The sequence below is a fragment of the Bos mutus genome, chromosome 2 (genome assembly GCF_027580195.1).
Source record: "Bos mutus isolate GX-2022 chromosome 2, NWIPB_WYAK_1.1, whole genome shotgun sequence".
Classification (NCBI taxonomy): domain Eukaryota; kingdom Metazoa; phylum Chordata; class Mammalia; order Artiodactyla; family Bovidae; genus Bos; species Bos mutus.
In genome coordinates, this window is record NC_091618.1 from 20,324,586 (window position 1) to 20,385,533 (window position 60,948).

Sequence of the window (60,948 nt, forward strand, 5' to 3'; positions counted from 1 at the left end):
ATTAGAGTGGTTTCTCTTTTCCTGATTCAATTCCAGCTGAAATAAACCATGAGTGCAGAGTTCTGAGGTGGGAACACATGTATTGGAGAAAGAGAGCCCGACAGGGCAGGAGGAAGGGAAAATGGTGTGGTAGCGGGGAGACTGAAGAGTTGATTCTCACACACCCCAAAAATGGCCTTGTGAAACACTATAAGTCTGGATTTTATTCTGAAAGCTCTGAGAAGGCACTGGGGAGTTAAGATGAGGGAGAGAATTAAATAGGAAAAGGGAAAAATGGGCAAGACTGAATTGAAGAAACAGAGCTAAGAAAGTATAAATAAGTAAGTACCTAGAGGGGTGGGATGGAGGGGGGTTGAGAGGAGGCCTGAGAGGAAGGGGATATATGTATACATATAGCTGATTCATATGGGTGGTCATACAGCAGAAATTAACACAACATTGTAAAGCAAGTATATTCCAATTAATGAATTAAAATTTAAATTAAAAAGAGAGAGACTTGATTATGATCCAAGCCTCTAGGCATGGCCAAAGGTTCTGGAGAAAAATAATTTGGGCACTTATTAGGTCACAGCTGCTGGAGCAAGGGTGGTTTTCCAAGGGTATTACAAAGTAAACAGCTTATTAAATTTTTAAAAAGTAAGTAAATAAATAAGTTAAATAATGAGGGTATGAATAACATGTTCTAGAAAAGAAAAGAAAATGGCTAAGTCGTGTTCGACTCTTGTGACCCCATGGACTGTAGCCTGCCAGGCTTCTGTATCCATGGGATTCTCCATGAAGTGGGTTGCCATTTCCTTCTCCAGGGTATCTTCCTGACCCAGGAATCAAACCCAGGTCTCCTGCACTGCAGGCAGATTCTTTACCAACTGAGCTATGAGGGAAGTCCAATATAGTAACTATTTGTCAACATCTGAAGGGCTCTTTTTAATTTCTTGCATTTGCCAGATGTTTTCCATCTCAAACTACGGAAGTGTTTAGGTTAGTGACATGGGGAAAAAAAAAATCCCTGATTGCAGAAAGAGTTTGAACACCCTCTTTTCTTGGGAATCTATATAAACAAGATAGACAACTAGTGGTTTTTAGTGGGATGAAACCTAATTTGAAGACAATACTGCATGTCCCTAGCAGTTGGATCTGCACAATTATGGATAATTTAGTCTCATGTTTAAATTCACTCCTGGAAATTTTGGCCTTAATTCTAATACTGTATGTTTGTTTACCTTCTGTGTGCTCAGAAAAGCTGGTTTCTCCGTCTTCCATAAAAGAAAGATAGTCTTCGTGTAGAGAAACAAAGTCTAGAAATTACCTTATAATACTGTCATATAGTATATCACTACATTAACAGTGATAAGAAATCATGAGTCATTGCGTCTTGAACATGTGATAGAGCTGTGGCAGGAACCCAGGTAACGGGGCAAGGGGACCCATAGGCAGGCAGAGATCAAGGAAACAGGGCAGCCACAGTCTGTAATGACCAGCCAGCTCACCCACTGACGTAGGCACTCCACTGAAGTTGCTGAGGTCAAGGTTTCAGCTAATCACGATGATGTCACAGGAACAGAATATGAAATATGACATCCAGCACTCACACAGCCTTCACCTGTCAGCTCTGGGCCCAGAGGGAGACTGGTCCATTCGAATCAGGTCCCACTTGGACTAGTGGTCTCTCACCTGGAGTTGGGAGGGGTGGGGCATGGAGCATGTTTTTGCCCTGAGGATGGAAACCTGGAAAGCAGACCTAAAACTACATCCTGAATCCTGAGGCCAAATGGAGCGGGAGGCCCAGGTCTGGGAGAGAGGATTAGATACAGGAAGGGGAACAAGTCATGGGGGAAGTGGGCTGGAGCGATGCTGCTGGTGCTGCTGCTCCCCCCTGGCGTCATGCTCGGAAGGGACAGGGCCTCAGCCTGACTTCACTGAGACCTGGCCTAGAAACCTGGCTCTAGGTCACTGCTTGGGGTATGCTGGGCAAAGTACTTGACCTTCTTGAGTCTCTGTATCCTCTTTTTGTAAATGGGAATACTGTAGGTTTTCATTATCCAGGAATAATTGGTATGGGGAAAAAAGCTTGAATCTATCTAAATAGGAACTGAAGTTTCACAGCAAATAATTTAGTAACAAGTTTGACTGCAACCCGATCTTTAAAAATGAAGCTACAAGTAATGCCTAATAATTATTTTGTTTTATAGTTAGTAAAATGCATGTTATAATTACTGCTGTGTGCTCATTTCTAGAACAACAAATAAGTCAGATTTGATTGCAGGGTTATGGCATGTTTTTCCTGATGACATACTGGAGGGCTCCATCATCTTCTCTAAGCATCTCTGCTAATATTTTGATAGGCAAAGACTTTCCTCTCATAATGTGGCATCCTATTGTCAATATATTCCTTTCAAGAACAGATAGGGAAAGAATAAATTAATTGTTGTCTTAAACTGTAACTTTTTACAGCTGCTTTGGAAATTCTATTGATCATTTTCATTTCTGGCAATATGGTAGGCTAGCTATCCCCCCAAACCTTCCCTCTGCAAAACATTTAGATTCTGCACAAATGAAAAAAAAGCTCCCCTTTAAGTGTAGAGTTGACTCATGAGAATAAAGGCAGCTCTCAGGGCAAGAAATGGAAGAAGGCTCTACAAATTTGACATGCAGCAGAATGGTTGGGCAAAGGGGAACTGAAGCAGAGACCACTGTTGGAAATGCGGACCCTCAAAGGGTCACCCTCAGTGAAAGGAGGGCTTGGAAAAAAACCCACCCAGGACAAAGCGAGCTATATAGTGTCTGCTGCAGTTTGGGTAGTGGGGATATGGGAGATTTGCACAAGTATGTTTTGTTGTATATCTCCTAAGATCTTCTCCGACATATGCGCACATGCATGTCTGCATGAGTTCCCAGCAAACTGTTCTGTAATTTGCTTTTTTCCTCTTCCTCTTAGAGCTCTTCCATTGTGTCCATATGCATTTATCTGATTTTCTAATAGCTGCAGATAGCACATAGTATGGATATGATTTAATGTGAAATTATAAAACCATACCACATTTCTAATTTTCCTTTACTTTTCCACTGAATTTAGCACTTTCTAATGTACTCAATACTTATCCACTATATTTATTTTCTGTTTCCTCCCATACTCATGGAAATGTCAAGGGTGCAAGGATTTGTGTTGTGTTCATTCATTGATGGACCCCATGTGCTTTTAGAACAGGGCCTTTCACATAGTAGATTCTCAAGCAAACACTTGCTGAATGAATTGAATTAATCAATGAGTTACACTTCAACCAATTCCCTAATGACTTACATAATTTCATGACTCTAAAGACTACTACAAACATCATCACATGTGGTTCTACTATACAAAACCACAGTCATATCCTCTACATCTAATCTGCACTAGATTAGAAGCCGTATGGAAAACTACCTTGGTGGATGAGAGAACTTGCTATGATTTCACTCGTGATTATTTATAGTAGATATGTAATAAACAACTCTATTAGAAATATCAACAACCTCAGATATGCAGATGATACCAGTCTAATGACAGAAAGTGAAGAGGAACTAAAGAGCCTCTTGATGAGGGTCAAAGAAGAGAGTGAAAAACCCCATTTAAAACTCAACATTCAAAAAATTATGGCGTCCAATCCTATCACTTGATGGTATAGAGAAGGGGAAAAAGTGGAAGCAGTGACAGACTTTATATTCTTGGGCTCCAAAATCAGTTCTGATGGTGACTACAGCCATAAAATTAAAATACACTTACTCCTTGGAAGGAAAACTATGACCAAACTAGACAGCATATTAAAAAGCAGAGACATTACTGTGCCAACAAAGGTCCATATAGTCAAAGCTATGGTTTTTCCAGTGGTCATATATGGATGTGAGAGTTGGACCATAAAGAAGGCTGAGCACTGAAAGAACTGATGCTTTCAAATTGTGGGGCTGGAGAAGATTCTTGAAAGTCCCTAGGACTCTCAAATGATGATCAAACAGTCAGTCCTAAAGGACTGATTTCAATGATACCAGTCCTAAAGGAAATCAACCCTGAATATCATTGGAAGGACTGATGAAGCTAAAGCTGAAGCTACATGACTTTGGTCACCTGATTCGAAGAGCTGACTCATTGCAAAAGACCCTGATGCTGGGAAAGATGGAAGGCAAAAGAAGAAGAGGGTGGCAGAGGATGCGATGGTTGGCATCACCAACTGAATGGACATGAATTTGAGCCAACTCCGGGAAATAGCCAAGGACAAGAGAACGTGGAGTGCTGCAGTCCATGGGTCGCAAAGAGTCGGACACAACTTAACAACTGCACAACAACAACAACACAATGTGTAAAATAGGTAACTAATGAAGACCTACTGTACAGCACAGAAAAGTCTACTCAATACTTTGTAATGACCTCTATGCGAAAAGGATCTAAAAGACGGTGGATATGTGTATACTGATTCACCTTGCTATACAGCAGAAAAAACAACACTGTAAATCAACTACAATCCAATAAAAAAAATTTTTTTTTTAAAGCTATGTTTATTTTCTGCGAGAAATGTTCTCAGACAATGAAATGTGGAATGTGATAGAGGATCAGGGAATGACCACTACATCATAGCAACATAAGATGTGAAGAAGAAATTTGGTGAGTAAAACACAGGAAGCAAGGAACCAGCAGAAGCCCACCGTATAGAGGGGCCACCTTGCCTCCTGCCTCCCAGTGCATTTTCCTACTATATCAGGACTTTTTCCCAATTTCACACTCCATAGCATTCCCCTGAAGGATATTCTATCCATCAGCATCCCTTGAACAAGCAAGAAATGACCAGATATTATATTTTAAATAATACATTCTTTTTTTTCTTAATATTTTTCTGCCTCAGGTGCTTCAGAGAAGAACAGTAACAAAACCCCACTGCTCTAAAAGGGATGCAACTCCATATGAAAGCAGGATTTGCATTGGACTTCTCCAAACCCTACCTCCCGTCCTTCAACTGAAGGGGCACAGCATCTTCTGGTTCCTCTCCCAGGAGGCATGGTTCTGAGCATCCTAACCGACTGGCCTGCAGAAGAACAGTTCACCTCTTCACTGTTAGGGCTTCCTCCTCCCACACCTCAACTTTCGGGGCTGCCAGTCCCCACTGGGTCAGCCAGACAATAAAGAGGGACTTTCAGGACTTCCCTGCTGGTCCAGTGGTTATGAATCTGTCTGCCAGTGCAGGGACACTGCTTTGATCCCTGGTCCTGGAAGATTCCACATGCTGAGGGGTAACTAAGCCTGTGTGCCACAGCTACTGAAGCCCGTGAAGCCTAGAGCCTGTGCTCTGCAACAACAGAAGCCACCGCGATGAGAAGTCCATGTACCACAATGAGAGAGTGGGCCCCGCTTTCCAAAAATGGAGAAAATCTGCAGGCAGCGATGAGGACCTAGCACAGTCAAAAAAAAGAATAAATTACTAAGTTAAATTTTAAAGAACAGTATTAAAAGAAAAAAAGAGTGGCTTTTCCCAGGCCTCTTTGACTGTGGCCCCTGCCACCCCTGCTCCTCTCTGCTCCTTCCATTCTAGACACACATACCCTGATTGTCCTGAGCCTGCCCTAATCTCTGTGTACCTCTTTTGTACTTGGCTTGGATGCTCTCTGCTTTTGTCTGCAGGTAGCAAAGCCCTAACATTTGCAGGGCTGGGATTTGAGAACATATGGAACTTCAGACTGTATAGTTGCAATACTGTAAAGCAATAAATTATGCTAAGAAACTGCTATAATGTGCTTCATTCTTTTGCCTGGTCAAATGTACCATCATAAAAACCATATAAAAATTTGTATACATGTGTTACTTTTGGCAAAATATCAAAGACAATTGAATTTAATCACTAATGCTTTGTGTTTGGGTATTCTATTGATGGGTCAGGATGTAGAGATACATATATTTTAGCTTTACTTAAATAATTTTAATTTACAATGGTCATTAATTATAATTTGATTTTCTGTTAATTTTGTAGGTAATTTTGAAGTGTTTTTTTTTTTTTAATTTTGAAGTTTTTTTTTTTTTCCAAAAAAGTTAAGTTTTAAGCATGTGAAAAAAATACTTTGACCTTTGGCCATACCATGCAGCACGTGGGATCTTAGTTCCCCAACCAGGGATCGAACCTGTGACCCTACAGTGGAAGTGTGGAGTTCCAGCCATGGGACTGCCAGGGAAGTCTTCCTGGGACTTGACTTTATAAACCAGGACTCAGCTCGTGTCACTGAACTGGCTTGTTTGTGCACAAGTGCCCACTCTAGTGCAGTTTCCTTGAGGGTCTGTGGCTTAAAGCCAAAATTTATTTGTATTTTGTTGTGTTTCAAAGGTAACACATATTTAATTTGTCAAATGAAAAATTATATTGACTCTGTTTTCCAACTACTCCTGCCATCTGTTTATATGCCTGCATGCTAAGTCACATCAGTCGTGTCCGATTCTTTGCAGCCCCATGGACTTGTAGTCCACCAGGCTCCTCTGCCCATGGAATTTTCCAGGCAAGAATACTGGAATGGTGTGCCATGCCCTTCTCCAGGGGATCTTCTCAACCCAGGGATTGAACCCGTGTCTTTTGTGCCTCCTGCGTTGACAGGCAGGTTCTTTACCAGTAGTTCCACCTGGGAAGCTCCATCCTGTTTGTGTCCCCGGGTAGAAAGCCACCATTCTCTGGGGAAGAAGATGCTTCCTGTTCCTGGGCTGATAGGCTCAGCCATGGGTCCATCTGTGGATCTCATTCTTGCTGTGGGATCACACGTGGTTTCTGTGCACCAGCTGCTCTGAATCCTGACCCTGTGACCCAAAGTCCTGCGCTTCTGAAAGAGTCTTCTTTTTGCCTGCTTTGGAGTGAATCCCTTCTTTGTAGAATCTGAACACTAACCAGGGACAGTAGAAAGCCTGGAAAAGAATGGGGAAGACCCACAGATTATTCTTCTCCTTTTATGTGAGACACAGGAAGTTTTGGAAATGTTAAGTTTGAGGCCTCTTATTGGTAGAGACATCAGCCTCAGAAAGTATTTCTTTGCTTCATCTCTTAAAGGATCAATGAAGACACTGAACAAAAGATGGGAAAGATTAAATATCACAATTTTATTCATTTTACAATTCAGTTAAGACTTCTGAGTCAGACTTGCATGGATTGAACAGAAAATAAAGACGACAGTAATGTATTTCAGACCCTCATAATCCTATTCTAAATATGCTCCTAAAACAAATAAATTCAGAACTGAAATAAGCTATTTCGTGAGGCCATAAGTCCTTAAGGAAGTAAACCAGAGGCACTGTAAACTTCTCCCAGGGAAATTGAGATAAACAACAGAGAACTAGTCATGTGCTTGGGTCAAGGCCAAGCCAAACAGAGTAACAAGGGCTTCCTCCAGCGGAAGGAAGCTTCAGACCTCCCTCCCCTCCTGAGTCTCCCTCCTCACCTCTCCTGAGTCCTTTCTACTGACACCATGGTCTGCTGTGGTTGTGGAGGTTGTGGTGATGGCTGTGGTGGTGGCTGTGGTAGGGGCTGTGATGTTGGCTGCAGTGGTGGCTGTGGTGGTGGCTGTGGTGGGGGCTGTGGTGGTGACTATGTTAGGGGCTGTGGTGGGGGCTGTAGTGGGAGCTGTGGTGGGAGCTGTGGTAGGGGTTGTGGTGGGGGCTGTGGTGGGGTTGTAGTGGTGTCTGAAGTGGTGGCTGTGGTGGTGGCTTGTGGTGGGGGCTGTGGTGGTGGCTGTGATAGTGGCTGTGTTGGTAACTGTGGTGGGAGCTGTGCTGGTGGCTGTGGTGGGGGCTGTGGTGGTGACTATGTTAGGGGCTGTGGTGGGGACTGTAGTGGTGAGTATGGTGGTGGCTGTGGCCATGGCTGGGTGGGAGCTGTGGTCATGGCTGTGGTGGTGGCTGTGATGAGGACTGTGATAGTGGCTGTGTTGGTAACTGTGGTGGGAGCTCTGGTGGTGGCTGTGGTGGGGGCTGTAGTGGGGAGTGTGGTGGTGGCTGTGGCCGTGGCTGGGTGGGGGCTGTGGTCATGGCTGTGGTGGTGGCTGTGGTGAGGACTGTGATAGTGGCTGTGTTGGTAACTGTGGTGGTGGCTGTGGTGGGGGTTGTGGTGGGAGCTGTGGTGGTGGCTGTGATAGTGGCTGTGTTGGTAACTGTGGTGGGGGCTGTAGTGGTGGGTGTGGTGGGGGCTGTGGTGGGGGCCTTGGCCGTGGCTGGGTGGGGGCTGTGGTGAGGTCTGTGGTGGGGGCTGTGATAGTGGTTGTGTTGGTAACTGTGGTGGGGGCTGTAGTGGTGGGTGTGGTGGGGGCTGTGGTGGGGGCCTTGGCCGTGGCTGGGTGGGGGCTGTGGTGAGGTCTGTGGTGGGGGCTGTGATAGTGGTTGTGTTGGTAACTGTGGTGGGGGCTGTAGTGGTGGGTGTGGTGGGGGCTGTGGTGGGGGCCTTGGCCGTGGCTGGGTGGGGGCTGTGGTGAGGTCTGTGGTGGGGGCTGTGATAGTGGCTGTGTTAGTAACTGTGGTGGGGGCTGCAGTGGTGGCTGTGGTGGTGGCTGTGATAGTAGCTGTGTTGGTAACTGCGGCAGTGGCTGTGGTGGTGGCTGTGTTGGTAACTGTGGTGGGAGCTGTGGCCGTGGCTGTGGTGGTGGCTGCAGTGGGGGCTGTGGTGGTGGCTGCAGTGGGGGCTGTGGCAGCTGCACCACCTGCAGATGCCACCAGGTCAGCTGCTGCACCAGTGTTGCCCCCGCCGCTGAGGCTGCTGTGAGGGCTGCGGCTGCGTCCCTGTGGTCTGCTGCCACCGCTGCACCTGCAGCTGCAGCTCGTGTGGCTGTGGTGTGGGAAGGGCTGTTGTCAGTAGCGAGGCTGCCACTAGGCAGTGTCCTCTTGGCGGGTGCTTTGATTCTCAGACGTCCTAAACTTTCATCTCATCCGGTTCATCTAAACATCAAGCTTATACTTTAATAGAAAGACAACTGATTGGAGGTCAGAAATCCCAAATTCACGTCCGTGCTCTGCCAGGGCAACCTAACCATGAGTGAGTCACCTCAGCTTCCCTGAATCTTACTGTCTTACTCACTCATCTATACAGCAAAAAGATTGAGCTAAGAATCTCCATGAACCTTTACACTTTAGCAGTACATATATCTACTGAGCTCTCAAAACTAAATTCACAGTTTCTCCACCCCATAGACTCATGTATATTCTTTGTTTATAGCGGGCATTAAATTTGTTTATGTATATATGAACAACTCTCAATCCGATATGATCCATTAATCAAAATTCTCTAGGCAAGCTTGGTACTGAGGGTGCAAAAGTTCCTATTAATGAGCTCAGTGGAATGACATAATACTCTTAAAGATATTTCATTCTTTTGAAACATTTACTTATCTGTTTCTGGGATTTCTCCACTTGTATTCCTACTTTTGGAGAAGGCGATGGCACCCCACTCCAGTACTTTTGCCTGGAAAATCCCATGGATGGAGGAGCCTGGTAGACTGCAGTGCATGGGGTCACGAAGAGTCAGACATGACTGAGCGACTTTCCTTTCACTTTTCACTTTCATGCATTGGAGAAGGAAATGGCAAGCCACTCCAGTGTTCTTGCCTGGAGAATCCCAGAGATGGGGGGGCCTGGTGGGCTGCCATCTATGGGGTCACACAGAGTCGGACACGACTGAAGTGACTTAGCAGCAGCAGCATTCCTACTTTATGGGCTTCCCCAATGGCTCAGCAGTAAAAAATCCACCTGCAATGCAGGAGACACAGGAGATGTAGGTTCAATTCCTGGTTTAGAAAGATCCCCAGGTGGCAGAAATGGCAACCCATTCCAATATTCTCACCTGGGAAATCCCATGGGACAGAGGCGCCTGGAGGGTTACAGCCTATGTGGGTCACAAAAGAGTCAGACATGACTAAGCACAGCTTCCTTATATTTGTTATATACTGTACATTTCTTACAGTTTCTAATGTTCCCTAATCTTCCTGAATATAATTTATGAATAAAACTCTAGGAAAATATGGTATTTCACTGTCTTGTTTTGATGTCACTTTTTCGGAGAGGCGGGAGTGACATAGTTGATGTTTGGCAACATGTTGCAAAGGTTAGGAAGGTTATAAGGCCAAAGACAAGGGGTACACTGGATTTCCTGGGGGTAATGCTAGCTACTCTAACACTGACACATTATAAGATGACAACGCAATAAACATTTATTGCTTGTTGATGTCAACTTTCTTGAACAGTTCTAGATGGACAGAAAGGGAAGGGCATGGGGCCTCTAACTCATAGAGATTTAGGTTAATGAAAGCTGGTATTTTCAGCACATGACTTCCAAGGCAGCTTACTTGTCTGCAACTATGGATGGAAAAGAAGAAAATAGATAACATCCATCACTTTGTAAGTGTCTTAGATTGAAAGTGACTTCTCATTGGTTAAAATAAGTCACATGGCCCAACCCAGATGCATGGGAAACTGGGAACTATAGTTCCCAGACACTTCTCAACCACTGTCTTATGAAAGGTAAAAGCACGAATGTTGATGGACAGTTAGCCATATCTGTGTATAAAGCCCAAGTTCTAATAAAACCCTCAGCTGGTTTGACTGCAGTGTGTTCAGAAGAGGATGCCTGACAGAACATGGGTGGGTGTTTAATACCCATTCAATATTGTGTGAATTCCTCCTGGCGTAGCTACCCAGAGTACTGTGAGGCGCACTCAGAGCATGGTTGGAGCTGCTTAAGATCACATAACCTTTCATGTGGGTGGGCTGCTGCTGCTGCTAAGTCACTTCAGTCGTGTCCGACTCTGTGCGACCCTGTAGACGGCAGCCCACCAGGCTCCCCCGTCCCTGGGATTCTCCAGGCAAGAACACTGGAGCGGATATGCGGGTGGGCAGAAGATGGTAAAAGCTAGAGAATTTTAGGAAATGTGGTCTCTGGTGTTTGACTATGATCCTTACTGCCCCTAGGTCCACAGTGTGCATGGGACTAGGAGGGGAAGCTTCGGGTTGGGGGAAAGAGCAGAACAAAGTGCTTTTGCATTACCTCTTATTTTCACCAATGGCACAAACATGACTTGACCATGACTCCATGCTCTCTCATACGTTAACTCTCTTCTGTCTTGAAGAAACACATTTTCCTAATATTCTTAAGGGTGTTCTCATTTGGAATGTTACATGTCAGCCTAGACGTGTAAGCATATCTATAGACACCCTAGACATCCAAGCCATGGAAGAAACAGAAACATGATCGAAATCACTTAAATGATACATAGTAATGGTAATACTCCATACTCTAGAAAAAGTTTCCTTCCATAGCATTTAAATGAAATCACTGTGGTGAATTATCTTGCTCAATGTCCATGTCAACGTCATTCTAGTATACATTTCTGTACAGTAGAGATTGTGAGGATTAAACACTACATTTTCCAGAATACTCTACCTCTAAGGTCTGGATGTTGCAGTGATTAGATCAATCCTTGTGCTCTACTGAAACAGAGGAAGATCCTATTGTCCTTGCCTCCTCTTCTGTGTCGTTACCCTGCTTTTTGTCTGCAGAAAAACTTTGACCAAAGAATAAGTTTAATCAGAGAAGGAGAAAATGCAGAAACAAAGGAAAACAATCAAAGGAGACCAAACGATAGCTTGGTCATTAAGGAAAGACAAGGACCTTTAGTTCCTCTTCAAGAGCTATAGATAATATTCTGAGGCATGTCCTGTGAGCTGTCTTATAGATACTGAAACCCCAGGTGGAGAAGTTAACTATATGAAGACCAGACTGTAGCCATGATGTAAACTGCCACAATTCTGACAAGTGGTCTCAAGGAAATGAGAACAAACCAACCCTGGAACTGAAGATTAACTGTATTTAAAACGATCAAGATGACGCTGGTCAGATCACCAATTTCAAGATGACAGAGCTGACTGTGCTGTTTTTGCATGTAGCCCCCTCCCTCAGCCTATAAAAGTTCTTGCACCATGATTGTCAGTGGTCGGGGACAGCGGGGGAGTCAGCCTTTGGACTGGAGTCTGTCCTCTCTTCGGTTGCTGGCATCTGAAATAAAGCAAACTTTCCTTTCCCCTGATTTGCTTCTTTATTAGCTTTTGAGCAGCAAGCAGCCAGAGCTCACTTTTGATAACAATATGGAAGATGGCAGGGTTTCCCAGATGGTGCTAGTGGTTAAGAACTCATCTGCCAGTGCAGGAGATGTAAGAGATGCCGGTTCGATCCTTGAGTTCGAAAGATCCCCTGGAGAAGGATCCCACTCCAGTGTTCTAGACTGGAGAATCCCATGGACAGAGGAGCCTGGCGGGCTACGGTCAATAGGGTCACACAGGGTCAGACACAACAGAAGTGACTTAGCATGCACTGGAAGACAGCAAGGAGGCGGAGGCCCTCTTTCAGCTACTTCCGTCTGTGGCTCTGAAGGAAGATGGGTGCGGGAGGAGGTTTTGAGCTTTCTGTACTGTCACAGTGTTAAGAAGCAGTTGCAGCGACAGCAGAAGTCAAGTTCAGTGTTTCGGGGTCTTGTTACCATTCCTGTGTGTGTGGAGGGGCAGGGGCAGCAGCAGTGGCTGTGGCTCCCTGGACTGTGACTGTTGTGGTGCATGCTTGAGTCTGACGCTCGCAGAGGTGGTTTCTCAATTTCCCTGCCTTTCTGAGGGCTGCAGAGGCGGAAGCTCTCCCTTGGCAGTCACGTCCTGGGAGGCATTCCTGGAGGCCACGCTGGAGCCTGCCCTCCAGACCTCCCAGCAGTTCTGTACACACGGATCCCCAGTTACACTAAGCGAAAGTGAAGTTGCTCAGTCATGTCCGACTCTTTGCGACCCCATGGACTGGAGCCCGCCAGGCTCCTCTATCCATGGAATTTTCTAGGCAAGGGTACTGGAGTGGATTGCCATTTCCTTCTCCAGGGGATCTTCCCAACCCAGGGATCGAACCCAGGTCTCCCGAATTTCAGGCAAACACTTTACCGTCTGAGCCACTAGGGAATCCCTCAATTACACTTCCTCCAGCTTAATATAGCTAGAAGAATTTGGGTTTTCTGCAACTGACTCTGATACACAAAATATTATTCTGACCATCTTTTTGTGTCAAATTCTAGCCATCTTCCAAAGCCTAGAGGAATCCTAATTCTTTGCCCATCTTGATAGAATCCTTCCTTTTTTTCTGAACTTCTTTTGCTGTTTTAGTATGGCATGTGACAAGTTACCTGTATACTTTTCTTGGTGTTAGTAACTTCCAGCTTTTGTTTGAAAAAAAGGAAAAAAAAATGAACCCCAGTTAAAGTATTAACAAAGAGAAAATTTATTATAAGAATAGATAGCCAATGGGAATTAGATGACAGCCAATGGGAATTGAGTTTCTCAGGAAACTCGAACAGGGGCTCTGCATCAACCTAGAGAGGTGGGATAGGGAGGAAGATGGGAGGGAGGTTCAAAAGGGAGGGGATATATGTATACCTGTGGTTGCTTCATGTTGAAGTTTGACAGAAAACAATAAAATTCTGTACAGCAACTATCCTTCAATTAAAAAATAAATTAAAAAAAAAGAATATAGCAGCATCTCAGGAAACAAACACAGGACCCGCAGTCAGTCTTCACAGGGTAGAGATTAAGAAGTAGAAAGCCTGTTTTGTGTGTATGAGCATACAGCCTGAAACTGAACCCTAACATTTCGACTAATTAAGAATGTTTGCAGCGGAGAAAATTTTTTTTCTCCCAATCTTATATATATTCATTTTTTTGTTGTTGAACAACTTCAAAATAAGGAACTTTCATAGTTGATCAGATCAGATCAGTCGCTCAGTCGTGTCTGACTCTTTGCGACCCCATGAATCGCAGCACGCCAGGCCTCCCTGTCCATCACCAACTCCCGGAGTTCACTCAGACTCACATCCATAGAGTCAGTGATCCCATCCAGCCATCTCATCCTCTGTCGTCCCCTTCTCCTCCTGCCCCCAATCCCTCCCAGCATCAGAGTCTTTTCCAAAGAGTTAGCCCTTCGCATGAGGTGGCCAAAGTACTGGAGTTTCAGCTTTAGCATCATTCCTTCCAAAGAAATCCCAGGGCTGATCTCCTTCAGAATAGACTAGTTGGATCTCCTTGCAGTCCAAGGTACTCTCAAGAGTCTTCTCCAACACCACAGTTCAAAAGCATCAATTCTTCGGTGCTCAGCCTTCTTCACAGTCCAACTCTCACATCCATACATGACCACAGGAAAAACCATAGCCTTGACTAGATGGACCTTTGTTGGCAAAGTAATGTCTCTGCTTTTCAATATGCTATCTAGGTTGGTCATAACTTTCCTTCCAAGGAGTAAGCGTCTTTTAATTTCATGGCTGCAGTCACCATCTGCAGTGATTTGGAGCCCCCAAAAATAAAGTCTGACACTGTTTCCACTGTTTCCCCATCTATTTCTCATAAGGTGATGGGACCGGTTGCCATGATCTTAGTTTTCTGAATGTTGAGCTTTAAGCCAACTTTTTCACTCTCCTCTTTCACTTTCATCAAGAGGCTTTTGAGTTCCTCTTCACTTTCTGCCATAAGGGTGGTGTCATCTGCATATCTGAGGTTATTGATATTTCTCCCAGCAATCTTGATTCCAGCTTGTGCTTCTTCCAGTCCAGCGTTTCTCATGATGTACTCTGCATAGAAGTTAAATAAGCAGGGTGACGATATACAGCCTTGACGAACTCCTTTTCCTATTTGGAACCAGTCTGTTGTTCCATGTCCAGTTCTAACTGTTGCTTCCTGACCTGCATACAAATTTCTCAAGAGGCAGATCAGGTGGTCTGGTATTCCCATCTCTTTCAGAATTTTCCACAGTTTATTGTGATCCACACAGTCAAAGGCTTTGGCATAGTCAATAAAGCAGAAATAGATGTTTTTCTGGAACTCTCTTGCTTTTTCCATGATCCAGCGGATGTTGGCAATTTGATCTCTGGTTCCTCTGCCTTTTCTAAAACCAGCTTGAACATCAGCAAGTTCATGGTTCACATATTGCTGGAGCCTGGCTTGGAGAATTTTGAGCATTACTTTACTAGCGTGTGAGATGAGTGCGGTAGTTTGAGCATTCTTTGGCATTCTTTGACCTTTTCCAGTCCTGTGGCCACTGCTGAGTTTTCCAAATTTGCTGGCATATTGAGTGCAGCACTTTCACAGCATCATCTTTCAGGATTTGGAATAGCTCAACTGGAATTCCATCACCTCCACTAGCTTTGTTCGTAGTGATGCTTTCTAAGGCCCACTTGACTTCACATTCCAGGATGTCTGGCTCTAGGTCAGTGATCACACCATCGTGATTATCTGGGTCGTGAAGATCTTTTTTGTACAGTTCTTCTGTGTATTCTTGCCATCTCTTCTTAATATCTTCTGCTTCTGTTAGGTCCATACCATTTCTGTCCTTTATCAAGCTCATCTTTGCATGAAATGTTCCTTTGGTATCTCTGATTTTCTTGAAGAGATCCCTAGTCTTTCCCATTCTGTTGTTTTCCTCTATTTCTTTGCATCGATCGCTGAAGAAGGCTTTCTTATCTCTTCTTGCTATTCTTTGGAACTCTGCATTCAGATGTTTATATCTTTCCTTTTCTCCTTTGTTTTTCACTTCTCTTCTTTTCACAGCTATTTGTAAGGCCTCCCCAGATAGCCATAAGTTAAATAAGCAGGGTAAGCTTATCAACTTATTAATATCAACTATGATATCAATGTCAATACAAGAAAAAATAGGTTATATTAATTGGATACTCCCAATTTTACTTTTTTTTCCCCTCCTTTTCCTAAGGAGGAAAAAAAAATAAGAAATAGGAAAAGGAGTACTTCAAGGCTGTATATTGTCGCCCTGCTTATTTAACTTATATGCAGAGTACATTATGAGAAATGCTGGACTGGAAGAAACACAAGCTGGAATCAAGATTACCAGGAGAAATATCAATAACCTCAGATATGCAGATGACACCACCCTTATGGCAGAAAGTGAAGAGGAACTCAAAAGCCTCTTGATGAAAGTGAAAGAGGAGAGTGAAAAAGTTGGCTTAAAGCTCAACATTCAGAAAACGAAGATCATGGCATCCGGTCCCATCACTTCATGGGAAATAGATGGGGAGACAGTGGAAACAGTGTCAGACTTTATTTTTCTGGGCTCCAAAATCACTGCAGATGGTGACTGCAGCCATGAAATTAAAAGACGCTTACTCCTTGGAAGGAAAGTTATGACCAACCTAGATAGCATATTGAAAAGCAGAGACATTACTTTGGTAACAAAGGTTCGTCTAGTCAAGGCTATGGTTTTTCCTGTGGTCATGTATGGATGTGAGAGTTGGACTGTAAAGAAGGCTGAGTGCTGAAGAATTGATGCTTTTGAACTGTGGTGTTGGAGAAGACTCTTGAGAGTCCCTTGGACTGCAAGGAGATCCAACCAGTCTATTCTGAAGGAGATCAGCCCTGGGATTTCTTTGGAAGGAATGATGCTAAAGCTGAAACTCCAGTACTTTGGCCACCTCATGCGAAGGGCTAACTCTTTGGAAAAGACTCTGATGCTGGGAGGGATTGGCGGCAGGAGGAGAAGGGGATGACAGAGGATGAGATGGCTGGATGAGATCACTGACTCAATGGACGTGAGTCTGAGTGAACTCCAGGAGTTGGTGATGGACAGGGAGGCCTGGCATGCTGCAATTCATGGGGTCGCAAAGAGTCGGACATGACTGAGCAACTGAACTGAACTGAATTTTACTTTTTATATGGCATACTAGTAAAATGTGAAATGTATTAAAGAGCGTATCTTAAAACAAATTTTTGTTGCCTATTTTCATGCATAAATTTATCTAGTAGCACTTATAGATTTTTTTCCACCTATCCTCCTCCACCCCATCATAATATAAAATCGTCCTTACTTCCTGTAATACTCATAATAATGTCCTGCCCTATTGGACTCTGAACTGCTTTCTGTCATTTTTTTCATAAGTGCCGAGCTTTATCTAGAAGGCACAGAACAAAAGGTAAAACAGTGCCAGACAAACAGCCACCCAGACAGGATTTCTCCTAAACCAGGGGGTGACCATGACCTGCTGCGAAGGATGGACATCCTGCAATGGATTCAGCCTGCTGGTTCTACTTCTGTTGGGAGTAACTCTCAACGCAATACCTCTAATTTTAAACTTTGTGGATGAAGACCAATTTTTTGAAAACCCCATCTCCTGCTTTGAATGGTGGTTCCCTGGAATTATTGGAGCGGGTGTGATGGTGAGTGAAATTTATTTGACTCAGTTTGGGGAAACGCCTGCCTATTATATTGAAGATGACCTAAAAACAACCTTGCAGCCTTGCAGTGAGCTATGTCTTGGCTTAGGATATACTGCAGGGAAATGAGTATGGTATTAACTTGTATTGGCATCAGTAAAGAATGGCAATTTAAATGAACTGTGGTATAGGCTAGGGAGCTTGGGCCAAAACATAATAATACATTGATAAAAGTTGGTTGGATTATTATGTATCATACTGTTACCAAATCCAGGTCTGGCAGCTCACTGCTCAAAAGCCATTAGAGTTCAGGCTGGTGGAAAGGAAATTTTTCTTTATTTTGGATGCCAGCAATTGAGTGTGTGTGGGGGGGGGGTAGGGGGGGATGCCTCCAAAATCCAACTCCCCCAAACTAACAATCAGTGGGCAAGAGCTTTTATAGACAGAGGGAGGCGGCTACATGCAACTACGGTACAGTCAGCTCTGATGGCCGTCTTGAAATTGGTCACTGGTGGTCTGACCAGCGTCATCTCGATTGTTTTAGGTACAATTAGTCTTCAGTTTCAGTTTGTTCCAATTTTCTTGAGGCTGGTTCTCAGAATTGTGGCAGTTCATATCATGGCTACATTCTGGTTGCCATGTAGTTAACTTTTTCCACCTGATGGGGATTTTAGTATCTATAAGGCAGCTCACAGAATACAGCTCAGAATATTACCTATAGCACTTGAGAAGGAATTAAAATATCCATGGAATTCTCTAGGCAAGAATGCTGTAGTGGGCAGCCAGCCATTCTCTTCTCCAGGGGATCTTCCTGACCCAGGGATCAAACCAGGGTCTCCTGTATTGCAGGCAGATTCTTTCCCATCTGAGCCACCAGGGAAGCCTGTTTAATGACTACATTGTTCTCATTTGGTTTCCTTTCACTGTTTTCCTTTGTTTCTGCATTTTCCCACTTCTCTGATTAACTTTATTCTTTGGCTAAAGTTTTTCCACAGACAAAAGGCAGGCCGAGGACCTGAGGGGCAAGGATCATAGGAGGCTGCTCCATTTCAATACTTCTTCCCATATAAGTCTGCTTTCCCAAGCTTCAGAGGTAGTGGTAAAGACTTTTTGAATTCATTGCCTCAGCTTTCCTTTGCCATCCCAGTCTCTAGGTACTCACAGGGAATATAACAAGAGCAGGAAGAGCTCAGTAGGAAGGGGGAGGGTCATTTCAAGCCCAGTGAACCTACTGGATGAAAATTGTGAGGCATGAATATGACACTGCCTGCCCCTAGGGGAGTTGACCTAAGAAGTTTTGAACTTGAAACCCTGGCTCTCTCTAACCTCAGGGACTTTTTTGACTTAGATCTTACTTACAACCCAAACATCATGGTGCTTGTTTAAAGTTTGACAATTATTAATAGGTCTATCTTTGTTGAAGTCTGTAGCCGAGCAGTGTAAGGCAGAACTGCCCAACGTACCTGGCCATAAATCACCCCAGGCACTTTTAATACATGCAGATTTATATGCCTTTTCCTGAGAATCCTGGTGTAGGTGGGTTAGGTGTGACCCATGGTGTGGCAACAAATCCTGTTTTCAGACCTGGCAGAATATCTCAGTTCTGGTTGAGTCCCCAATATATTACTACTAGCAAATCATTTATCCTGTGATTTTGTTTCCACATCAGTAAAAGTGGGAATGTAACTAAAGTTGGAAAATTCAGCATTCAAGAGGCTCATTCTTGTTATACCATTGAGGGCCTACTTAAGGGTGGTCTCATGAATGCTAGAGAAAAGCTCCCTTGTTTGGATGTGCATTTGTGTTATAATGATGATCGGTTACTGTTCTTAGTCTTATTCCCTGACTTACACGAAAACAATCTTTGTTGTTGTTGTTGTTGTTCAGTCCCTCAGCCGTGTCTGACTCTTTGCGACCCCCTGGACTGCAGCACGCCAGGCTTCCCTGTCCTTCGCCATCTCCCGGAACTTGCTTAAACTCATGTCCATTGAGTTGGTGATGCCATCCAACCATCTAGTCCTCTGTTGTCCCCTTCTCCTCCTGCCCTCAATTTTTCCCAGCATCAGGGTCTTTTCTAATGAGTCAGCTCTTCACATCAGGTGGCCAAAGTATTGGAGGTTCAGCTTCAGCATCAGTCTTTCCAATGAATATTCAGGGTTGATTTCCTTTAGGATTGACAGGTTCGATCTCCTTGCTGTTGGGTCATTATATATGAAACAGACACCACTGACTTCATACATTACACTATCTTATTTAAACTCTATAAAAATCCGGTTGAGTAGTTATTAACATTCGTATTTTAACAGACCAAGAGAAGGTTAAGAATGTTAATAAGGTAGCACAGTAGGCGTGAAACCCAATTCCAGATTTATCAGACTCCAAACCTGTTTCCCATCAGTATTAGCACCATAATCCTCATCACCTGTCTCAGGCTGACAAAGGGAAAGACAAAATCTACAACTTAACCCATTAACTCAAGTAACCGGGAAACCAAAGCATACAAAGATTACATAAGTATGAAACTGTTTCAGAGAATCTAGACTTTCTTTCCAGATAAAGTTTCCTTTATCACCCTCAATAAATACTAACAATGTATTGCTGTCACACCAGGTTCTTGCTATTACTCAGTATGATGCAACATCTTCACAGCATCAACAACTCTCTGAAGCATTCAATAGACATTTTACTGACAGAGATTCAAACTCTGGACTAGGATCACAAGCAAATAGGTGGATGATAGAAAGGCTATTTTCTTGATCCTCGGCCATGTATAGAATGTGGAAGAATATCTTTTTCAAAGGAAATTGTGTCCTTTACATCAATCTAAATACTGACTTAGTTAAAAATATTGAACTCTCAATATACTTGTATATACACAGAAAAGTTAATGAAGAAGAAATCACTCCATTAATAAGCACTTTTGTCGTAGTTCTTGAAATCCAGTTCTAATCTGCAGCATTTTAAACTAGTTTCAAAAACAGGGAACTTTGCAGGGAGTCGTTAATAATAAAAAGTATGGAATTCATCATCGATCACTTCATAAAATACAGTTATTTTATGGCTTTATGATTTACCCAAAACAGAAACGAGTCTTTTCATCTTTGAAACCATGACTAAGAGTATTCAAATATTATTATCTTCACTTATTATCTACTAAATGGAAAATCAATACACGTTCTTTTCCCAAGCACCAAAAAAACAACTTGAAATGTTTCCTTGAAATATTTCTTCTAAAAAATAGAAAGACTGTTTTATTTTATAGGTTAATTATAAGCCTAATCTTAATCATGATTATTTATTGAGTTCACTTATTAAAGTCTTAAAGTAGAAACTGTTGAACGTTAAACAAATTAGAAAATACTGTTTAATAAGAATTTTCAAAATACAGCTTTTATATTTATAGTGAGCCATGGTCTTGTGTTACTTTCATATTCAAGTACTTTGAGGAGTCCCAGAAATCTGCATTCTAACAGAGCTGTAATGGTCTAAAGCTATTCTGGACTTCATTTATAAAATCCTATGCCTTATTTCTAAAACTGGATGAAAGTATGAGCTTCTATAATGAAAAGTGAACAATGCTACTTCTTTTCTTTATAAAAACAAAATAAAAATATCAAGAAAAATAGTCTCACAAAAACTCTGATACGTTCGAATGTGCTTAGGAATTGAAGAGAAAGAGTATTCTCCAGATTACGTATTTTTGTAGGAGACAATCTGGAAGATTTATAATTCAGTCATACACACACACACACACACACACACACACACACACACTTGCACATTTCAATGTCCATCCTATAAAGAATCCCTCTAATCTCCAAAGTTCTGAATGGGCAAAATCTTGAAATACAATGAGTTATCAAATTGCTGGTAATAATGTAACAAAGATGTGTCAACATGCCAGAAGTCAACAAGGTGAGGATTCATATATGAAAAGCTATTATTTATAAAACCCCTTTGTAAGAGAAGGGAACTATGAATGTATCTCTTTCAGCATCTCTGAAATAAGTTAATCTTCAAGAAATTTAGCAGAGTTTAATTTATATCAATAAGGAACATGGAATGACTTATCCATCTAAATTATAATTTAATGTTGCTCCGACTTTCTTTTAACAGATTAATTAATTTTCTAAATCGGGGTTAGCTTTTTTTTTTTCTCTGTGAAAAGCCAGGTAGTGAATATTTTAGGTTCTGGCAGCCAGCCAGTCTCCCTCACAACTATTCACCTCTCCTGCTCGTGCACCAAACCAGCATGAAAAGTTAAGTGAACGGGTATGTCTGTGTTTTCATAAAACTTTACAAAAAAGAGGTTGTAGGCCATTGTTTGCCAGTTCCTGTTCTAAACAATTTGTTCCTTAAGCTCAGAAGGCAGTATCACTTACAGGTACAACATAAGACGTGTAGCCCGTGAACCCTGGCACCTATTTGGGTGCATAAATTTCTTTCCTCTTTTCTTCTGGGCTCTCAGCAATTGAGGGTCTAGGCTAACATACATACATGTGCCCTCTGAATCATAAGGATGCTGGTGTTCAAGGCAGTCTGTAAGCAAATCTTGATAAAAATACAAAGTGTTTTCGGAGTCAGTTCACGGTCAGAGAAGGGTGAAGTTTGTCAGGAAAGCTGCCTTGTAAGGTAGGAAAGCTGCCTGTTCTCTTGGAGAAGGAAATGGCAACCCACTCCAGTATTCTTGCCTGGAAAATCCCATGGACAGAGGAGCCTGGTAGATTCCCAGTCCATGGGGTCCCAAGAGTCGGACACAACTTAGTGACTAAACAAAGGTATTCAATCTTAGATGTGCTCTGAAAGGATAAAGGTAGACATTGTATTGGAAAGATAGATTGGGGGGAAGGAGCAATTAGTAGGACATTGAGATGACTGAGGGAGGTGATGGTGGTGGTAGGGAAGAGAATGAATAAGCTCTGTGAAGGAAAAGAGAACTGTTAAGAATTGGCCAGTGTGGTTGGAAGGGTGGTTAAGAGTCTGGGCTCTGGAACCCTAGTGGCCAGCTTTGACTGCCCCCACCCCCTTTCTCAGGCAAGTTACTCAAGCTTTCTGGGCTTCAGTTTTCTGGCCCAGTAAAATGGGGATAACTAGCACCAACCTCATAGGAATTTTATGAGGTTGCAAATAAACTAAAACACACACAATAGCTATAACAGTGCCTGTTATGCTGTTAGAACTCAACAAAATGTTACAAAGAAAAGAGTGGGAGGACAGAGAACTACCCAAGGGCAGCTGTGCTGAGACAGCAAAAAAAAAAAAAAAAAAAAAAAAAACAGAAACAAAACCAAAAACCCTGTGGCTAAAATTTCTTAAGTGGAAGGAAGTAATCAACATCCCTCCCTTCAACGATATAAAACTTCTTCCAGGAAGAATTTCTAGTCATACCTGCTGACTGCCTGAGTACCTGCTCAGTCGCTTTAGTTGTGTCCAACTCTTTGCAACCCCATGGACTGCAGTCCACCAAGGCTCCTCTGTCCATGGGATTCTCCAGGCAAGAATACTGGAGTGGGTTGTCATGTCCTCCTCCAGGGGATCTTCCTGACTCAGGGATCAAACTTGCATATCCTATGTCTCCTGCATCGCAGGTGGATTCTTTACTGCTGAGTCATCAGGGAAACCTCAGCTACTGACCAGTTATTAGTAAACATTTGAACTTAACTCCTGAGAATGTGACATTATTCCTTATAGCTTTCACCAGCAGTATGTATTCAACACTGAATGTAATACAAGATTTCTAAACATCAACGTGAAGTGAAACCATTTCATACCATGGACACAGGAGTGGAAAGGAGAATGTAGAGCTAAAAATAATTCTCAAATCACAAGTCTGGGGAGTGAGGGAGCTGGTGGTGCCCCTGGGAGTGGGAGAAGGGTGATGATAGAATTGTTAGTTCCCAACTTCCAGGCAGACAAAACCATCAATTTCCTTTCTGAACACTTGCTGGATTAACTCACACCATTTTAGGGAAATTGGGTAAGTGCTTGCAGATTATAGTTTTTTTTAAAAAAGTGAATTTTGGATGATGCAACCAACTCTTTCAGAAGCATTCCTTTCAAAGTAATTGATAAATAACTCACTGTATTTAAAGTCCAAGTCTCTCTCATGGTGACTCAGAGTAGTGTTAAAATGTAGACGGGAAAGTCTGAAACTGCTATCCTGAAATCCCCTATCCTTTGCCCTCCCTTGTAATCTTTACGGTCCAAATGGCGATCACAAGATAAAGGACACTGCCACACTTCCTTCTTGTTCTCTTAAGCCTTGGCTTCCCACAACTGCTGGTAAGTAGAAGGTGAAGATTACTGCTTTATCATCTGCTGGGAAGTAATCATATTCATCGTTCCTGTTGATGTACTTTCTAGGCGATTCCAGCAACAACGATGTCCTTGGCAGCGAGGAAAAGAGCGTGCTGCAACAACAAAACCGGGGTGAGCACAGTGCAGCTGGTCTGGGAGCAGAAGGGCAGAAGCAGTTCCTGGCACCTCAGCAAGGTCGCCGAGGCGTCAGCATCAACTTCATCAACTGTGTGGCTCCAGTGGCGGGACTGGTCCTAGACACGTGCTATTTAGGAGGATTTATACGATAATACTGAGACTGAAGTTTGACTTTCTGCTTTCCCGTAAAACTTTATTTTTGGAGCCAGCTTTTGGACCTTTCCTCAATCTTCAGTTTCAGTCTAGAGGTTTTCAAAGAAAGATTTATAAGTCACTCTCAGAGCTGTAATCAGTTTCATAATACTCAAGTACTCATTATTTTTGTGATGTGTATAAAATACCTAGGGAAAAGTACTCTCAGTTTTCTCATGCACGTGAAAGACTGGTTTACTAGGATCATAATATTAATTGTCCTTATGCAGTTAAGTTAAAAGAGAACATCACATTTTTTCCCCCAAACATTTTGGTATGTATAAGATTGTTTAAGACTGTAACTAAGTCAGAAGTAAAGGAGGACTCCCCTAGTGGTCCAGTGGTTAAGACTCTCACACCCCCAATGCAGGGGGCTCAGGTTCGATCCCTGGCCTGGTCAGGGAACTAAGAACCCACATGCCATTTGGTGCAGCAAAAAAAAAAAAAAAGAAAGTTTGAAAAGTAAAGAAAATTAATATTTACTAACCTTCTCTCACTGTGTATGTGTTAGTTGCTCAGTCATGTATGACTCTTTGCAACCCCATGGACTATAGCCTGCCAGGCTCCTCTGTCCAAGGGATTCTCCAGGCAAGAATACTGGAGTGGGTTGCCACTTCCTTTTCCAGTCTCTCACTGTACTCAGAACATTTTCAAGCACATTATCTTATTTTTCTGAAAATCGATATTTTATGATTTCTGTTTTGTTGACTGAGAAATTAATCCTCAGAGAAAGCAAATAACTGCCAGCGTTGCACCATTAGCAGGTAGATTTGTATCCACACCACCACCACCAGATTCCAAAATTCCCAGTCTTTATGCCGTGAAAATGGTTACACAGTAACTCTGAGGACTCCTCTCACAATTCTTTAAGGAAGCAAGCAGATCAATAAACCAGAAATCACAGTAAATATTCCTGGCTGAGTCTAAGGTTTTAAAGCAATGATTCTCAGCTTGATGGGAACATTAGGACCACCTAGGGAAAATGTTAAAAATAGCCATGGCTTGTGGCCCTCCCTAAGATTCTGTATCAGTATTTTTCAAAAGCACCTTAAGTGATCCTAATATGCTCCCAGGGATAAGAGCCACTGTTTAAAAGTGTCATATTTATAACCATAAATTAGAAAATTAATTTTTAAAAATACCTTTTCTGACATTTGGTATTTGTCTAGCATTATAGTTACTTTGCTGGTTATTTATAGTCTCTCTCTGGTCCTGACACATTGCAGTGGTCCACTGAAATGGACAAGGTTCAGGTAGAGCATACAGGTTCAGGTTTTTCAGAAACAATGGCAATGATCATTTATTTTTAGTTGTGGCTGCAATGGGTCTTTGCTGCTTCTGTGGGCTTTCTCTAGCTACAGCATGTGCACTTCTTGTTGCAGAGCGTGGGCTCTAGGCATATGGGGTCAGTAGTGGTGCACAGGCTTAGTAGCCCTGTGGCACGTGGGATCTTCCCAGACCAGAGATCAAACTTGTATCCCCTATATTGGTAGGCAAATTCCTAAGCACAGGACCACCAGGGAAGTCCAAGACCAACGATCTTTTGAAGAGTCTAATGGAATGGCAGGGACCTTGCCCTCTGCGTTCTTGCGTAAGTCCCACCTAATCACTCCTAGATTCTAAGATCGAGGTCTGTAAGGTAGCTGGACAATGGCAGCGGTGGATGATAAAGACCACATATGCTGCTGAAACTTGCAACAGACTACGCTCGTGTAATAAAGTGTGCAAACGTGCCTACTTTATTTTTCAGATGTTTCTTTCATCACTTCTGAACGCCATCACAGTCATTGGAGCTGCGTATTGCCTGCTGGTGTCCATCCAGGCTCTCGCGGAGGGCCCTCTCATTTGCAACTCTCAAAGCAACACAACTTCCAGTTGTGAATTTTCCCTTAAAAACTTAACGTGAGTAACTGTTTGCTTCCTTACACAGCTGCAGCTAATTAGGTTAGAAGACTGTGGTGCTGACCTGGTGCCATGTTTCTTTCATGGACAGTCTTAGGGATTTAGTACAGTAATCCGAGCTGGTGCAACCTCAGAGAAATGGAGGAATCACTGCATTCAGAATGCTTTGGGTATGGTCTTGGCTAAAAGGAGCAGACTTAGATGGATTATCCTTGTCTTCCAAAAATCTACGGCAGCATATGTGCATGTATATAAAAAATTTCTGAAAATGGGCACCAGAAACTTTCATCCTTGAAGAATGGTAATGAAGGATGCCCTCAGGGAGTGAAAGGAGCACTACTTCTGATCAAAGTAAACTTGTAGCGAAATGGCTGAAAGTGTTAGTCACTTAGTCATGTCTTGACTCTGAGACCCCATGGACTCCATGGAAAACTCCATGGAGTTTTCCAGGCAAGAATACTGGAATGGGTTGCCATTTCCAACTCCAGGGGATCTTCCTGAACAAGGGATCAAACCCAGGTCTCCTGCATTACAGGTAGATTCTTTACTGTCTGAGCCATGAGGGAGCCCAATTATACTTGTAAAACCTAAGCATATATTACTTTGAAAATCTGAACAAAAACAAAGTAAGTAAATAAAATAGAGGCTTACCATGAAGCCCTAAAAAAGAAACAAGGCAGCAGCCAGTGGAATCATGCAAACATAATATAAATACACTATAGGCACAGGGATGAGTCAAAAGTTTAAGTCATGGAGTAGCAAGTAATGCTGAAAAGTTACATGGAAATGGTTCATTTCAGTCTTGTCAAATGGTTCTGTGCCTTAATCTAGGCACAACTGGTAAAACTGAAAGAAAATAACAATCTCATTTGTTAGTTATATATTGTTCAGTATGAAAAACAACTAGAATTCACTTTTGTGGTAAAAAAAACCTGCTCCCCTTTTTCCTTATCTTGAACGGTTAAAAAATAAAAGTCTCTCAAAATTTGCATACCACAGTTGTGAATCAAAATGCAAAGAAACTCACTTTACTAATAGAGTTGGAATAAGAAATCAGAGGGCTTCCCTCTGGGTGGCTCAGTGGTAAAGAATCTGCCTGCCAATGCAGGAGACTTGGGTTGGGCCCCTGGTCAGGGAAGATCCCCTGGAGAAGGAACCCACCACTTTCACTTTCCTTATTTATGGCTGTGCTACTGCTTGGGCTTTTCTCTAGTTGCAGCAAGTGGGGGCTATTGTTGCGGAGCACGGGCACTAGGGCTCACAGGCTCAGCAGCTGTGCCTGAGTTTTCGGCTTAGTTGCTCTGCAGCATGTGGGATCTTCCAGGACCAGGGATCGAACCTGTGTCCCCTGAACTGGCAGGCAGTTTCTTTACCACTGAGACACCAGGGAATCCCTAGAAATGCTTGTTGATGAGTTACATAATGAACAAACTTTTACAGCTGTTAAGCATACAAGGGTACATCCTCTGGAACCCTGATCCTAGCTAGTTTCTTGGCACAGTATTTTCTTTTTTTGTTGGGGGGCACGATATTTTAAAAGCAGTATCTGTTTTACTGGACATGTCCTTTTCTGGAGGTCATGCTGCATTCTCAAGATGATCAGTGGTATTTCTGAATATTTTTTTAAATCATTTCTTTCCTTTTTTTTCAGTGCCAATTATAAAGAATCCTTTGATCTGCAGTGGTTCTTCGAAGACTCTTGTGTTCCTCATACGGATTCCAATAATCCCTCCATCACCAACACAACAGCCAATAACTGGAGAGTATACAACTTGCACTTCAATTCTATAGAAAACCAACACAGGATTATCCATTTCTCAGTATTTCTAGGTCTACTGCTTGTGGGCATTCTCGAGATTCTGTTTGGACTCAGTCAGATAATCATCGGCTTCTTTGGCTGTCTGTGTGGAGGAGTCTCTAAGCGAAGAAGAAGCCAAATCGTGTAGTTTAGTAACAATAAAACGGAAATACTAGTTCAAATCATTTGAGAACATTTAAAAGACATGCTTTTAGAAGCTCAATAATAGAACATTACCTAGAAAGCTGTGGATGAGTTAGTTTAGCACAAAGGTTGTTTTTAAAGTCAACTTTGATATAATTAAAAAACAAATCACATTTAAGCATGCTAGTAAATGCAGATTCTCATATGGAAAGAAAAATATCAGTCATTGACTTTGGAGAAAAGTGGAGAGAAGCTTTCTGGTTATTTTGTGTCTTTCTGTACTTGTGTATTATTTGGATTTTCTAACTATATTCCCATATGTGGAGAAAACGAGGGAGAGTAAGCAGGACAGAAGTTATAACAGAAGTCAAAGTATGTGATTTTTCTTTTTTTTTATTTCTTTATAATTAAAAAAGATAAATACATACAATTGACCGTTGAACAACTCAGGTTTCAACTCTACAGGTCCACTTATGAAGCAGATTTTTCCCAACAGTAAATACCAGAGTACCACATGATTTTCGGTGCTGTTGGTTGAATTTGTGGGTACAAGAGCCCTGGATACAGTCAAACCAAGGATATGGAAAAAACAGGCATATTATATGGAGGGCCAGCCACATTTTCTTGCCTGGAAAATCCCATGGTCAAAGGAGCCTGGAAGGCTATACAGTTCATGGGGTCACAAAGAGTCAGACACCACTGAGCAGCTAACACTTCTAACATTTGATTGTGTAGAAAGTTGGTGCCCCTAACCCTCCAAGCTGTTCAAGTGTGAAAGGTCATCTGAATATAATCAAGTTTTCAGACCTCATACAGGAAATCCAAGAAAAGAGGACATATTCAGACAAATTCAGACAAATTCAAAAGGTGGGACAGCACATAACAGTCAACTGTTTTCAACAAGAAAATGTAGTACAAGAAAGAAAACAAAAAGTTGGATGGGTTGAGGGAACTATTCTAGATTAAGAGACCAAAGAGACAGGTATGATTCAACCAAATGGACTATGTCATTTGGTTGGACCTTGGCAGGGTAAGTGGGGGAACGTGTACAAGGACTGGTTTAGGTATTATTAAGGACTTATTGTTTGTTTTTTATGCCTGATGATGGTTTTATGGTTATGCAGGAAAATGTCTTTATTTCTCAGAAATGCATATTTATGGGGGAAAATCAAGTCTTTCACAATCTGGCTTATACATATGCCAAGTTCAAAAGACAGGATAACCAAACAGTGTATTGGCCATATTAAAATGTTATAGACAAAACTTAAAATCTACCATTTTATGAATTATGATCATGCCTGCATTTTTATTTCAATTATTTATATATTATATTCACTGGGCTTAAGATTCTAGAAATAATATACAATTCCTGTAGCTGCCTGCATCCCCCAATCAATGACATCAAGCGCTTACAGGCATTTTTTTCTGAACCAATTTACTGTATAAAGATCTTCTCCCTATGCTCCTATAAACACCTATTTACCATTAAATATCTCCTACTTGAGAAAGCTCCCAGAGTGCATGATTTCAACAAAAATCAGCAGGTACCAAAACCACTGTTATCACATCTCATCCCATGTTGCAGTGTACCAAGTTACTTGTTCTAAGAGGCTTTCCCTAATAGCCTAATGAAAAGTGGGCTTCCCATCCTCTCTCCTTCAGCATTCTTTCATTTACAGTACTTATAGCAATGGCAACAGCATTTTAACTCCCTCTTGTTCCTTAAATTTCACTTTCCCCCATAAGACCATAAGCTGCACGGGGTACAAGGATGTTTCTTTTATTCACTCTGGTAGAGTCAGTACTAAGTAAGTACCTGATACAAAATAGCAACCCTATGAATACTTACTTTATTGAATAAATGAATCCTATTTTTAGATCTCAGCTTTTAGCCAAGACTCACTGCATATTAAATGAAGGCCAAACTGCTAAGAGTCATAAAATTAAAACACAAGTAAATGTGACAGCTCCCTGTACTTGACTGAACAAGTCAGTGACGATGTATATAATCCTCATCAGCCTGGAAATGGCTGAGAGATGACCCCAGTTCTCTACAGGGTCATGAACAGAGACTTGAGCCTCTCATTTTGGAGGGCAAAAGAAAGGATGGTTGACAATGTAGCACAATTGGCTGAAACGGCTGGTAAGCTACTTCTTTGTTATTTGGTCTTGTGGAAACTGCTGCCATGGTGTATAGCAGATACACCTAAATGCCTTTAAATGCTTAAAGCTGATGGGCCACTTGCGGTGGGTTGGCTACATGTCATCTCTACCCTGGTACCTAAAATTGCAAATGCATGTCTGTACAAATGCCCTCCATCCCCACCCCAATAACATACACCTATACTTGAAAGTGTTAGTCACTCGATCGTGTCCAACTCTTTGTGACCCCAAGGATTGTAGCCCGCCAGGCTCCTTTGTCCATGGGATTCTCCAGGCAAGATTACTGGAGAGGGTAGCCATTCCCTTCTTGAGGGGATTTTCCTGACCCGGGACTGAATCTGGGTCTTCTGCATTGCAGGCTGAGTCTTTGTTGTCTGAGTCACCAGGGAAGCCTAACATGCACCTAAGTCACTTAAGCTTATTGCTTTTTATTTCTCACTTCCACCCCCATGTTCAATCTCATTTTGGAATTTTTTTTTTTTTACTGTATCTATGATCTGAAACAGTTTCTCCCTATTCTTCAGCATATATCTCAAGTTCCTTCTTCATAAAATATTTTTATAATCCTCTAATTCATTAATGAGCCTTATTTCCCTCCTCCTCCATCAATCTATCAATTTCTTAACAGTGGGGCTTGTGGTGGTGTATTTGCTGAAGCCAGTGCTGTGCACACAGGACTGTCTGCTTATTGACATAAACTGTAAGTAAAAGAACAGTTACAGTAATTCAATTTTTCCAAACTTGAGGCCAGAAAAGTTCAAATTCAATGACAAATATAATTAAGAAGCTGGATAACAGACATTTATGCAGGAAAGGAAGGAAAATTCTCCTGCAAATATATTTTCATAAAATCATCTCCCAAATGTAAATAACCAGCAAATGCTTTAACAAATATTCTGAGAAGTGAAAAAAACTCCCACCTTTAAATAGAGTTCCGAAAGTAGTGGCACAACACACTTGCTGCACTTGTACTTGCTACTGAGCTGTTATGGCCCTGGTGAGCCTGGGAGGCGGAACAATGGGTTACTGGCCCCAACTGTATCCTTTTCTCCCACTGCTTCCTGCATCTGAAATCTTTTCTTCATTCTCTGCTTGTTGAAATCACGTCTTTATTTACTTTGAGATTCAGCTTGAATATCTAAGATGTATTTCTAGACCATCCTGTTTTTTAAATCATTTTTGTAGTTTCAATTATTCACAGAAATTACCTTGAGATATACATATAAAGAGAATTGCTATAATGAATGATATCACAAGGATATTATTAATATGAAAGTCAGAAGACTTTCATGGGTAAAAAAAAAACTGTCCCCAAACTCATGATAAACCCTAAGAATTAAAGAAAAGAATCCCTTCTCCAAGTATTTTTTGAAGGACACAGAAGAAGCAAGAAAAGAACAGCTGAATACACCTTTAAGGAATTTTCCCTAATTGCCTTTCTCAAAACTCACTGTCTTGGTAGAAAGATACTGAAGATGTATGGCAAATGCTGTACCTAAGTAAAATTCTATCCATTTCTGAACAACAAAAAAAAAACCAAAAAACAGTTTGGAAATTAAAGGCTCCCAGCACTTGGTTTCCTTGATGCTTTTAATCTCATGAAATTTAGAACATCAGCTAAACACAACGGAAAAAGCAACAGAACTGATGGTGTTTCTATCTGAATCACTTTATAGACACTACATATTAGAAAAACAGCTGTAACAAAACCAGTGTCTACCGCTACCAGGACGAAGATCCGACTCGCTACCTGCCATGTCATTAACTGTACTAGTCGCTCCAGACATGGGGAGACTTAGATGCATATAAAGAAATACGACATGGAATATAGCACACAGCACAATATGAAATAAAATCTTTCAACAGACAAATACAGCTTTGGTTGACAGTTTATTAAATACACCACATTTGTACCTTATTCTGTAGTTTTTTAAATCATTCACACACAGACTTAGTAAAAATGTACTTTATAGAAAACCATCCGCAAAATAAAAATAAAAATGCACATTTTTGCCCACATTTTAGATAAACCGCTGAAAATGTTAGGAATTATTATATTGGAGGTGATCATGAAACATGGGGTAGCTTGATTTTATTAAATCTGACACCAGACCAGGACTTCAGTAGTGTTAATGTTGGAATGTGGATGCAAAAATGTCTATTAACTAAATTGTTTAATCTAATAGGGTTTGAGAAATCACTACAAATAGGACAAAATGAAGTACTATTTTTCCTTTTCAGACATTTTGCTAAACCCATTTTCTATACACTTTCTCACACTCAGAATTAGTGGTGCAGACTGAAGAGGCAAAAAAAAAAAATTCCTTAAAAAAAAAAAAAAAAAAACCAACTAGATCCTATTTACAAAACATGCAAAGTGTGAATTTTAAGTAGGTGTTATGGCAGAACTGGTTAAAAGTAAATATGGTCAAGTGACAGAATATACCTTTACTTCTGCAAATGTAAGTCCTTCCCCCTCCTTTCTGGGAGAAATACATTTTCAGGGCGTGGACTGTGAAACGGCATACAATGCAAAGACAGAAAACAAAGAAGTTTGCAAATTCTTTATATTTCCAGCTGTTGAGACAATATTTCTGAGAGCTGAGGTTACCTCTAGCGGCGAAACCAGAGCCAGCTATTAAGCAGCCAGAATGCTACAGTAATTGAATACATGACCATTTCTCTTTTAGCCCGTTCTTTGTTCTCCTCTTCCAGAAGTTGTAGACGTCTATTTAGTTTGATTATCTGAGTGAAAAACAACATCAAAAAATGAATAGAAGCTTTAATGCATGATTCATTCAGATTCTTATTAAGTAGTTTAATTTCTCAAAAGAATTATTACAAACATGAGAAGTTTTATTCGGCGCCAAAAAAGAAAGTTGTATATAGGGAAAAAAATGTTACCCACGACAGCTTAAATTCATTAAATTCTCTTAAGAGCTTCTGTCACTCAGCTTCAAGTTTTTCCTATTTAACCCGCTTTAACTGCTTTATGCTTTCTCTAAGTTACTCAGAGGGCCCCATGTATTAACCTACTGGAGTGGGCCCTGTGATCTGCCACCCAGGCCTTCAGGACTAAAATGCTAATTCTCCACCTGCCAGGAGTGTCACTGGTCAACAGCACTGTTCCTGGCTGTTGGTCCTTACTATGAGCAGCCCTGGGCCGAACAACTGTCTTGCCAAGTTCACGCTCCCTTATGAAGACAGTGTGCATCCCACAACTGGTTTGTGATGGCGTTAAAGGCCCAGGTTCCTTGCTCCAACTCTGAAGGGTTATCCCAGCTTCAGAGCAATATACAGCTGTATAGATTTGCTTAAAATGTTAATACCTCGTGTTGCTGGCTAGAATTACATCAATCCATTTTGGTAATACTGTTTTATGATGATGAAAACCTGTAAACCATGATTTAATATATCTTTAATCAAAATGGGAATATCAATTACAGTTTAATAAAGTTTGACAGAGAAAGTATTTTAATTCATGGGTTACAATGGAGAGAAAACTGATAAAATGGATAAAATGTTAGGAACTATCACTTTACATGTAACATGAATGGAATTTAGGGTCACATGCTGTTTGGTACAGTAAATACCTGTCGTCTTAATGAAGCTGCATCTACAACTGTCATGTCTTCTGAAGTTCCTTCAATCATTGCATCTATATTTGAAATGCCATACCTGAGAAATAAAACACGATTCAATATTAGAACAGAACTAAAAGTACCTTGCAAGTCACATAACATATTATGTAATGTTCAGAGGACTGTTATAAAGACTGGTATTTAACAGTACAAATTATTAAAACATTTATCAATCTGAACGGGTATTAATAAAGAGAAGAGCTTAAGGGAACAACTATCTACAATCCTGGGAAAGTGTCTTGAAGGTCAGAGAAAGAGAAGAAACCCTGACTAAGGACGTAAATAAGTAGACAATTCAACTCAGAGAGACTGGCAGTGTTAAAAAAGGATACCTGGTTGAAAAGATCCGAGAGCTGTCACTCTGCTCAGAAGTCCCTGCTGAGACTCACTGGCAGGGAACACAAAGTAAACACACTCCAGCTAAAAGCCTAAGACTGATCAGTTTTTATTTCTCCATCTCTTCTCTTCTATTTCCCCTCTTGCCATTTCTACTCTTCACTTATTTCCAATTATCTAATCTCTCCTGTATCTCCAGAGAAGCAGTTCTAAAATAACCTGAACACACTTTGCCACTACATTCAGATCCAGAATTTCAGTACCGTAATTAAGGAGCTGTGTATAAAATAATGCTGGAAGGCCGCTAAGACAAACTCTCGAGAAAACATTAAAAAGTTCTTCTTGTTCAAATGCAGTTACTTCTAAAGGGGCAATGATTTTTAAATAAGTGACAATCAACTACTGAGAAACATACAAATGCTATTATTCCTCTTTGCCTTGACTTCCACTTTTAAAATATATTTTAAGATATAATTTACATACCTGATAATTCACTTCACACATGTACAGTCTATTTAATTCTGTATGGCTATTTCAATAAAATGGCTCATTAACTTTTCTGAATGAGCAGATTATAAATAAATCAGATTTAAAAGTTACTCCTATGTAATCTAGAGTTGGCACATACATCATGTTTTTAATACTTTAAGCAAGTCCCCATAACAAAAAGCACATTACCATACAAAGGGGTACAAAGGAGTATGAAGAGAATTATATTTTTCATTCAGACATGTTAAAGACAAGTCTATTTAGAAAATCCTTTTGTTATAAATGCTACTGAAAATAATTCAAAAATACTTTAATAAATAATGTGAAACAATTTTTAATTTTATAATCCTGCAGTGCCATCATTCTGAACACCAGTTAGAATTATATTGGTTGCGGTTTCAATGACACTTGGTGTGTACTGACTTCAGATAACCTAGAATGATCTCTAAATACTCCTTTTATGGCTAAGTTAACTTGCTTTCTCCTAATCTGCCCTTTCTTTTATGGGGGAATAGAGCAAATACACTGGAATATTGACAGTAACTGCATCAGGTAGAGAAGTAAGCTACCAAGTCAGTAGGTGATCTGCCCTTTGCGTCATGAGAATAGAGCAAATATACTGGAATACTGAGGATAACTGCATTGGGTAGAGAAGTAAGCTACTAAGTCAGTAGGTGCTAGAACTATGGGTTTACAAACATCTGAATTCCTCTTAACATTAAGCAGAATTATTAAACGGTTAGTGGAAAAAAATAAAGGTTGAAGATTCCTCTTCTCTACACTTTATCCTCAAAATAAAAGTTTTCTATTTCTGTGAGGTCATATATGAGAATAAATAATTGGGGGGAAAAATCAAACAACAGAAGCAACTGCTTCAAAGGTAAACAGACCCAGACTGAATGCAGAGAAATGAACTGTAACTGAAAGGAACTCCCCACAACTTACATTCTGAACTAACTATAATTTTAAATATCTGTAAAGGAAATCTTCATTTGCTAAGAAATCTAAGGATATGAAAAAGACTCTACCTGTATAATTCAACTTAAAACATGTGTGTTTTAACCAAAACATGTATTTATCAGACCTAAAATATCTGTAAGAAATTCTAAGTCAGATCACTGGCTGAAAATAACAGAAAAATAAAAGGATCACAAATTTATGAGAAATATACAAGGAAAAACCTGTTAATAATGTAAAAATAAACTAGTCAGTTGAGTGGAATGGGACTCCTAAGGACATATTTTTCAATTTTCCAATCAGAATTTAGTATTAATGAGAAACCCATGTTTCCCTCTTCTGCCTGAAGATGAATGGTGCCAACTTGCTTCCTCTCATCATTGAAATAATGCTGCCAGTTTGAAATCAACTGCTGCAGATGTTGCTTAAAATGAAATTGGCTCTGAAAAAATTAAAGTAATGGTATCATTATTGTACCAACCATTTTTTTTCTAACCGTACAACTTGGGAAATGAGATTTTGGGTACTTGAGAACCTTAAGTATTAGTATGTGCCATTCTATCTGTCCTTGTGCACGACAGGAGGAAATACCTACTTTAGGCTAAGCATAACTCAAAGGGAAAGCGACAAAATAAGAGAGAAAAGCTTCATCAACAGATGACAAAAATGCTTAAAAACTAAATTCTCTTTCTAAACATTTAACTTCTCAGGCTGTCAATCCTAATTTCCCCAATTTAAAATGATGCTTTATAGACAAGTTTATCTACACAGTGAAAGTGACGAAGTGACACTATAGACAATTAACAACTAAAAAGGAAATGCTGGACAGAACCTCAGGCAACAATTAACATAATGCACATAAAGCAAGGTTTAAGATTCTTTTTTTCTGTGTACTAGTATGATCGTCCATTAAAACTGTGCTTAAATACACTGTCTTAGATGTTCACATGGTAATGTATTATAACTTTTTCTTTATACTCTCTTGGCCAAATGTCACAAATGTTTAGACTGTTTTTAGAGAAAAGCAGGGGGTCCACCTAGAGAAAACTCTAGAAGTTAAAGCTATAATCTAAAGACATGGCTACTGCATGCATTACATCCGGCAAAATAAAACACATTCAACCAACTGTTCACCCTGGTAATTACAAAGTCTCAGAGTTTACCTGACGTTGTCATGATGAGGATTAGAAGTGGCGGCAGCAGACCCACCACGCAACACAGGTCTAAGGCAGGTTTTTGCAGGAGAAGGCACAAGACAGAATCAGGAAACAGAGAGTAATAAAATAAAAGCAAAAATAAGACAAATAAATGTCAAATAGGATTATATTGTATGTTTCAATACAATATAATATATTTCAAATACTTTACGTATCTTCGTCTCGCTATCCTCCATGTTATGACTTTCATGAATTGAGCATTTTACAATGAGTTAGAAAACAAAGGGAACCTCTTATTTTCGTAACAAAATAGCACCAACACATAAAATAATTTTTTGGTGCTCATACTTGACATCCTACTAATTCTGTTCCAAACGTGTAACTCCTCTCTTTGAGTTGGAAAAAAAAAAAAAAATCAGCAACTTTAGAAGCATGTCCAGAACTGGTTAGTAGCACCTGCATGGTAATGGCTACTCATCTGGTATCAATAGCTATCTCGAAAGCTAAAAATCTGAAGTGACTCCCACTTCCCACAATTCCTTGCCTCCACCTCATTAATTTTGCTTAGTGCCTCGTATCTTAATACAGCCAGGTCTCACGCAAACGCTCAGCTCCCAAGAGCAGAACTGGAGCTCAGTTCTGGAGCTGAGGAGGTTGGGGACAGGTCCTGAGGCATAATACAGCACATCATAGGAAGTGCAACTGAATGTGTGCGTCTGATCCCGAGAGGCAACCAGGAGTGACATACAGGGCTGCTGGAGATGAAGACTAAGGCGCACTGGAAAACTGTGGGGATTTTCACTGAGTACACACTTTGATTCTAGAGGACAATTAGTTCTCTACCGGTAAGAGGTAACCTTTTCAATAAATTTTACTTTTTAAATCAGGAAACAAAGGCTCTATGTGGTCACTGGTCAACTCCCCCAAAAGTAATCAGCAATACTTATAACCAGAGAAAGGAGGTTGGGGTGCAAAAGCCACATTAAGGATTTGAAGAATTATTATTTTATTTTGAATGTCTCATTCTCTACAGGCTGATCAGGTTTTACCTGAATTTAAGTATCAACACAATTCTTAGAGGAAACATTTAACACCAAATGCTACTACTTTTTTTTCTGTAAGTTGGCACAGCTATAGAATTTTTGTTACAATATAGACCACTATTTTATGTCAAATCAGTTTATAAGAGAAAATCTTAATGCTTAGGTTGTATGTTTCCTAAAGGCACTACTGGTGCTTAAAGAAATTTATAGAACCTAGAGGGGAAGGGACTTTTGAGTCAGATATTAGACTTTTCTTTGTTGGCTAAAGAACGGTAAGAAATCATAATGCTTGAGGCAGGCTTTTTAACTCACCCCATCCTACTAATTCATTTGTTCTGTGACATCAGGAAAAATTACTTTCCGATCCTGTATCACAGTAATGTGAGAAAGGTTAAAAGTGAAGCCACTGCTGTGTGCTACCTAAAGCTTTTTTAAAAAATTCAAGCATATGCTCAAAAGGATCTGCCACATCCAACATATTCCACTGCAGAGATTTCCCTTTTATAATGCAGAGCCAGAAAATAATACAGTCTTTACCTTTTACAACGTATTTCATTTTGTCTTCTCACACTGGCAATTGACACATATAATATAAAAGTAAATTAGACAGGTGTTTGGCAAAGTTAGAAACTTTATTCAAGTACCACTTTCTACTGTAAATATGACTTAATACATTAAAGAATCATTTTAAGTTTGAAAATAAGATTTAATATATTAAAAAATCTTTTTAGGTTTGAAAATATGTTTTGTAATTAAAGTGGTAAAAGGGAATGAGATTCAAGACTCTTCCAGGATTAACTTGTATATCAACATTTTTAAGTAAATAAATGGTCTTAGTAGAATGTTTTTTTGCTTAAAAAAAAAAAAAAAAAAAAAAAAAACCATGGAAACTGCTACAGTAAGTAAGCAAGGTAGATGTACCAGCAATTACATGTATTTTTTTAAAAAGATAAATTATAAATAACAGATACTGTCTCAACTGCAACTCTGCATTTCTAGGTTTTCCAAGTAATGCATTTACATGAATACTTGCAAAAAATATAAATTATTTACAGATTGGCTTCTTTTTCTATTGAATCAAAGCCAGAAATAATCAAGCCCCTTCTTTTTTTGGACTGTGCTTGAGCAATATGTGGGATATTAGTTCCTTGACCAGGGCTCGAACCTATGTTCCCAGCAGCTGTAAGTGAAGAGTGCAGTCTTAATTACTGGACTGTCAGGGAAGTCCCTCAAGTATAAAACTTAAGCATGCTTAGCATGACTAATCTGAGTACTTAAATAGTGTTCTTTCAGAGGTACTAAGTTCCTTTTTTTAAACATTAGTATTTTGTATTGGAGAGTGAGATACAGAGCTCTAGAAGGTGTCAGGAGATGTGAGCATTTCCTAACTAGCAAGGACTAAACAGCATTTTTAAATCCAAAGAACACACCTGGTACTTGCTATTTCAGATGTTTTGGTAAATTTTTTTTCTTCTACCTCAGTTTTCCAAATGCACAGCACTGACCTATGTAAGTAAACTTTTCTAATGTATACCTAGAATTTAACTTTGTTTTCACGTTGAACTTGGTTTTGGGTCATATAAGTTCTCAAGACGAGAAAACAAAAACAAAATACACAAACCTTTTAACAGTGACCCTCAGAGTATAAACTAAAAATAGTTCTTATGCCAAGCAACTGCAAAAATTCATTATTTTATGATAATAAAACAGGCAGAAAGGTTTTTTTTCATTCTTTCTGTCAAACAGTTCTAACTTTATTAAATGTATCTAATGCTATGGCTTAAGACCAAAGATAAGACACTGCATTAGCATAACAGCCAGGAATAAAAAATAGGAAAGAAAAAAAAGATGTACAGAGCAAGAAACATAAAAGCACTTCCAACTTTATATGCAATATTATTTAATAGTCATGCAAGTAGAACATTATCCAAATTTCACATTCCTATTTCTTGTATCTGATAAGTCAAGCTAGACAGTTCTCCTAGTAGAAATAAAAACTAATTCGACATCTACAACTCTGATTAAATCTTGCATAACACTTAGATTAGTAAATACACTGGGGGAAAAAAAAACCTTTCAAGTTGAAAGCAACCAATAATACTAATGATAATCCACTCTTCCAGGTTCTAAGGTATACATACAGGAGCAAAGAATTATTACCACAACTACTTTATGAATTTTTTAAAAATCTCACTTAAGTGAATAAGAAAAATACTTCCTTCCCAGAAAAGGGAATTTTAAAATTATCAATTTATTTCAATTAAAAAAAAAATCACTTAAAGCTCAAGATAATTTTTCATAAATAAAAGAATATAAAGCAAATTTTACAATTAATAAAATTTCTTATTTTATGCTTTTGAATTTAAGGCAAAACTGTTCCATTATGGATTAAAAAAAAATCCAACTATTTTTCCATATACTGCACTGAGCTGTGTGTATGCAGGGGGACGGATCTTTGTCATCTATATAGGATTTATAAAACATCTTTCCCATTCATATATTTTCACTGTAATAGCATTTGATATAATAGAATCTGACCTAATAATCTAGCCTCTTCTAAGGACCTATTACAATTAAAAAGTTAAAGAGAATACCTGGTAAAGAATAAATCTATGTTAGGGAGGGAGAAGAAAACAGGCATTTGGAAATACTAGTCAAGTGCCAGGTACTTTATATTCAATATCTTTTTAAGTATCTCTCATGACACTAAACAAAAAATTTGAGGCCATCTTTATATCTTAAAATAAAGACAGGGGAGGAAAGAAGAGTCCTCACAAGAATCCAGAAAACTAGGTAATATTAGTTTTAACAGATGAAGAAAACAAGGCCCAGAGAAGCTAGGCAATTTGTCCAAGATCAGCATGTGGCTAATTACTCAGTGTGGTGGACCAAGAATAAATCCGATCCCTTTAATCCAAGCTTTTTGTTCTAAACCATGATGCTTCTTATAATCTAATATAGTCCTTGAAGCTTTAAAGAATGTAAGAGGGACTCTAAACCCTTAGGAAGGGATATATATATACACATATATTCATAATATGTATATATATACACCCACACCTATACGTGAAAACATGTACACATAGATGCAATTTTGCCCCTGCCATGAGCTTTCTCTGTTACGCTCTTTCTAGTATGGCTTTAAGTCCCTGGGCCCACACGTATGGGAACTCTGGCAAGGGTCAGGAAGTCTAGTCCAGCGGAACAATGGGTGTTCATCAAGGATGGTGAAACACCTGGGGCTTGTGTGAGGCTCAAGAGCAGGTAATAAGCAAAGGTTGGTTCAGAGCAAGTCACGAGACATGTCAGTTCCAAAGGTAAGAAAGGTTTACTGGAAAGGCCTGCTTAATTTATTGGGAATTCTTCAAAAAGCAAAGTTAACAGCCTAATAAAATGATTATGCAAATTCAAGCACTGACTCAACAGAGTTATTACTACATAAAATGTTTAGAGTTGAAGTGAAATTGACTGTACTTTCCTCACATTCTGCCAAAAAGCTCTCAAATTTCATCTTTTTAAAACACTATCTACTAATGAAGCAAGGAGAAAAAGGTATTTGAAATAATGGCAAAAAATTCATTTGAATGAACAATTCTAGGTATACTACTAGTGATTTTACCTGGAGACATTCAAAAGTGAGACACGCCATCCATACTGAGAACAATCAGTATTATTAATAAAAAGACAACAGCACCTGGGATTTTTAGCACAGGCTTAGAAATCTCTAGTGAAGAGGAAAGGAAAAAAAAAAAAAAAGCCCTGGCAGCTACACTGACTTCATCTTCTCAGATCTGCTTACTAATCCAACCACATTAGTATCATAAATGATTCAAGACTTACTAACAAAAATGAGTACAATTCAGCCCAACATCCCACACTGGATCCAAAGTACCCCTCAGCATACCCAAAATGGAATCAAGTACTTAGAACAGCTCAGCAAGGTCTTGGGGGAAAAAAAAATCTGTATTTCCCGTGTATAAATAGTTATTAACTGTATCCCACCCCTCCCGCCATACCTCGACTGAAGAGAAGCTAACAGAATCTTCTGAAATGTGAATTTTGGACAATAATTTCAAATTAAAAGAAAGCAAAGCAAGCTCTTTAAATCATTGCATCTGAGAAGGAGACAAAGGTGCAAACACAAAAGGAAGACACCACAGTCCACTAATAAGGAGCCAAAAAATAATGCAGAAAAGTTGACAAGAGTCAGTGATGGCCAATCACCTGCGATTTTCATCCAGCACATCCAAGATCTGCTGGTAAGCCCTACGAGTGGAAGACTGGATGAGCGACAAAATGCCACGAGCAGAGGAAAGATTAGCTCCGTCTTCAGGTAACATACGGGGAGGGCAAACCCGAACCTGCGGTGGCGACGGTGTCACGCTGTTCACACAAGCACAGCAAACGAAGAGAAAAACACTCAAGTCAGATTTTTGTAAAACCCCAGCTCAACATTTTCCCAAAACACCCATATTTTAAAAATTAGCTTAGTTTTCTTGCCCATTTCCCCCACCCTTCATTTTCCCCCAAAAGAGTCAGGCCAAATAAGTTAATAAACATGTTAAATTGTTTCTGTGGTTTTTTTAAAACCCAGCTACCATGAAGCATCTGTAACTGTGTAGCTTTAAGCATCAAATTAAACAGACTGAATGTGAAAGGACAACTTTAAGAGGGAGGAGAACTACGGCAGAGCATCTGCAACCTCCAGCTCTGGAGAAACAGCGTTCTTAGTGTAAACCCGAGCCTCTAACAAACCACATGGCACTGCAGCTTACAGATGATCAGAAGAGTAAGATAGGGAATTTCAGGATACAGGCGTCAGGCAAAGTTTACATGCATAAAACGAAAGGGATTCCGTGAAAACGCCAATTTCAAATACTTCACAAAGACAATGAAGCAATTAGTTTATAACGAGTAAATTTAAAGATGAACCAAAGTTTCAGAAAGCTAACAAAAAGCATTTTGATTACTCAATTAAAGCATACGTTCCCTGGCTAAATGAACAATTCTGTGAATACACTGAAAAGGCAAGGATACTTATTAAATTATCCAGATGTAGGTTAAATGATCATTTTTGGTTTCTCAGTGACAATAATCTTGGTCATTCTTTTATGTGTGAGTTGAGACTTACAATGTCTTTGGTTCCACTTACAGTTTCTCCTAAAAGCTAAGCACGTTTCAATGAAGAGATTTTACAGTTCTAATCTGGATTCTTATTTTCAGAGAACTAATTTTAGAGCATGATCAGCAATATGAGGTATTTAACTGATTTAAGGACTTGGCATCCAATTTGTTACAATAAGATGTTTTGTTACAATAAGAGAACTATGGGATGTGGGCTCAATAATTTTTCTCAGTGTCAGGGCAAGAACACCTTAGACTAAGCCTCATCCTTGCATATATATACAAAAGAGTGAAGGTAGAGAAGATAGTGAACAATTGAAAGATAAAAGATTGTACTTTGATCCATGTAAGCTTTTCTTACTTAATATTTTTGGGAACCAAGAATATGAGTAGGATAATTTTTTAAAGGGTAACTATCATTCCCAGAGTCCCAGAAAATTAAAAACAAAATCTTCTCCACAATTTTGTGAATAACTTTCAATGTCTTGATGATCCAAAGCAAAAAGTACAAAATACATGAAAACCATGTTTTCTAAAGACTACTTAAAGAGAGATTTAAGCCAAATATTGGCATACTGAGAAAATCTGTCAGGGCTGATTCACCATATGAATGAGGCCTCATGGTGTCAAGATAATTAAGTTTTCAGATGCAGACTCATGGATGGTCACCTGAAACATCTGTCCACAGACTAGGAATCTTCTGGAATACATATAGCTTATCAACAACAATAAATATCAACTGATCCATGGTACTCAGCAGAACCCCAACTGGCTATCCAAAAAGAGTAAAAGAAACAGTATATCTGGGACTCAAAGTCTAGGTACTAGGCTTGTACTCAACATTCTCTTCAGGCAGCATAGAGAATACCTGACGTTTTTGCTCCTTCTAAGAAAACAGACTCAATTCATGTTAGAAAAGTGTGACCAGAGGCAGGAATAAAATGGCCAGTTCTTCATCAACATAAACAGGCACCCATCTGACACTGTTCTTAACAGCAACACCATCATACCTAGCTAAACTGACTTAACCAAGTTTTAAAAGACTATTCAAGACAATATCTACTGACATAATTGAAGCTTTTGTCTTCATATTCTGGGGCTTAAACTGAACACTGCATATACCAATTTGAAATAGTATATAAATGAGCTACCTATATAAAGTCTATGCTGCTGCTGCTACGTCGCTTCAATCGTGTCCGACTCTGTGCGACACCATAGATGGCAGCCCACTAGGCTCCTCTGTCCCTGGGATTCTCCAGACAAGAGTACTGGAGTGGGTTATATAAAGTCTATAATGATCTCTACTTAGAATTATAATATTAGAGCAAAAATGCCAACAAACTGAATCCAAATCCATGAAAAAACTTTGATGGATTTTTGCCCATCAGAATTCAAAAGGAAAGAAGGCTTCCTTGCAGTAAACTCACTTTGTCAGAAATAAGCAATAGGAATTGTTTATTTAAATTCTAAAAGTACAAGTGTTTCCTGTCCATACATGAGAAATCAGGTCATCAAGCATAAATTATTTTCAGATTAACTGCAAAGCATTCTTCAGCTGGAATGCACAGAAGACTGAGTTTTAAAAAGTCTGTAAGATCACCTTCAATTTTAAGATTCTACGATCATAAAATTAGAATATGGTACTAAGTGGGAAAAAACCATACACAGTCCTCAATGGTAACTTAATAAGAAACATACTAATGTAGAAAGATAAAATTAAAATTAAGTCTTAATTAATGCTGCTGCTGCTGCTGCTAAGTCGCTTCAGTCGTGTCCGACTCTGTGAACCCACAGACGGCAGCCCACCAGGCTCCGCCATCCCTGGGATTCTCCAGGCAAGAACACCGGAGTGGATCGCCATTTCCTTCCCCAATGCATGAAAGTGAAAAGTGAAAGTGAAGTCGCTCAGTCATGTCTGACTCTTAGTGACACCATGGACTGCAGCCCACCAGGCTCCTCTGTCCATGGGATTTTCCAGGCAAGAGTACTGGAGTGGGGTGCCATTGCCTTCTCCTCATTAATGCTAGTAAAGATATTTCATCAAAGGTTAACATCAAAAACATATTTGGATTTCAGGTTGTTTCCAAAAGAAAACTTTTTCTCAAAAGTTTCAAAGATTAGTTAAGAAACTTAACTTTTCATAAACAACGTTTCATAAACAGCAAAATCAGAGTAGGAAGTATTTCATACACTGATGACCAGTTTGGGCAGTATATGTACAGATTAAATGCCCTTAATGGTTAATCTATTTCTATCTACAGATGAACTGAATGATTAAATCATAAGACGACCATAGCTACACGAATTAGAAGAAAGAGTCTAGTAATTCTTTCTTTTCAAAGCTTTAAGCAGTCTTGCGAGTCTCTTTAAAAATAAACAAATCTAAGAACAAAAAAAGAATAAGCCCCGTGTTAGTGATAGGCCTGATGCTACCTGGGATGCCCGGCACTGGGGGTATTAACCATGACAGGAAACAGTGCTTTCAGAGCTGAGTTTCATCTCTGCCCACCCACCCAAAGTGGAGTGACTTTGGTTTTTTTTTTTTTGACACACGAATTCCTGTGAAAAATAAGTAAACATATTGCAAAGGCACTGAGATTATTCAAGCAAATGTTATAGTATTAGTGATTTAATAAAAATGCATGTTGATGACAAATTCATCCTAGTAATGTTACAAAATGGCAAAATCTCAGCTTTACCTTTTTCTTTTATAAAAGTAAGGAAATTTTGAAGAATGTACTTATGTTTGTCATATTATTTCATTAGTAATAGCTCTCTCTCATGCCTATATGAACTTCTTACTATGCGAGTGTTGAATAAACAACACAAGCCAATGTTAGAACTCAAATTTAAATGAAAAGTGACTTGGCATAACTTTTATTATAATGTAAGTCCAAAGCAAAACACCTCTTTTTTCCACGGGTTTTCATAGGAATAGTGTTTCTCAAACTGCGAGGATAATCTCTTTGGTGAGGCTCCAGTTTACTATATTCCAAAAATACAGTAAAGGTAAAACAGTCAGAAAGGGAAGAAAAAATTTTCACTGAATCACAAATTTTGCACCATTTCTCTTGAAATTTTAAATACAGATAAAGGTTTAATTTCTTGCCACTAAGGTAATTTACTAGTTCTTAGAAGTATAATAAGAGAATCAGAATTAATAGAGAAATCACTGGTTGTCAGAACGGTTTCTGGTCCTTGAGAACTAAACTGGCTATTGAATCTCATACCACATGCCAAAGTGCCCCCTCCCCTTAAGAGGCCACTCATTCCCATCCCGTGCTGTATCACACACACAGAAAGAGTGGGTTTAATGATCTCAAAATATTATTCCAAAGCTTAATTTTAATATATGGAATTAAAAAAAAAAACTTAAATGACTCGTTATACTTAAGACTCCTTTTCGCCTTCTGAGTGAAAATAAACAAGAAAAGATAGTGTGTTAAAATTTTTTAAAGATTGAAACCACTGAATCTGGTTGAACTGAATCCACAGAGAACTCATATGCCAACCAAAGCAAAATAAAGGAACTAGAAAGGATTTTTGGTATGAATTATTCCATTCTACTTTCACCATTATACTGCAAATCATACATAACTTCCTTAGTTGATCTAGCTTTTTTTTTTTTTTAATAAAGTGTTTGATAACAGCTTGAGAAATCCTCAAACAGAGGTACTTAAAAGCCAAACAGTAAGAGAATTAGGGCAGTACATGCCAATTACCTGGTGAAGTATTAGTGTCACATAAGCCTGCAAAATTAAAACAACTCCTAATTGTGAAAAGCAGAGCAGACAGATAAAATCTTACGTGTACTCCGGTGTAGAAATCGGTGCCTGGAACCTTGAAATTTTATTTCTTGGGGCAGAATCTGATCTGTGCCACCTTAAATAATAATTATGCTTCTTTTACATATTCAGCTTTTATAACACAAAGAAAAAAGCTAAATACGAATCTGCTGATCATTTTCATGTCAATAATAAGCCCTATTATCTCTTTGAAAGTAAGGGAGAGAACAAGGCCAGCGCTCCTGCTCTTATACTCCTATGGACTTCTATTCCTAAATCCAAGGAATAAAATAAGGTGGAGGCAGGCAAACGTTCATGCACAATGACACATAATCAGATCACATCACAGAGAAAAGGCTGAAGTAGGTAAAGACAGGAAGAGTCCAATAATTACTTTGGTAGAGGTAAAATACTGCTGACCCATGTTAATAGTTTCTTCCTTACCGTATTACCAGCATTAAATACATAATTTGCTCATTATATAAAAATTTGAAAGTTTATCAAACGTAGATTCTTAAAGATGAATACAATTATAAATAATAAAATTAATAACAGCAGCAGAAGAAAGGGCAAGGTCACACTATCAACAAAAAGACGGTTAAGTATCTTACCATGGTAACATACGTAACTACCAAAACAAAAAGTATGGTTAAGGAAGGTAAGCATTCTATTGCAAAAAACTGTATAGTTAAATATTCATGCTATTTTTACAACCAAAAAGTAAAACATGAGATTCTGTTTTATTAAACATCTAGAATAGCAGACCCCAACCTTTTTGGCACCAAAGATTGGCTTCATGGAACACTTTTTCCACAGACAGAGGGGCAGAGGCGGGATGTTTCAGGATGATGCAAGCACATCACATTTACTGTGCACTTTATTTCTGTTTGTGGCAATCTCAGGACATTCTGCCTGACGCTAGAGTTAGTGTTTGTGCTCCCATGAGAATCTAACGTCATCACTGATCTGACAGCAGGTGGAGCTCAGGCTGTAATGTGACTGACGGGGAGTGGCTGTAAATACAGAAGAAGGTTTGCAGGCTTGCTCACTTACTGCTGTGTGGCCTGGTTCCTAACAGGCCACGGACAAGTACTGGTTCGTGGCCTGGGAACTGGGGTAGAAAATGCCTTTCAAGGGACTTAAAGAAACAAATAATTCAAATATCAGCTAACTTTGTTCATCTTTTCTGAGGAACTTTCATCACTGGTAACTGCAAAAATATCTATGAACTAGTCATTTACTCTAACTCATGCTTCACAAGGCTGGTTTTTATATATTACAGAGCAGAGCAGTTTCCTTTCTTGTTAACTGAACTTAGCTATCAGTAATATATACTGTGCGAGGGAAAAAAGTGATGCTATAGTAAAATAGTCCTATTTTTATTTCATTATGGGAAATTTCAAAGTAATCATGGACCTAAATAAAAAGCAATATCTTTATATAACAGGAAAGTTAATTAGAAACTTTTGGTGCCCTAAAAAGTATTACAAATAGAAAATAACAAAAGCCCTTAGGTTTATGTTTAATCATTCTGAGAGGGTTCTAAATATCAAGAAGCTACCTTCACCATAAATTAGGTAGTCTTTTCACCTTTGTGTAACATATTTTAACATAGTCTAGAAAAAGGAATTCCATGGATTGGCGATCACTGCTAGCCATGGACCTGCAGGAAAACATACAATTTTCGCAAAAAATTTCATTATTAAAAATGGTTGAATCTTTCAGATAAGCCTTCCCTGAAGGAGACATATATTCTTTCAAACTTTCTATCTTCCTATATTATGCTTCAGAATAATTATAACTACTTTCGGAAGCATTTCAAGATTCTCCAAGAAATGAAAACAGTTACAGTTCTCCTTTGCACCTAATGCAAAAAAAGAGAGACTCAATCCCCATCAAAGTCCCTTCTGTGTCCCTATATTCTTTAGTCAAGCCCAAGTTAAAACTTCATATGGTTTAATACAAATGGCATAATTGTATTGCATGCTATTTTCCATGTAAATTTAAATGTCTTGCTTTTTATCTAGGTTTGCAAGCTGTAAGGGACATTATCACCTCCTGATTCTTTATTCGTTCCCAGAGAAATTAACGTGATGCCTGACATCAAATCAGGTTCATGATAAATGAGCGTATGAAAGTTGAAAATTTAATGAGGAAGAAACAGTAATTTATATAATTTAAATCACCAATGGCTTTGAAACTTAAAAAATTCTGACCAGTTTTTAAAGGGATATTTTATTTTAAAAACCAATCAATTTTAATAAAACAACAAAAATGACTTGTCCAATTTAAAACATCTAATGGTAGGGGTAGTTTTTAAGACCAGGGTATGATAATGTAACCAAATGAGAAAGAAAGGTTTACACAAATAGTCCTTTAAACAATGTACTTAAATTTTTAGAAAAAGAAAAGGGTCTAAGAATTCTGTGACTCAGTAGGAAGAGAGCTAAAAAAATAATCCTGGAAAGCAAAAAAAAAATGCCATTTGCTTATGCTATATTCTTTACCATGGCTCATTAGAAGCAGAGTGGCTAGTCCTTTTACAATCTAATCACAAATTAAGTAACCTGAAAATGAAGATGTTTCCTTAACAAAGTGTTTATGCTTTATTTTCTTTCCCCAAATTTAAGGTTATAAAGAGTACTACAAAAATATAAAACTGATGTAAATGTATTACATAATAAACTGCAAACACTATTACAAGTAAATGACTTTTTTCTTCAGGTTCTTAGGTATAAAACATAACACTTCATCCTTTTTTTCTTTCTAAATATTTGAGAGTAAGTAAATCATTTAGAAAAGGATGGGACAGGCAGTGTATAGAGACAACTATGAATGAGATACAATGCTTAGTGGTTCTACTCACATGGAGTCAGTTTTGACCAGCTGTCCATTTTGGCGAACAGCATTTTCACTCATAGAGCGTTCTCTTTTTAGCCTGCCAACTGCACGGATCTGTTAGGCACAAAGAAAGGGAAAGGAATGGTAAATATTCTTAGTAGTCTAGTAGTTGTTTAGCATCAAAAGGACCTTAATCTAAGGCTACTCACAAAATTAAAAAATAACAGAACCATGAATTGCTACTCGGTGTGTGTATTATATGCAGGGCATGTTAAGGAAAAAACCTCTACTTACTATAATGCAGATAAACGGGGGAATGTTTATTTTCTTTATGAAAATAGTGACTTCTAGTTGCTTTTTTAAGTCTCAATCTTACCTGGTACAATTATTAATATTTTTATTTATTATAATTATGCAATATACTTACATTCAGTTCAGTTCAGTCCCATCTGACTCTTTGCGACCCCATGAACCACAGCACGCCAGGCCTCTCTGTCCATCACCAACCCCCAGAGTTTACCCAAACTCATGTCCATTGAGTCGGTGATGCCATCCAACCATCTCATCCTCTGTCATCCCCTTTTCCTCCTGCCCTCAATCTTTCCCAGCATCAATACTTGCATTACTTAACGAACAATTCACAACAGCTTTTAAAGGCACTTACACTATAGGAAATGGGATAGATTTGTAAATATTACAAATAAGGCTTCTGAGGTTAAAATAAATTCAGATTAGTTTAGATATTTGAATGGAGAAGGCAATGGCACCCCACTCCAGTATTCTTGCCTGGCAAATCCCATGGATGAAGGAGCCTGGTAGGCTGCAGTCCATGGGGTTGCTGGGAGTCGGACACGACTGAGCGACTTCACTTTCACTTTTCACTTTCATGCACTGGAGAAGGAAATGGCAACCCACTCCGGTGTTCTTGCCTGGAGAATCCCAGGGACGGGGGAGCCTGGTGAGCTGCCGTCTGTGGGTTCGCACAGAGTCGGACACGACTGAAGCGACTTAGCAGTAGCAATTTGAAAACTAAAAAAAATCTCACATGCTTAAATGTTTTAGTATTCTAGAAATAGTTACAATCTTCCACCTTACATGCTCTTCGTACAAAATGTTATTGGTCTCTTTCCATTAAATAGATGGAATTAAAGGATGAATCTATGTTTCCTTCCCTTGAAATTAGATGGGCTAGTGACTGCTACAGAGATGATAAATGTGACTTCTGAGGTTAAGTTAGAAACAACACTAAGGCTTCTGCTTTTTTCCCCTTTCATTGTTTGGAACAACAGCACCAAGACCCAAGCGGCCAGACAGAAAGGCTATGTGTGGTTATACCAGCCAGTAATCCTGGCTGAGGTCTACACAATAGCTAGTTATCAACTGACCTATGAGTGAGTAAGCCTCAAGCTGTTGAGTCATCCTGAGCCTTTGAGACTTCCTAGCCTAGGCCCAGATAATATACAACAGAAACAAGCTTTCCCCACTATGCTTGATGCAAACATCTCACCGACAAAATCCATGAAAAAAATAAGCAATTTCTATTTCAAGCCACTAACTTTAGGATGGTTTAATGGGCAGCAGGAGATAACTGGGGCTTCCCTGGTGGCTTAGACAGTAAAGAGTCTGCCTGGAATGCGGGAGCCCAGGTTCAATCCTTGGTTTGGGAAGATCCCCCTGGAGAAGAAAATGGCAACCTACTCCAGTATTTTGCCTGGAGAATTCCATCGACAGAGGAGCTTGGCAAGCTACAGTCCATGGGGGTCACAAAGAGTCGGACAGGACTGAGTGACTAATAGACACACACACACAGGAGATAACTGAAACAATGGTAATCACGAACTTTTCTGCTTAAAAAAAAATTTTTTTTTTTTTACTGGAAATACCTCTGGCAACTTAATGGTTTAAAAAAAAAATAGATTTTATTGTAAATGACAACTGGTATGTGAACCAACAGACTTGAAGATTAACATTCTCAAAAATGCAAACCCAGTATCTATTAATGCTCTTAAAAAAGACCTGGGAATAGATCACCAGGGTATAAGCACCATCAGAGCAGAAAACAATCCTGTATTTCATGCCAACAAAACTTAAAATCATACTAAGCGGCGCATAACTTCAAAGCGTGGTTTAAATTTGGTTATGATTATGAACCACTTACCCATCTGAACAAAAGAAAAAAAAAAACCAAACAGAAAAGGAGTTGGCTTGGAGCCTACTGCAAGAGTTCTTTACAGTTAAACCAAAAGTCAAAATTACTTGAAGGCATTTATATATAAAAACTAATCTTGGACAAATCAATGTCCATGAGGTCTTTGTTTACTGGTTCTGCAGATTTATTCAGATCTTATCTCTCCCTCAAGAATCTGCTCAGATGCCTTAATATTTTCCCCTATAATGGTCCGTTTTATTTCATATAATTTTTAAAAGTTACACTCTATTTATAGTTATTACAGAATGCCGCCTATATTCCATGTTGTACAACACATCCTGGTAGCCTGTCTTACACCCAACAGTTTGTACCCCCGACTCCCCAATTCTTAATGCCGACCCCTCCACTAATAACTGCTAGTTGGTTCTCCATATCTGTGTCTGCTTCTTTTCTGTTATGGTCACTCGCTTGTTGCATGTTTTAGATTCTACGTATAAGTAATATCATATAGTATTTGTCCTTCTCTGACTTATTTCATTTAGTGTAATATCCTTCAAGTCCATCCATGCTGTTGTAAATGGCAAAATTTCATGTTTTATGGTTGAGTAGTGTTCCACTGTATTTGTGTGTGTCTCTGTGTGTATCTCACGTTTTCTTTATCCATTCATCTGTTGATAAGACACTTATTTCCATATTTTCTGCCAGAAGATGCTAACTTTCATAACAGTGATATTTGTACCTACTGATCTTTTAACATCAATTAGAACCATGTGCTAAACATACTATACATATTATTACACCGAATTCTCTCAATAATCTTATGTACTTGGCATTATTCTCTTCTTTATTTTAGAGATGAGCCTTGCTTTGGAACAGTTAAACAACTAGATGAAAGTTATGTGGTTAGTAAGCAGCAAAGTAGGCCCTCAAAATTAAGACATTCTCAGGCTCAGTTTTTCGCTTCAGTGCTATACACTTTGGACATTTATCACATTTGACTAAATATCATAATTATTGCAGGAGTAAACCCCACACAGGCTTAGAATCTAGGTCTACTGAGGGAAATCTTGGTAAAAAATTTTCTATCACTCATCCTTTATCATTCAGAAAAAAGGGAGTGATTTACAAAAACATAAGTGCCACTTATTTATTATTTTAAAATAAAATATTATTTTAATATAAAATAGTCATTCACGACAATGCTCAGCTTGTTTTCAGGCTGGTTATCCACACCAAGCAGTGTCTAAAACAGTGGGATCATGAAGCTAGGAAGGCAAATAAAACTAAATGAATATCAAAGGGAGGGTTTCTCTTCTGGCAGAATCCTCATTCCAAGACAGTACTATTCACAGCCGTAGAGGTCCTTCCCTCACTCAGACCACTGTGAAGGAAGCGTGTCTCACTGTCCTGTCTTACCCAAAAGCTTAAAAGATGTCTGTTAAATATAGTCCTGCTGCATTTACCTCAGTGCCTTTTCATCATGTGAAGATTCAAAGTCAGTACTTTTCATCAAGCAAATATGTGGAATGTCTAAACTGGCACCTGTATTATCTGAGTCACCTCAGCACAAACTTCCAGCCTAGGAAAAGGCTATACCTAGTACTGGGAAACTGCACTCCTGTAGATTATGTGCATGATTTACCCTCTTAGGAAGGACTATATGAAAGATGAAAGACAAAGGCAGTTTCATTACCAATAAAAACTTATCTTCGCATATTGTCTTTTATTAGAATCATGACAACATAAGAATTTAGGAATTTTAATGAAAAAGTGGCAACTACAGAAATCACAGCAAAGGAGTTTTACAAGACTGGCCCTAAATCAACAGCAAAGGCAAAATCTGAACTTCGCTACTAACATCTTAGTAAGTCCGTACACTGCCATACTGAGATCAAAAGGGCTAGTAACCTTACATAACACGGTAACTAACTCAGTAGAAACTTCGGAGCAAGCAAGAGAATAGGTAGTGTCAAGGGGATAAAAAGAGCTTTCGCCAACTGCCAGACAGCTCTTATAACAAAGTGATGCGTTAATTTTTTCCCATGCTAAAATTCCCCAAATTTTCTGTATTGCTTAAAGTGACTCCTACCCATAAAAGCTCTTCCTTCAAGACCCAATGAATGTTAATGCCTTCCACAAAATTGTCATTTTCCTGAAATATGATATTTAAATAAAAAAAAAAGCACAGTATCATATTTTGAGTATTTATAAACCAGAATTTATAGCAATCAATGGTTCATGCAGAAGGATATTATTACATATTGCTAATGACATGATTTATAGGCTCTTGATGCCTCTTTCTGGAGAAGGCAATGGCACCCCACTCTGGTACTCTTGCCTGGAAAAATCCCATGGATAGAGGAGCCTGGTAGGCTGCAGTCTATGGGGTCGCTAAGAGTCGGGCATGACTGAGCAACTTCACTTTCACTTTTCACTTTCGTGCATTGGAGAAGGAAATGGCAACCCACTCCAGTACTCTTGCCTGGAGAATTTCAGGGATAGAGTGGCCTAGTGGGCTGCCATCTATGGCGTTGCAGAGTCGGACACGACTGAAGTGACTCAGCAGCAGCAGCAGCAGCAGCAGCAGATGCCTCTTTCACTTTTGCTGTTGTCTATGTTATTTCAAATTCAGATACTGTTAAAACTCTAGTACTTACTTCTTCATTTTGAGGGGTTGGAGCAGGTCTTTCTAAATCCAGAAAATCTAGTGGTCTTTCACTCAGCGTAAGCACACGAGGTGGTGTTTTTAGAGCCAGAGGCTTAAAGGGAGTTGACTGTATAAGGTCAAGATCTGCTGGTCTTGAAAATGGAATGTCTTCATTATTTCCTGAGAGTAAAAACAATAAAGAGGAGGGAGGTTTTTAAAAAGATACTGGTTTTATTCAAATGTATTTGCCACTACACACCCACCAGGAATAGCTAAAATTAAAAAGGCTAACAATACAAAGTGCTGGCAAGGATGCGGAGCAAATGGAGCACTCATATGTCACTGATGGGAACATAGCAGGGTACAACCAATTTCAAAAATAGTTTGACAGCTGTTCATAATATAATGTGATCTAGCAACTCATTCCTAAGAGATATGAAAACACGTATCTTCATAGCAGCTTTATTCTTAATAGCACTAAAAAAGGAACAACTCAAATGTTCACCAACAAGTGAATATATAAACTAATTGTGGTATATCCACAGTATTAGAAATAAAATGGAGGAACAATCAATATAAGCAATAATATTGAAGACTCTCAAAAACCTAACACTAAGCAAAAGAAGCCAGACCCAAGAGTATATAATATAGTGTTATCATTCTATTCATACAAAATTCTGGGAAAGATAAATCTGATCTCTGGTTATAAAAAGGAGATCATGGTTGCCAGAAATTGAGGGGTAAGAACTGAATAAAAAACTGTTCAGGGTGGGATAATGAAACGTTCTATATCTGGACTGTGGTAGAGTTACATAGGAGTATACTTTTGTCAAAAATCATCAGGCTATCCACTTTAAAATTACACACATTTTATGTACGTAAATAATACTTCAATAATTATTTGAACTATTAACAAATACTATTTGAAATTTCAGACTATGGTAATTAATAAACTTTTTGAAGAAAATGTAAAGTTGCATTTCTCAACCCCTTTCCTGTGTGCTCAGTCGCTTAGTTGTATCCAACTCTTTGCAACTCCATGGACTACAGCCCATCAGGGTCCTCTGTCCACGGAATCTTCCAGGCAACAATACTGGAGTGGGCCCCAATCCTTTTTCTAAATATTTTGAAAAGTTCCAAAAGTTTTCATAAAAACATGTAATATAAAGGTTTATCAGACAACTTTATAAACAAATATAAAATACCTGCTACCACAATTCTCTCTGGAACTTGCATAATCACACTAGCGTTTGAAACTCCTTCTTGAAATCCTTGTTCCAGGTCAGCATTTGGTGGTGCTACCTTTAATTTTTCTGGGACCCTCATTCGCTGACTAATACCTTCGGTGTATTCCATTTCATACTGAATTCGACTAATTTCCGCCATCTCAGCAGCAGTGGGAGAAGGAAAGGCCGCCCCACTCACTCTGCGGGCAAAAAATTTACAGACGGGGTGAGTGAGTGCTAAAATGCCCGTCTTCTCTATGCAGTGAAGTTAGAAGACAAAACCTTTAGAAAGAGCACAAGAAGACTTCTCGTTTGTGAGTACTGAACACATACAAAGGAAAAATGCAAGACTGAAGAAAACGCTTTTCTCAACATAATACCTTCCCACTTAGTTGAAGTTGCACCTTGAGTTTATTACTTAGGAGCAGATTTTTAAAATTTGTGTATAACTACAACATGAATATGCACACAGATACACTCTCCTCCTCCTCACTGCATAAACAGATAGGCATGCTGCTTATAACTAAAAACCGCCGAAAATAAAACTCAAATAGAAATTTCCTAGTGAATTATTTGAAGGGAAGCTGCTAGGACTTTATAAAAATGAAATTAGAAACTGCTATCATGCATGGAAAAAATAAAACTTTTTAATGATGAAAATCAGATTCAGAAGGTAAATAATGTTAATTCTCAATTTACTAAAAAAGAAGCAACCCCCCTGAGTTTCACAAAATACAAATTAAAACGTCTCTTACTGAATGTATACCTGATGACTGAGATGAAATTTTGAAAATCAAATAAAGAATATACATTAATAAAGCCTTAATGTATGCATTCATTTTGAGGGACCATAGTGTGAAAGGTTCACACTATTCATCATTTGTACTGAATATATTTGCATGTATATTTAAAAAAACATGACATGCCTTCAAAGGGAAAGGCAAAACATATGCACTGCAAAATCTTCTAAATTAGAGAAGCATCCATGCTCCAAGGAAAAGCAGCAGAAAGGAAGTTGCCCGAGATAAAAAAAATATTGATCACGATGTAAAAGATGATTAGCCTGTGGGCAATCAGCTTTAAAGCCACTATGTCTCAAGCCTATAATACCAGCTCAACTGAATAAAATGTCACTGACCTTCCTAGTGATGTGTCATTGCTTGTTCTTTTACTCATTTTTAATACAGTAAATACACGTCTATAAAAGCTATTAAAATACTGCTACCCTGGAGTTGTTTACTTTACACAACAATTCCCCTACAGATCTGAACTTTTTTGGAGGTGTACATAACAACACGGACACTGCTTTTCCAGCTGTAAAAAAGAAAGAATAAAAATCAGTATTTCAACAATTCATTTCATATGAAAACTACGAATCAAAGTAAATATCTACTTAAAATTATTTTTGGATTTCAACCAAAACCAATGTTCAAATCTCTCATAAAAAGAGTTCTTTACCTCAAAAATCACAAGGGCCATTTTAAGCATACTCACTATACTATGATTTTGCAAACAGGGTCAAGAAAAGTTAAACAAACATATATACAAATGTGAAGTCAGATTAGAAGAAAACATTTTGTCACAAAATTCCTCTTAAGTATTATATTCTGAAGGGGGGGATCCTTTTCTTTTTTAGACTGAGTACAAATGAAGAAATCACAAAGATAATGTAAAAGGCAGAAAAATGTATTTGCAGTAACAATATTTGATGTATAAGTAATGATTTCTTTAAAAGCAAATAACTTTGAAAACTAAATTACACTAAGTTTTCAGTGAAAGATATTATACTTAAGTCAAGGTCAATAAAAATTAAAGACAATTAAAAAATCAAGGAGTATAAATTTAAGTCACAGTGGGGACATTTCCTAAACTCCATGTCAGAGACATATCACACATCTCAAACTCCACGTCACTGACATGCTTTGGAGAGATCTTAGAGGCTGGTTAAGGTGCTACACCCTGACAATTGGTTAATTATGACTGCTAACTTGCACCTTTTATTCTTTACCAAAACGTGTGAATTTTAAGGATCTGGCATGCAGATGGTTTAAAGACTAACACAACAGACCCAAAAGATAATTTTTACTCACAAATGTGTACCAATTACTGCTTGCTGTTTGGCATTATCTGCTTCTGTGCTTCATATTAAATCCATTAACTTGCCTCAGTATGCACGTGCTGGATTTAGAGCCACTTTTGTCCCTGGGGGAGAAAAAACAGGAGCTGACTGAAAAACTAGATGATACTGACATCAGAGATTCATTGCTGGAAATCCTCTGCATGATGAAAGCCACTAAAGATGCATAGCCTTACATTAAAAAAACCACTAAAATAAAGAAAAAATGAACAAACTTACCACCAATTTTAGGCCTGGAGACAGAACCCTACAACCATTCACTAGTTAATACAAGATAAAAGACTACTGTTTCTGATTTGAATTAGAAAAACATAGCTGACAAAATATACATATGTTTAACAGAATCTTAATACTGAGGTGTATACGTAAGTGTATATATACACACACAAATTAAGGAGAAACAAATGCACTGGCGAAATTTTCATCCAGCTACTTTCATTTAATTTCATTCATAACTTTAATTCAGTATTTAATTTGAACCAGTAACACATGCACACGGTACAAAGTACACAAGAACATACAGAACAATAAAGTGTCCCACTGATCCCATGAGGTAACCTCTTATCAATTTCTGTGCATCATTCTAAATAAGAAATGAGATAGCCTTCTTATACTTACATGTACCTGAAGCACAGTAAAAGCTTGTATTTGGAAATAACACTGAAAGAGACACTTCAAAAGGAGTACAGCCTTAAGACATTATGAACTGAAATTTTATAATAGTAAAAAAGGGATGCAAATTGCTAGAACAGTATCTCCCCAAAATGTGCTGTTCTCTTCACTCCATTCACTACATTTCAGCCTTCATATTAACTTTCCACTATTACATAACATGGGTCTCAACATTTCATTCTACAGCAACATCTTTGTTTACAAGACTTTCTGAGTTTGTAAAGTATCATGGATTTAAATCACCAAAGATGGACACTGAAAAGACAACTTCTAGAAAAAGCCAAATTCTCCTGTAGCCAATCTTAGCTACTTACAAGGTAGATTAAACTTTCCTACTAAGATTTAACATTGTACTGTTTTAATTACTGGCTTTTCTGCTTAAGCAAATTTGATCAAAATCTCATTTTTTTCCCCTCTCTCTCTCTCATTAGACTATGACATTTTTGGTAGTATCTTTTGGCAAAAAAGAAAATAAATTTCTCATCTGGAGTTAAGACATTAACTCCAGTTTTGTCACTTACAATCTACTAGGTACATGAGTCTCTGTGATATAACTAAAGAGACAAAATCCTTTAATGTACACATACAAAAACAGGTAACAAAAACATAACTCTTAAAAAAAACCCTTACCCGCAAACCACCTAGAATCAAGTCACATCCAGTATCCTGTGACAGAAAGTGTCCCCAACTTGGGCACATAATGAATCAAGCTTTATGTTCTCATTTTCTGTATTAGAATGCTGGGATCGAAAGACACAGCCCAGGAAGTCACAGAAAGAACTTGGGTCAAATTGATCATGGTTACAAAGATTTCTATAATTCCCCAAATACCAAAAAAAAAAAAAAAGCCAGGTTGTTTGTCACTTACTGTGTGGACCTAGTTCAAGGCTTTTATACTGATCACCCTATTTCAGTTCTCTTTTCAAGCAACTATACTTAAAAAGAATACGTCTGCAATGTGGGAGACCTGGGTTCGATTCCTGGGTTGGGAAGATCCCCTGGCGAAGGGAAAGGCTACCCACTCCAGTATTCTGGCCTGGACAATTCCACGGACTGTATAGTCCATGGGGTCGCAAAGAATTGGACATGACTGACTTTCACATTTAAATAATGGGTGTATAAGAAAATCACAGCGTAGTAACCCAGGATTCATGTTTATTTTTAAAGAAAAGTCACTGAAAAGTTGGAAAAATACGAGTTAACGAATTTTAAAATAAGGCTATCAATCCACAGGAAACAAGTTTCAACACCAAAAGGAAGACAGTAACCACTAAACTTTGTAATCATAAAAGCGGTAGCCCTATCAGACAGGAAGGGATAGAAAACACAATTTCCTTTGGGAAAAAAAACTAAAGAGCAAAACCAACTCACAAGTGCTTGCAACCAAAAAGAAAAAGATAGCAGGTCCTACACACAATTTAATTACACGGGCAGAGACTCCAAGGTACAACAAAATCGTTCTAATTCTCTCCGAATCTATTTTCCTAAGGGTTTTTCCTTTGGGATCTCATTAGGTGATGTAATCAACACCGAAAGAAATGTTTTTTCCATCTAGGGAGAGAAAACACTTAAGATCCTTCAGTTAAAGTCCCTCTGTGGGGTGAGAGGCCTGTATACAACTGGTTCTACATTTGAAACAAAGGCGCTAAGGCTTTTTATCTTCTGCAACTAAAAGACGCCACCACTTTTGAAAGGGTTCTCGTCCCTCGAGAATGCCCCTAGTAAGAGGCAGCCCGTGGTTTTCTTCTACCGCAGAAGGGGAACTCGTCCTGCAGACGAAGAAGGTCACACGCTGACGGAAGGGGAATCCGAGCTTTCTCCAGTTTCCAGCTCCTGGAAGGAAACCCTGGAGCATCTCCCGACATCCACACCTGCAGCAAGGATGCTTCCTGATCGGCGCGACCAGGGGCCTCCCCGGGGCGCCTGGGCTTCCAACAAGGCTTTTCTTCTCCAACACGTCCCGCCTCCCCACACACACAAAGTAAAAGAAAAACAAACCAAAAACGACTTTCAAAGAGACAGGTGTCGGGTTCAAGGTCATACGGGAAGGTACCAGGACCTTGGCTGGGAACATGACAGGAGACTACCACTCAAGCCTCGCTTGAAGCTCAGGTTGCCCTTAGGCTTTCCCACGCCAGAAACTATCTTCTACATGGAAAACTCAATTTTTCGACCTAACGAAGGCACAGAACTAAAGCGGGCAAGGTTAGCCCCAGAACGATTGCAGCAGGGTGCGCTGCTCTCCCGTGCTTTCCTCAGACACTAAAGGGGGGAGCAACGCCCCGAGAAGGAGGAAAGGTCAGGGTTGAAGCGGGGAGGCCCCTGGGGAAGGCCAAGACCGCACCATGGACCGGCCCAGCCGGTCGCTCCATAGCCGGAGGATACCGGCCACAGCGCTAGGCCCCGCATCCGGCTCGGGCCGCGGATCCCGGGTCGGGAAGACGTCAGCACTCACCCCTGGGCCCGCTGGAGGGTCCCCGGCGAGGGCCGCCGCCCGCCGGCTCCCGGGGTGCTCGGGTGGGCGGTCTCAGAGGCCGTTGGCCGAGCGCACGGAGGCGCCCGGGCAAATCACCGGCCGGAGACGCCCGCAGCGGGCGGGGAGAGAAAGAGAGACGCGAGAACGCCCGGGACTGGTCCCTTCCGGGAGCTGTAGTTGAGACAGGTTCGTGGTCATGTGACGCGAGGAAGGGCGGACGCAAGACCCACGTAGAGGAGCGCTGCTGTACGACGGCGGTTCCGCGACATCTTTGTTGTGGGCAAAGTGCGCCCACCGCATCTCGTGTTTAAAAGGTAAACCTTCGGTAGCTAGTTAAATAATTAGTTTTCAGGACTGTCCGCATCAAAATCAGAACTGGTGTGAGGCCTAATAATCTGCATATTTCGCCCGCTCTGCAAGTGGTT

General features: G+C 39.5%; 2 protein-coding genes across 11 annotated transcripts; one reads left to right on the forward strand and one right to left on the reverse strand.

The window, feature by feature from the left end:
* Positions 1–17,029: 17,029 nt before the first annotated feature.
* Positions 17,030–28,776, forward strand: TM4SF20 (transmembrane 4 L six family member 20). The gene is made up of 4 exons (XM_005890145.3): positions 17,030–17,212; positions 23,573–23,638; positions 25,587–25,738; positions 27,390–28,776. Exons 1-4 carry the CDS (start codon positions 17,030–17,032, stop codon positions 27,682–27,684), a joined length of 696 nt encoding a protein of 231 aa, XP_005890207.1. The 3' UTR covers positions 27,685–28,776.
* Positions 28,777–31,716: 2,940 nt separating this feature from the next.
* On the reverse strand, positions 31,717–60,691 carry MFF (mitochondrial fission factor). Of its 10 annotated transcripts, XM_070385631.1 has the most exons (13): positions 60,503–60,691; positions 57,329–57,440; positions 56,377–56,552; positions 55,218–55,438; positions 54,023–54,192; positions 49,242–49,330; positions 46,398–46,472; positions 45,498–45,575; positions 41,691–41,849; positions 38,004–38,036; positions 36,430–36,489; positions 33,437–33,521; positions 31,717–32,588 (listed from the first exon to the last, which is right to left on the reverse strand). In XM_070385631.1, exons 3-13 carry the CDS (start codon positions 56,412–56,414, stop codon positions 32,457–32,459), a joined length of 1,140 nt encoding a protein of 379 aa, XP_070241732.1. In that variant the 5' UTR covers positions 56,415–56,552; positions 57,329–57,440; positions 60,503–60,691; the 3' UTR covers positions 31,717–32,456. The 10 variants fall into 10 exon arrangements, with proteins under 10 accessions (XP_070241732.1, XP_070241766.1, XP_070241756.1 ...); XM_070385665.1 differs by lacking the exon at positions 56,377–56,552 and having other exon boundaries at positions 57,402–57,440; XM_070385655.1 differs by lacking the exon at positions 45,498–45,575.
* Positions 60,692–60,948: the final 257 nt, after the last annotated feature.

Excerpts from the sequence above, each read along its gene's own strand:
- TM4SF20 (XM_005890145.3), top strand. The coding sequence starts at position 17,030 with ATGACCTGCTGCGAAGGATGGACATCCTGCAATGGATTCAGCCTGCTG. Across the intron at positions 23,639-25,586 it reads GCTGCAACAACAAAACCGGG|ATGTTTCTTTCATCACTTCT; the intron begins GTGAGCACAGTG and ends TTTATTTTTCAG. Across the intron at positions 25,739-27,389 it reads TTTTCCCTTAAAAACTTAAC|TGCCAATTATAAAGAATCCT; the intron begins GTGAGTAACTGT and ends CTTTTTTTTCAG.
- MFF (XM_070385631.1), bottom strand. The coding sequence starts at position 56,414 with ATGAGTAAAAGAACAAGCAATGACACATCACTAGGAAG. Across the intron at positions 55,439-56,376 it reads AATGACACATCACTAGGAAG|AGTGAGTGGGGCGGCCTTTC; the intron begins GTCAGTGACATT and ends TTTTGCCCGCAG. Across the intron at positions 36,490-38,003 it reads AATGAAATACGTTGTAAAAG|ACCTGTGTTGCGTGGTGGGT; the intron begins GTAAAGACTGTA and ends AACCTGCCTTAG.